We start from the raw sequence: 72,089 nt of genomic DNA on the forward strand, positions 1-72,089 counted from the left end.
TAAGAGGTCAGGGTGTTCACCCGAACACCCTGCGCAAAAAAATTACAGTGTATATTTAGGGTAAATTTTCTATGTTCATGTAAATATATTAACTTTTGAACACCCTGAACATATATTACAGTGTTTATTTAGGTCCACTTATTTTTCCGAACACCCTGAGTGAGAATTCTTGATCCGCCACTAGCATCAACGTGGGCTAAACTCCCCATTGAACACCGACTAACAGCATCGGCTACAACATTTGCTTTCCCCTGATGATAGAGAATATCCACATCGTAATCCTTAAGAAATTCGAGCCATCTCCTTTGCCTAAGATTCAGCTCCCTTTGCTTGAAGATATACTGCGGGCTTTTATGATCTGTGAAAATATCAACATGCACTCCATACAAATAATGACGCTATATCTTAAGTGCAAAAATCACAGCTGCCAACTCTAAGTCATGGGTTGGATAGTTCTTTTCATGAGTCTTAAGTTGTCTAGATACATAAGCGACAGCCTTACCATGCTCCATTAAGACACATCCGAGACCAACTCCCGAAGCATCACAATAAACCACGAATCCTTCGATTCCTTCTGGTAGGGTCAAAACTGGAGTAGAAGTTAGTCTCTTCTTCAACTCTTCAAAGCTTCGCTCACAAGCATCTGACCATTGAAACTTAACCTTTTTCTGAGTGAAATTAGTCAACGGAGTGGAAATAGAGGAAAATCCTTCTACGAAGCATCCATAATAGCCTGTCAGACCCAAGAAACGTCTTATATCAGAAACTGATGTGGGTCTGGGCCAACTCCTTACGACATCAATCTTCTGAGAATCAATTTTAACACCTTCACCTGAGATCACATGGCCTAAGAACGCCACTGACTTAAGTCAAAACTCACACTTTGAGAATTTTGCAAAAAGTTTGCGATCTTTAAGAGTCTGCAACACTATTCTGAGATGTTCTGCATGATCAGTCTTACTACGGGAATACACCAAAATATCATCAATGAAGACAATGACGAATAAATCGAGATAAGGCTTGAAGACTCTGTTCATACGATCCATGAAAGCAGCATTTGTCAACCCAAATAACATAACAAGAAAGTCAAAATGGCCATAACGGGTTCTAAAAGCTGTCTTTGGAATATCAACATCTTTAACCTTTAACTGATGGTAGCCTAATCTGAGGTCAATCTTGGAATAACATTGGGCACCCTAAAGTTAGTCCAATAAGTCATTTATTTTGGGAAGAGGGTACATGTTCCTAATGGTGACTTTGTTAAACTGGCGGTAGTCAATACACATGCGTAGGAAACCATCTTTCTTTCGAACAAACAAAACTGGTGCACCCCAAGGTGAAACACTGGGCCTAATAAACCCCTTATCAAAAAGATCTTTCAACTGGACTTTTAACTCTTTTAACTCTGTTGGAGCCGTTATGTACGGCGGAATAGACATCGTCTTAGTGCCGGGAAGTAGATCAATTCTAAAGTCAATCTTCCTGTCAGGAGGGACTCCTGGAAGATCTTCAGGAACCGACCTCTGGAAACTCATTTGCAACTGGGACGGACTAGAGAGTTGGAGTCTGGGCATCCGAATCCTTGACTTGAACTAAGTGGTAGATATAACCTTTAGAAATCATTTTTCTGGCTTTTAGGTAAGAAATAAATCTACCCTTGGGTACTACTGAATTACCCCACCCCCCCACCCCACCCAAATTCTATGACTGGATCATTAGGGAACTCGAATCTTACAACTTTGGTTCTATAACATACCGTGGCATAACATGAAGCTAACCAGTCCATACCCATGATCATATCAAATTCTACCATCTCTAACTCTGTTAAGTCAGCTATGGTCCTGCGGTGATAAACTAGAACTAGACAACCCCTATAAATACGCCTAGCTATGACTGACTCCCCCACTAGGGCGGACACCTCAAAGGGTTCATGCAATTTTTCTGGTTTAATACCAAACTTCTTAGCAACAAATAGGGTTACATAAGATAAGGTGAATCTTGGGTTAATAAGGGCATAAACATCGAATGTGAAGACTGTTAATGTACCTGTGACCACATCTGCATGAGCTTCTGTATGTTGATTACCTGTCAATGTATACAAACGATTTTTCCCTCCGCCAGCTTTTCCAGACTTAGCTGCATTGTGCCCCTGCTAGGCTTGATTGTTATGAAGGGTTGTTGAATTTGTGGACTGTGCCACGTTCCCTCCGGTACCTTGCCTAGATGATAGCCAGTCCTTCTGAAAATGGCCCTTCTGACCACATCTAAAGCATGCATCAGTACCCACACGACACTCACCTGAGTGTCTCTTATTACACTTGCCGCATGTCGGATTGGTATAAGTCGAATGACCCACACTAGCTTGAGAGTAAGAACTTGATGGCCTGAAATTCTGCTTCTTATCATTTCGGAACTTTGGAACTGGGGCACTGCTGTGGATGGAGCAGGTCATGCTGACCTGTTCTTAAAGAATTTCCTATTCCCATTACCGCTGAACTGTCTGATAAACTTGACTCTCTTGTTGAACTCCTTGTCTTTCTCTTTCTGCAAGGCTTCCTCCTCCTTTAGCCTTGTCTCATTTCCTTGTAAGAAAGCAACCATCTTGGAGATAGTCATTCCCCCGTTTTGTGTAGCAATATTGGCCCCATCGTACAAATGGGGATCAGACCACCAACAAACCTCCTCACTCTTTCCCTCATGTATGGTATCATAAGTGGAGCATGCTTAACCAGATTAACAATTTCCAAATAATAGTCCTGAACTGGCCTGCCATTCTGCTTAAGCTTCACAAATTTCTCAGCCTTAGCTTCTTTAACTTCTATTGGCATGAAGTGGTCTAAGAATGCGCTTGAAAATTCATCCCATGTAGCATCAGGTGCATCCTCACCTCGGGATAATTCCCAAGATTCATACCAAGTACTAGCAATGCTCTGCAGCTGATGAGCTCCAAAAGTAGCTGCTTCGGTTTCCGTAACTGTCATAATCCTGAAGATTTTCTGAAGAGCATCAATATAGTCCTGAGGGTCCTCGTCTTTCTTTGTCCCCATGAAGACAGGGGGATTCATCCTGAGAAAGTCCTTAGTCCTAAAAGACTCTCCATTATTCCCAGAACTTGACCCAGATTCTTGACGCTGGGCCTGAACTGCTAGCAACTGAGTGAGCATGTTAATAGCGCTTCTAACATTAGTATCATTAATCCGGGTGGAGGAACTGGAGTCTCTGGTGGAGTAGTAGTCATTGATGCGTAGTCTCTGGCAGAGGTGCCTGATCCGAAGTGGCTCGGATAGCCTTTATCCTTGCAGCATTAGCAGCTGCTCTTTGGGTGTTAGAAGTCTTCCTCTTTACAGGCATGACTCTGAACATATGTATACGCACGAATTAGAAAGGCGTCCTGAGAGTACTGCTCTAACTGCACGATCTAGAGTATGAAAGAAGTGGGACAATCCTAAATGTCTTGGTGGTCAACTGTTTATATGTATGGGGCCCTCACACATATAAAAGTGACCCCACTGGACACGGTTTCATAGACTCCCTAAAGACACTTGAACCTAGGCTCTGATACCAAGCTTTCGCAAGCCCCGAACCATGGTTGGGCGAAACACGGCACTCAGTGCCTTACTGCATATGACCGAGCGAACCACATGGCTTGCTGAATCATCTTGAGGCCTACATGAGCAGAATATAACATGAAACATGATGGGCTTTAAGAAAACACATGAAGTCATAATAATTAATAAAATACTCATTTGAAAATATGAATGCGGAAATACCATGAATTGAGCCAAATACGGCTAAATAACTTGTTTGTCTGACGTAACTAAACTGGCTAGTCTATGAAACCTCTAATCATGAGTCTTAACTGGAAAACGTACTTGCTGGGACAAGGCCCCCAGCATACCTTTAAATGTATAACTGATAAAATAAAGATAACTAACTAAAACCCCGAATGAGATGGGGCTCACCAATAGGCTGATACGAGCAAATCCTACTGAGCAGATGCGTCGTCCTGTAAATCCGTACCTGCATCATGAAATGCAGGCCCCCGAGCAGTAAAAAGGGGACGTCAGCACATTGAATGTACTGGTATGTAAAGTAACTGAATGAAATAACATGGGACATGGAAATTCATCATGAAAACTAAAACTGGAACTGAAGTCTGGTCATGAACATGAATACATATAGATATAACATGAGTAAAAACATTATAAGTAGGGAGAGCATTGCATAAACCAACAACATGATATCGCCACATGGGCAGGTGGAGTCTGATACCTTGTCGGACCAGCAGAGCTCCCACACCTTGCCAAGGGTATGAGATGAAAACGTGACATGAAAGGATCCAATCAATATAACATGAAGGAATCGTCTTAACTGGGCGGAGATCCTTATCCTACGGTGGCTAACATAGTTTCAGGCTACTTGAGCCTTCTCGGTAATCTGTACAATTCCCAAAAACATGAACATGAAAATAGGTGGCATCTGAGCCCATGGTTTTCTATAAAACATGACTTGTATACATGGATATAGTTACATAATACACTTGCATGAAAATGTATAAAACATATAGAGTATTTTCTTGAAAATAAACATAATAAATTATAACTTGCATGTAAGAACCCATGGAATGCAAAGTATGGGTTTTCATGGATTACAGACTGATTCTCAATAATCAAAATGATGTATCAATAGCACAATGAAGAATTTATAACAATTTCCTATATAATATAACATGGGGAATGGACCTAGGGTTATCATGGACATGGTTAAAAACCCTAGTTTTCGTAAAGCTTCATACTTTATGGAAGAAGAAGCGTGGCGAAGAACAATGATGTCTCCACACATAGATAGCAACCCTACATACCTGGTAATGCTCCAAACTTGAAATAAAAATCTGAACTTCGAAGAAGAATTCCAAGGTTTAAGTCTTGAGTTCTTTAACTGAGTTTTCTTGAAAACCCTATATTAAGAACAATGATTTCATTGTTAGATTATGAGAACACATGTTAGAATTGATTTAGAAGGTCTTGGATTGACTTACCTTAATGTTCTTGGTATTGGAGGAGAGGAACAAGTCGTTCTAGGGTTTAGGGACTTGTAAAAATAAAAATTAGGACTGAAACCAAGTATTTACAGTTTCTGGTGCGACGTGGGAAATACAGACCAAAGTACGGTCCGTATTCTGAATTACAGTCCATAAACCTGGACCATTAAGCATATTTCAAAACAAAAACATTGTAGCACCTCCTTCCCAAATACGACCATCAACTACGGGTCATATTTCAAAATACGTCCGTATTTAACAATATATATTCCCCGAGCCAAATTCTAGAATGCACAGTGATTGAGATGCCAAATTATGATTTGAAATACGGGCCGTATACTGAAATACGGTTCGTATTCTGGTGCGTAAATCTCCATCTGACAATTGAAGAGAAATTTCCAATTCCCACATTTTTAACTGGTTTTCTAAGTCTAAAATCATGAATATAGCCTAGTTTAAAGGTACGGGGTGTTACACATATTGCTCTGTTGTCTGGTCTTTTGGGTAATGAAATTGGATTGTGAATGTGGCTGAATTGGTGAAGCAAGGTATTTATAGACCCTTATGGCCAAAAGGCACCTTGAAAGGTGAAAAGGCATCTTGAAAATGTGCCTTAAAATGTGTATTTGAATACGTATCCTATATTTGACATTGTAATTACTTGAAGCAGCACCTTATCAGTAAAGGTTTCATAGGTGTGTCTTCTAATACACTATATTTTGATTCTACTACACCACACCTTATTAGGGGAGGTTTCATGAGTGTGTCTTCCAATACACTGTATTTTGATTCTACTACACCACAAGGACCATTGCTATTCTAATTCCCCCCCCCCCCCCCCCCCCCAAAAAAAAAAAACCAACTATGTATTAATTATGGTATATCAAAATAAGCTTAGTCTACGGATAATTATGGTATTTATCTTTTAAATCAATATTTGGGTATTGGTAATAGTTGAAACTACTTAATGAGGTGATTTGGGACCTGAGAAAGACGTTGACAAATTAATAGATGCTATGATTAGGCGTGTAGCTGGATTTATTGTATCCAGACGAACAGTTTAGTAGAACAGGGAGATCACAAACACAAAACCCCAAAATTAGTCTCTTGTTAATTAAAACATATGATTATCAAAATATTAATCTCATGGAATTTTGTTTATACACGACCAAAAACATCAATATTGTTGAAATATTACAAAAACATCAATTTTAAGTGTGTCTTCTAGTACACTGTATTTTGATTCTATTACACCACACCTTATCAGGAGAGGTTTCATAAGTGTGTCTTCTAATACACTGTATTTTGATTCTACTACACCACAAGGACCATTTCTATTCTAATTTCCCCCCCAAAAAAATCAACTATGTATTAATTATGGTATTTCAAAATAAGCTTAGTCTACGGATAATTATGGTATTTGTCTTTTAAATCAATAATTGTGTTTGGTAATAGTTGAAACTACTTAATGAGGTGCTTTGGGACCTGAGAAATCCGTCTACTCATTAATATATGTAATAATTAGGCGTGCAGCTGGATTTATTGTATCCAGACGAACAGTTTAGTAGAATAGTCCAGATCACAAACACAAAACCCCAAATTAATACATAAATCGTCTCTCATTAATTAAAAATATGATTATTAAAATATTAATCTCATGGGATTTTGTTTATACATGACCAAAAACATCAATATTGTTGAAATATTACAAAAAAAAAAATCATTATTGGTGAAATATTACAAAAACATCAATATTAATATCAACATTTCAAGTTTGTAAAGAGTAATCCTTAGATAATGTAAAGTTTGAAGTGTAGTTTATGTCGTAGTTAATGTGTAATTACGCATTACTTTTAATAATTCATACATAAAGTCACCAATTTCATGTCGTTAACATAATTTTAAGTCACCATTTTAAGTTTTTACAAATTTAAGTGTTATTGTATACGTGTAATTTATTATATTATAAGGACATGCTACGCTAATATCCAACACTAATTATTAATAAACCCCAGCTGTTCATCTTCCCCACATCAAATCAACACGTAAACCGAAGTGATTTAATTAATCACTGCATCAATCGACGCAATGGATCACTGCAGCACGAAACCACACCTCTACACCTTTTCACTCCTATAAATTCAACAACCATACTTCTTCCTCTTCTCACTTGCAATCTTTATAAAAATATTTTCATCTTTTCTTAATCTTCATCCAAAATGCCACCAAGAAGAAACCACCTCTGTCTTGACTGTATAAAATTCAGAGCTGATCTGAATCAGCTTACTCAACGCATCAACGAGGATGATCAGCGCCAAGAGATGAACATCAGGCGCATTGCTCGCATGCTGAGGGTCATATGTGTTTTGTCGGGGATAGACATGGATGATTTCATAACACCCCCCCCCCCCCCCCCCCCCCAAAAAAAACACCAAACTCCCCTCCTCATGTTTTAGTATTTTTATGTATTTTTTTTTTGTTATATTAAATATATGAATATAATAGATACAAATACTTTGGTGATTTTATGTTTTGTTCCTGTTGAATTATCTCGTTTGCATATGTTATCGTTAGGAAAATTTACAGGAAACTTTTGATTGTTATCGTTTGAAGTATAAACAAACCAAATAGGAAAATTTGTTTAACCATAGACCACAAATTTGTTTAACCATAGACCATTACACAGAGCATACGTTATTATAACTGGTACGTTAATAATATATAAATGAATTTTGTTTTAACCATAGACCACTACACAGAGCATTCGTTATTATAACTGGTGCGTTAATATTATTTACAGGAAAATTTTGATATTTAAATTACAAACAAGCAAACTGATAAAGCCAATCACTAGACTTACTACCCAAAGCATACGTTATTATAACTGGCGCGTTAATTATATTTACAGGAAAATTTGTTTAACCATAGATCACTACTCAAAGCATACGTTATTATAACTGGTGCATTAATAATATTTAAATGAAAATTTGTTTAACCATAGACCACTAGACAGAGCATATATTATTATAACTAGTGCGTTAATTATATTTACAGAATATTTTTGATATTTAAAGTATAAACAAACCAAACTAATAAAGCCAATCACTAGACTTACTACCCAAAGCATACCCTATTATAACAGGTGCGTTAATTATATTTACAGGAAATTTTTTATATTCAAATTATAAACAAACCAAACTAATAAAGTCAATCACTAGACTCACGACCCTAAGCATACGTTATTATAACTGGTGCGTTAATTATATTTACAGGAAATTTTTTATATTTAAAGTATAAACAAACCAAACTGATAAAGCCAATCACTAGACTTACTACCCAAAGCATACGTTGTTATAACGGGTGCGCTAATAATATTTACAGGAATTTTTTTTTAACCATAGACCACTACCCAAAGCGTACGTTATTATAACTGGTGCATTAATAATATTTAAATGAAAATTTGTTTAACCATAGACCACTACACAGAGCATATGTTATTATAACTGGTGCGTTAATAATATTTAAATAAAAATTTGTTTAACCATGATAATAACCAGTTAATGGTGACCATATAAAATTGTGATATTTAATGTAAAAAAATTGAAAACCAATAGTTGCACTTATACAAAAAAGTAACTTAAATAATTGTTCAAAAAATAAACCTAAATAATTGTTCCAAAGTAATTGTTCAAACTTGATCTTCACTAGCTATCTCATACTCATTTTGTCCAACGTCAATCTTGCCATTTAGTGTTTCTAAGACATCAGCTATTCTTCTATCAGGTGATCTATCTTCACTAGCAACAGCAACAGGAACAGCAGAATCAGCAAGAAGACCCAATGAATCAGCATGATCAGGCAAACGATTAGAAGTGCCATTAGCATTGGGGACATGAGCAAGATCACTCAAAGGACTAGAAGTGCCATCAACATTAGGGACATGAGCAGGATCACTCAAAGGACTAGAAGTGCCATCAACATGATCAGGCAAAGGACTAGAAGTGCCATTAGCATTGGCGACATAAGCAGGAACACTCAAAGGACTAGAAGTGCCATCAGCATTGGGGACATCAGCAGGATCACTCAAATGAGAACAAGGAAGAGTCTTGAAATTGGGATCATCAGCATGATCAAGTAGAGGACTAGAAGAGCCATCAACATTACTGACATAGGCAGGAGCACTCAAAGGAAAACCAACAAGAGCATTCACTGGGTCAAAATTAACAAAGGTTAGTAAGAATAGACTATAAAAATTACTACTAACTAACTTGAATGTCACAGAAGTTGGCAAATTACCTTTGGGCTTCTTCTTAGCATTAGCAAATTACAATGCCTTCCTGATCCTCTTCGTACTGGACCTAACTGAAGGAGAAACACATTTAGAACGCCTTCTTGGTTTTCCCTTAAGCAATTTGCGAATGCTAACTAGTTCTTCCTCAATTGATGTCAATCTATTTGCAATGACACCTGGCCCACGACCACAATGGCTACACCTCTCTTTACCCAGACCTGCATGATCTCGATCTTGAACTCGGTCTTCATCATGATCATGTTGGTGCCCAGATGTAGATGCAAGTTCTGCTTTCACGCGAAATTGACGAGTATCCCTAATCTCCCTCATTAGGGCTTCAATATTCGGGTCTGGTACTTCACCGTCATAATCAACAAGATTTTTAATGTAGTCTTTCCTCTTCTCTGCATCATCAGGGTGTAGAAAAGGTCTCACTACCTCAAGTAAACAAAAACAACAACAGATTAAATAAAAATATACGTTATTCACCAACCTAAGTTCTAATGCATTAATTAATAGTTTTGTATCATTACCGCACGACTGTCAATTGCGTATTTGAAAGGATCGACAGCTTCGGGCTTCTCCTACGTTCGCCATCTCAAAATCCTTGACATCAGCAAAGGACGTTGTTTAAATGGGGCAGTAGTTTTTCCAGCAAATGACAGAGCTTCGTATGCCCATGCCTGTAGTAAAACGGAATAAACAAATAAGTAGAATAAGCAGCAATAATGTCACCACTAATCTATAATAATATAATCTCCATATTGGTTCGTAATAAAATACTTACAACGAAGGCCCAAGAGTAGCCGTAGAGAGCATACTGTGGTGGTTGACTTTGTTCACAAGATAGTTTATACATCTTCGGAATGTTCTAGTTTATACATCTTTGGAATGTTCATTCCTTGCCCCCTGGACATTTCTGAAAGAAATTAATACTATCCGCCATGGTGATCCACTTCTGATCAACTTTTTTCGAAACATCAAGCCAACAAGACGGTATGGACAAATACAGCCATTACAGTCTTAAACTTCTCTAATTTGCTTAATTTACCATTTGACTGAACCGATTTTAGCAGCGCAGCAGTGGTCAACCCTGTGGATCCGTTAAGCTTTTTTATTTTTTATATAAAAACCCAAACCTCTTGAGAAAATAACCTTCCTCATTTCCTCTCTGGGAAAAGCTCCGCAATTCAAACCCGTGACTAGTGCAAACTCCCTCAACCCAAAATAACAGGGCACTCCCTCCACTATGAACCACATCTCATGCTTCTTCTCATTTTTTGTAACTTGACGAAGAAGAAGAGAATGAATAAATTTTCCATTGAATCCATTCCATGACTTTGACAATGTCACAAAGTAGCCAAAACAAGAGTGTTCAAAATCTTCATTGAGTCCTTGATCTTAATATCTAGCAATTCGAAAAAAAACATTCATCCTAGACCTTACTGAGATCTTTCAGGGAAAGTACCACCAATCTTAGCCCTCCAAGTCATCAATCCATAACTTTCGAGGTCTATGGTCATCTCATCAGCTTCTTGTACTTCTTCTTCCACTTCTTCCTTTTCTTCTTCTTGTTCTTCTGCATAATCATCTTCTTCTTCCTCCTCATCTTCTTGTTCTTCTTCGTCATCCTCCTTATTTTCTTTTTCTTCCTCTTCTTCTTCATCAACCTCATCATCGTCATTTTCTTCTACTTCTTCTTCTTGAACATCATCATCATCATTTTTTTTCTTTTCTTCTTCAACATCATCATCATCATCATTTTCCCCTTCATTTTGAACACTATTTTCCACTATTTCTTCTTCTTCATGAATATCAGCATTCTTTTCTTTTTGTAATCATTTATTAGAACTCTTTTTTTTTAACCATGTAATTATGCAACACAAGTCTTCATCTCCTTCTTCCTCCACTCTCAACCTTTTTTTCCGACCTCGCTTGTTATTCCAGCGGACTCCACCGCCGATTTAACTTTCCCAACATATGTTTTACTTGTCGATTCACCTTTCTCAAATTCTTCATGGTTTTTGGTCCTAGGCATGACTAAAAATTTTCAAATATACAAACTGTGAACAAAAATGGGAAATATGAAAAATAGATATCCCAAAAATAAATAAATAAATAAATAAAAGGATAAAGTTAGGGTTCCATACCTATATCTTGAAGGTACAGTAAATCCTGAAGTCGCGGCAATGAAGGAAGTTGAAGAAGGAGATATTCAAGAACTTAGAACTTAGGATGTTTTTATGATTTTTTCAGTTGGTTGTTTTCGAGAAGCGAGAAGATCAAACAATGGGAATGGGGAGAAGATGACGGTGAAGGAAAGATGTAGTTGGAGCCTAAATTGTAAGTTTTTTGTTAGTTTAAAACTAAACCCCAAAGTTTTTAAAAATACCAAAAGACCCCACGTGTTTGCTAATCAGGTGATTAGTAATTTTTGGACAAAAAATATATGGAAAAGAAAATGGAGCCCCTGTCACTTAGAAAAAAACTTAAGGGGTTCTGCCACCCAATTTTTCTTGGTAACTTAATCATTTTATTACTCCACCAAAGAGAGCTCAAGTCAACTTTGAACTGCCCATATTTAATTCCAACAACTTACTTAGGACCCGTTTGGCCACGAGGATCATTCACTTTTATTTCGGAAAATGTTTTCACTTCGTTTGAAAATCAGCATTTGTCAATAAAAATTTCAAAAACACATAAAACTGTGTTTTCACCTCTTTTTTCTTTCACTTTTTTTCACTTTCAGTACATTTAAATAATCAAATATTCCTTGCAACAACTAAAACTAAACACAACTCCATCTTCAACTCCAACTTCAAAAAAAAATTGTGGCCAAATGCCTACTTAATTTGTTTCAAAAATATAAATTCATAGTTTACTCACATAATTTTGTGTTACAATTCCAGTAACCTAGACTCCTTCCACATATCTAATAGTATAGTACGTTATGGTGAATATATTCAACATATGGCTGAAGCTTTCCTTCAAGTTCTGCTAGATAATCTAAGTTCTTTCATCCAAGGTGAACTTGGATTGTTTTTCGGTTTTGAGAATGAATTCGAACTGCTTTCGAGCATGTTTTCTACAATCCAAGCAGTCCTAGAAGATGCTCAGGAGAAGCAATTGAAGGACAAGGCAATAAAGAACTGGTTACAGAAACTGAATGTTGCTGCATATAAAGTCGATGACATCTTGGACGAATGTAAAACTGAGGCATCAAGATTCAAGCATGCTATATTGGGGCGTCACCATCCAAGGATTATCGCTTTTCGTCACAAAGTGGGGAAAAGAATGAAAGAAATGATGGAGAAACTAGAGACAATTGCTGAGGAACGAAGGATGTTTTATTTGCGTGAAATAATAGCTGAGAGACAAGTTGCTACATGTGAAACAGGTACTCTTAAACAATCTTTAGATAGAATAGTACTCTCTCATCCCAGTTTATGTGAGGGTATTTGATTGAGCAAGGAATTAAGTTTTTTTTTTTTTTTTGGAATTTGTAGTCTAAAACATATCGTAGACAATTCTATGACTATAAATCTATCCCATTAACGGTAAAATATGTAGTTTAAAGTTAGTTTATTTCAAAATATTGAAATGTATCCTTCTTTCTTTTGGACATACTGAACAAAGAAAAAATGTCACATAAATTGAAAAAAAGATTATTATAATAGCTTGGATTGTTTTTCGGTTTGCGTGTGAGTCACAAAAAAGGATATACATTAGGGGTGCAAATCATTCCATGTGCCTTTTGGGGTGAGGAAAAGCTGAGTTATGAACCAAAATGAGGTGTTTTTTTTTCAAAAGTACGGGACTAATGTGTAGAAAAAAACATGAACATAGCGCATGAAATATGCGCAATAGCAAATTAAGTCGCCTTTTTTCTTTTTTGCACATTATGCCTGTACTTTTGAGGAAAAAAAAAACTCATTTCGGTTCAGAACTCGGAAAAGCTTGGTGGCATTTGTGGGTTTTTAAACTCTACAAATAATGTTCTGAAATTTTTTTATTTTGAGTTTTTTATGCACAACTTTATAAAATTTTCAAATTCTAGTTTTAAAAGTTATGATTTGAAAGTCTATTTCAAGTAAAGTTTAATTTCTCATAGGAGCGACTATTAAGGAATACATTACCTTTTTACCATAATATAAGTACAAAGTAATTTCATTGAAAAGAAGTCGTAGGAAATCCTTTAACATTCTCTTTGTTTTGCTAAATTGTTCTCTATTTTCTATTGACTCAAATGTGACAACATTCTTGTGTGGACATTGCGGTGAAACAAGTTTTGTTTTAACTGAACCAGAAGTCATGGAGGGGATAAAGAGGAGGATGAGTGTGTGAAAATTCTCATAAATAATTTTAGTGATGCACAAGAACTTTCAGTGCTCCCGATAATAGGTATGGGGGGACTAGGAAAGACAACACCTGCCCAAATGGTCTTCAACGATCAGAGAGTGACTAACCATTTCAATCCAAGGATATGGGTTTGTGTCTAAGATGATTTTGATGAGAAAAGGTTGATAAAGGCAATTGTAGAATTTATTTTAGGAAAGTCACTTGGTGACATGGACTTAGCACCCTTTCAAAAGAAGCTTCAGGAGTTACTGAATGGAAAAAAATATTTGCTTGTTTTAGATGATGTTTGGAAAGAAGATCAAGAAAAGTGGGCTAAGTTAAGAGCAGTCTTGAAGGTTGGAGCAAGTGGTGCTTCTGTTCTAACCACTACTCGTCTTGAAAAGGTTGGAAAAATCATGGGAACTTTGCAACCATATGAATTGTCAAATCTGTCTCAAGAAGATTGTTGGTTGTTGTTCATGCAACGTGCTTTTGGGTACAAAGAAGAAATAAATTCTAACCTTGTGGCTATTGGAAAGGAGATTGTGAAAAAATGTGGTTAGCGCACTGGAATAGGAAAGAGAGCGTCGAGCACAGCTTTCGTGTCACCAGAAATGTGCCTTTATTAGCGAAGACTCTTGGAGGTCTTTTACGCTCCAAGAGAGAAGAAAGTGAATGGAGACATGTGAAAGATAGTGAGATTTGGAATTTACCTGTAGAAGAAAATTCTATTTTGCCTACCCTGAGACTGAGTTACCATCACCTTCCACTTGATTTGAGACAGTGCTTTGCGTATTGTGCGGTATTCCCAAAAGATACTAAAATGGAAAAGGAAAATCTCATCACTCTCTGGATGGCACACAGTTTTCTTTTATCGAAAGGAAAATTGGAGCCAAAGGATGTGGGTAATGAAGTATGGAAGGAAATATACTTGAGGTCTTTCTTCCAAGAGGTTGAACAAGATAAATCTAGTGGTACTACTTATTTCAAGATGCATGATCTTATCCATGATTTGGCTACATCTTTGTTTTCAGCAAACACGTTGAAAAGCAATATCCGCGAAGTAGTAAGGAAAAGTATCATATCTATTGGTTTTGCTGAAGCGGTATCTTCTAACTCTCCTTCTCTCTTGACAAAGTTTGTCTCGTTAAGGGTGCTTAATCTAAGTAACTCAAGATTTAAGCAGTTACCTTCTTCCATTGGAGATCTAGTACATTTAAGATACTTGGACCTATCTCACAATAATAGCATTTGTAGTCTTCCAAAAAGGTTATGCAAGCTTCAAAATTTGCAAACTCTTGCTCTAAATAATTGCCAGTCGCTTTCTTGTTTACCAAAACGAACAAGTAAACTTTGTAGTCTCCGAAATCTTTTACATGATCAGTGCTATAGATTGACTTCTATGCCACTGCGAATAGGATCTTTGACATGCCTTAAGACTCCAGGTTGCTTTGTTGTGGGAAGGAAGAAAGGTAATCAAGTTGGTGAACTAAAAACTGAAACCTACGTGGTTCAATTTCAATCAAACACCTTGAGAGAGTGAAGGATGAATGGATGCAAAAGAAGCCAATTTATGTGCAAAAGAAAATCTGCACTCGTTAAACATGAAATGGGATATAGATGGACCATATAGATATGAATCAGAAGAAGTTACAGAGCTTGAAGCCCTCAAACCACACCCCAATCTGAAATCTTTAAAAATCATTGGCTTCAGAGGATTCCATTTCCCAGACTGGATGAATCAATCAGTTTGGGAAAAGGTCGTCTCTATTAATATCAGATACTGCAATAACTGCTCGTGCTTATCACCCTTCGGCGAGCTGCTTTGTCTTGAAAGTCTAGAGTGTTAGGTGTGGAATTGGCCAAACAAGTCAATTCTTTTGTTCACATAGTCGTGATGTAAGCGCTTACCTCATAATAGTCGTGATGTAAGCGCTTACCTCATCATAGGAAATTCATTCCTATAAATAGGTAGCTTATGGTTCATTTGTAAGATATCATTAAGATCATTTGCTATACACATCCCAAGAGAGAAAAAATCTAAGAGAAATACTCTTAGTGAAAGGCCTAAGTAAGAGAAGGTTTTTGAGAGAATTTTCTGTGGTAAAATTCTTGAGTGTAATTGGGATTGGGGTTGTGAGGTTGAGTGTTGTAAACACTTGTAATATTTCTTCTTTAATAAGATCTGCAGCAACAACGTGGACGTAGCTCTCACATTGAGGGTGAACCACTATAAATCTGTGTGTGCTATTTATTCTTCGCTTACATCACGGCATAAGTAGGTTCTGTCTAAGGAGGTTGGTATTTAAGTGGTCCAGCTGTGACCCTCCAATCTTTCCTGGGAACCTGCTTACAAAGGTCGGATTTGGGATTTAAATCCTAACAACTGGTATCAGAGCAACAGGTTGTGTTGTGATTTAGAAACGATGGGAGGCGAAGATGGTACGACGCACGGCATCGGTAAATTCGATGGTACAGATTTTGCGTTCTGGAGAATGCAAATTGAAGATTATTTATATGGCAGAAAGCTTCATGAACCTCTGAGTCCGAAACCAGAGGAGATGAAGCAAGCAGATTGGAATCTCCTCGACAGACAAGTTCTGGGAGTCATTCGGCTGACGCTGTCGAAGAACGTTGCTCACAACGTGGCAAAGGAGAAGACCACCGCAGATATGATGAAGGTATTGTCTGACATGTATGAGAAACCTTCGGCAAATAATAAGGTATTTCTCATGAAGAAACTATTTCATCTAACGATGATGGAAAATGCTCATGTTGCTGCACACGTAAATGAATTCAATACCATTGTAAATCAATTGTCATCGGTAAAAATTGACTTCGATGATGAAGTGCAAGCTCTAATTTTGTTGGCATCCCTACCAAATAGCTGGGAGCCAATGAGAGCAGCGGTTAGTAATTCTGTCGGTAGTGACAAACTAAAGTTCAACGATGTTAGGGATCGTATCCTTGCTGAGGAAGTGCGCAGGACAGATTCTGGAGAGGCATCGACGAGTACTGCTTTTAATGTTGAAAACAGAAGCAGAAATTATGACAGAAACTACAACCGAAATAGGGGTAGATCGAAGTCAAGGAATGGCAGGGGTCAATCCAGACCAGGACGAACATTTGAGTGTTGGAACTGTGGAAAACCAGGTCACTTCAAGAAGAACTGCAGGGGGCCAAAGAAGGAGGACAACAAGGGGGCTGGAATCAACGCTGCTACGGAAGACATTGGCGATGCGTTGTTGCTATCGGTTGACAACCCGATAGACTCTTGGGTGCTTGACTCAGGAGCGTCCTTTCATACCACCCCACATCATGATATAATGACAAACTACGTGGCTGGGAATCTCGGTAAAGTTTATTTAGCCGATGGAGAGCCGCTAGATGTTGTTGGCACGGGAGACATTAATTTGAAGATGTCAAATGGATCCTCGTGGAAGATTACAAAAGTTAGACATGTTCCAAAGCTGATGCGAAACCTGATCTCAGTAGGTCAGCTTGATGATGAGGGATATGATCTCAACTTTGGTAATGGGTCTTGGAAGGTGGCGAAAGGTGCTATGGTAGTTGGCCGAGGAAAGAAGATTGGCACTCTCTACATGACGGATAGCTGTCGTGATATTGTTGCTGTGGTTGACAACACAAAGAAGACAGATTTGTGGCATTGTCGGCTTGGGCATATCAGCCAGAAGGGGATGAAGCTGTTGGTGACAAGTGGCTTAATTCCGGAGCTGAAGACGGTGGACCTTCATACGTGTGAGAGCTGCATTCTCGGAAAACAAAAGCGAGTAAATTTCTCAAGTGCAGGCAGAGAGTTGAAGGTCGAAAAGCTGGAATTAGTGCACACAGACGTGTGGGGACCTACCACTGTACCCTCCCTTGGAGGATCACACTACTACGTGACCTTCATTGATGATTCAACCAGGAAGGTATGGGTTTATTTTATGAAAAATAAATCCGATGTGTTTAGTGTATTCAAAAGATGGAAAGCCATGGTCGAGAATGAAACAAACCTCAAGTTGAAGTGTTTGAGGTCCGACAACGGCGGAGAATACACTGATGGTGATTTCAAACGGTACTGTGCCGATAATGGGATCAAGATGATGAAGACTATTCCTGGAACGCCGCAACAGAATGGAGTAGCCGAAAGAATGAACCGAACGTTGAACGAGCGTGCTCGGAGTATGAGAATACACTCTGGACTGCCCAAGACATTCTGGGCAGATGCAGTCAATACCGCGGCCTTCTTAATTAACCGAGGACCGTCAGTTCCCTTGGATTTCAGAATTCCAGAAGAAGTCTGGAGTGGCAAGAAGGTAAATCTTTCAATTCTGAAAGTGTTCAGTTGCTTATCATATGTTCATAATGATGATACGGCTAGAAGCAAGCTTGATCCAAAATCAAAGAAGTGTTACTTTATTGGCTATGGTGACACCGAGCTTGGGTACCGATTTTGGGATGAACAAAATCGGAAGATCATCCGAAGCAGGAATGTTGTCTTTAACGAAGAGGTACTGTACAAAGACAAGCTGCAAAAGAATTCAGAATGTCAGGACAAGGAATCGGAAATAGTCGATTTGAGGGACTTTCCGGCACCTGAGCCGCAGCCAGGTACAACCGAGGCAGAGGAACAAACAATCCGAGAAGGTGCTGATGAAAGTGCTGATTCTGAAACAAATGAACAGACGCCAATCACAGAGCTGCGTAGATCATCCAGGATCAGGAAGCCGCTTCACAGGTACTCTCCATCCCTCAACTACATTCTACTCACTGATAGAGGGGAGCCAGAATGTTATGAAGAAGCAATGCAAGTCGATGAATCGACTAAGTGGGAGCTGGCAATGAAGGATGAAATGGATTCACTATCGGCAAATCATACATGGGAATTATCCGAGTTGCCAAAGGATAAAAAGGCATTGCAAAACAAATGGGTTTATCGGATAAAGGAAGAACCCAATGGAAGCAAGCGTTATAAAGCAAGGCTGGTTGCAAAGGGATTTCAACAGAAAGAAGGCATTGACTATACGGAGATCTTCTCTCCCGTAGTCAAGATGGTGACTATCAGAACTGTTCTTGGGCTGGTAGCAAAGGAAAATCTACATCTACAACAGATGGACGTGAAAACTGCATTTCTTCACGGTGATCTAGACGAGAAAATCTACATGCGACAGCCGGAGGGATTCAAAATCAAAGGAAAGGAGAATCTGGTGTGCAAACTTCAAAAGAGTCTGTACGGACTAAAACAGGCTCCAAGACAGTGGTATTTAAAGTTTGACAGCTTTATGAAGAAAGCTGATTTTTCAAGGTGCGAGGCAGATCACTGCTGTTACTTCAAAAAAATTTGAAGACTCGTACATGATACTGCTACTCTATGTCGACGACATGCTAATCGTAGGAGCAAACCTACAGGAGATTGATCGGTTGAAAAAAGGGTTATCGGAAAAGTTTGCAATGAAGGATTTGGGAGCTGCAAAGCAAATCCTTGGGATGAGAATCGACCGAAGAAAGGAGGGCATCAAACTCTCACAAGAAGAATATGTGAGGAAAGTTATCAAAAGGTTTAACATGCATGATGCCAAGCCAGTCAGCACTCCCTTGGCTAGACACTTTCGGTTGTCAAAGGATCAGTCGCCGACTACCGAGGATGAGAAGAAGCAGATGGGCAAGATACCTTATGCATCTGCAATCGGTAGTCTTATGTATGCAATGATATGTACAAGGCCAGACATTGCACATGCAGTGGGAGTTGTCAGCCGATTTATGAGCAATCCGGGAAAGCAACACTGGGAGGCTGTGAAGTGGATATTCAGATATCTGAAAGGCAGCTCGAGTTCAGCTCTGTATTTCCGAAAATCAAAAACAAGATTGCAAGGGTATGTTGATGCTGACAACGGTGGTGATATTGATAGCAGAAAGAGCACATCCGGGTATGTTTACACCTTCGGAGGTACTGCAATCTCTTGGGTTTCCAAGTTGCAAAAGATAGTAGCTCTCTCTAGTTGTGAGGCTGAGTACGTTGCTGTGACGGAGGCCACAAAGGAAATGATGTGGCTACAATCTTTTCTGCGGGAATTGGATCAGGACCACGAGGGAAGTGTGCTATATTGTGATAGCCAAAGCGCCATTCATTTGGCAAAGAACCCGGTTTACCATGCTCGAACGAAGCACATACAACTCCGGTACCATTTCATTAGATCAGCTTTGGAAGATGGAGCGCTGGTGCTTGAGAAGATCGCAGGGAGTCAGAATCCAATAGACATGCTGACAAAGGCAGTGACAATAGACAAACTGAAGCTATGCTCAACTTCAGTTGGCCTGCACGAAGTATGAAAGTAGGAAAGAGCTGCTGCATCGATCAAAGTGTGAAGACAAATTAAAATTAGTCTTCAAGTGGGAGATTTGTTAGGTGTGGAATTGGCCAAACAAGTCAATTCTTTTGTTCACATAGTCGTGATGTAAGCGCTTACCTCATCATAGGAAATTCATTCCTATAAATAGGTAGCTTATGGTTCATTTGTAAGATATCATTAAGATCATTTGCTATACACATCCCAAGAGAGAAAAAATCTAAGAGAAATACTCTTAGTGAAAGGCCTAAGTAAGAGAAGGTCTTTGAGAGAATTTTCTGTGGTAAAATTCTTGAGTGTAATTGGGATTGGGGTTGTGAGGTTGAGTGTTGTAAACACTTGTAATATTTCTTCTTTAATAAGATCTGCAGCAACAACGTGGACGTAGCTCTCACATTGAGGGTGAACCACTATAAATCTGTGTGTGCTATTTATTCTTCGCTTACATCACGGCATAAGTAGGTTCTGTCTAAGGAGGTTGGTATTTAAGTGGTCCAGCTGTGACCCTCCAATCTTTCCTGGGAACCTGCTTACAAAGGTCGGATTTGGGATTTAAATCCTAACATAGAGTTATGGAATGGTTCTGCGGAGGTGGAGTATGTTGAAGAGGATGATGTTCATTCTGGATTCCGGTTTCCATCCCTGAAAAAACTTCATATAAGGGGCTTCGATAATCTGAAAGAATTGTTGAGGAAGGAAGGAGAAGAGCAATTCTCCATGCTTGAAGAGATGATGATTTGGAATTGCCCGATGTTTGTTTTTCTAGCCCTTTCTACTGTCAAGAAATTGGAAGTTCTCGGGACCATATATGGAACAGGTTTGAGCTCCGTATCTAATCTTAGCACTCTTACTTCCCTCCACATTAGTGGTAACCACGTAGCAACTTCACTCCCTGAAGAGATGTTCAAAAGCCTTGCAAATCTCGAACACTTTAGTATCTATACTTCAAGAATCTCAAAGACCTGCCTACCAGCTTGACTAGTCTCAATACCTTGAAGCGTCTGGAAATTCGTTGTTGTTACATACTAGAGAGTCTCCTTGAGGAAGGACTGGAAGGTTTAACTTCACTCGCAGAGTTATCTGTTCAGTACTGTGAGATGCTCAAATCTTTACCAGAGGGATTGAAGCACCTAACAGCCCTAACAAGAAAAGTTACTGGCTGTCCAGAACTGGAAGAACAGTGTGAGGAGGGAATAGGAGAAGACTGGCACAAATCGCTCACTTTCCAAATCTGGTTATTGGTTATTCTTGATCTGTTATTCTTTCTGAGGTTCTTCATTTGTGAGTCTCCCACACAGGTTATTTCCCTGCCATTCGATGCAATTTTCTGATTTTCTTTCGGAAACAAATCAATGATTGATAAAATCTATTTGTATTATTTTTCGTAAGGGGGCTCAATTTCATTGATTTTATCTAAATCAAGGAACAACCGTCAAACAGCATTGTGCTAATATAATGGACGGAAAATCTTTATCTCACGCGTTGTGCTAATCGATCAACTACTACTTTCTCTACTCTCTCTTTTTCCCTTCACTTTACTTTGTGTCTTTGTTTCTCCACTCTCCTCACACATTCATCTTCACATTTCACACGTAGAAACTATGTTTCTATAGCTCTATACATACATTGAATAATTCCATCAAGTGTAAACTTACCGAAAGCAAGCACGATATTAGGTTTAAAATTTTTGTATACAAGAAAAGAAATTTAAACCAAAAACAACAGTAGTCAGATTAAAAACGGAGTTTGATTCTCAATAATCAAAACAAAATATTTTTCAAAAATAAAAACCAAATATCAATTTGAAAAAAAAAAAGAGAGAGAGAGAGAGAGACTAACTTGAGTAGTAAACAAATTTCACAAAACTTATTTCAAACCCATAATAATAATATTTTCAGAATTTGAGAGCAACATTTGACAATCCTGATTATGCCAAGGTTTGACTATAAATATTCAGTTTTCTTTTCAAGTACTTACATTTGTGTTTCAGACTGTATATTTTTCTTGGTGAGGTTTTGTTTTTTTGAAATCTTGTATGACAACTCCTAAAATTCTGGAGGGCACAAAAAGAGAGCATAAAAAAACAATTTGTGACTGTATCATTTAATTTATATTGAAGTATCATAATTTGGTTAATGCGCCTTCATCCCCTGACTAATAAACTTAATTTTGTTTTTCACCAATACAAAAGTGAGACTTTGGATAGAGGATCCCAAGCATGGATTTGGCTAGTTTATCCTAAAGAAGAGCGAAGTTTCTATATAATCCAGCAGCGTTAGCATTTCTTAATGAAATGTCATAGCAAGAGGACTCAACTAATCTAAAGTCATTTCACACAGAAGCACTAGATTGTGGTATTGGAAAAAATTACAAGGTTAATTTCCTTGTCATTCTTTGGTTACTAATTCCTTTCCCTGTAGGTATTCGATATCTTCCTGTAAAACATTGGAAGTACCGTACTTCATTTGTCAGGTAATTTAAGTGCTGAAAGTACCTAGGGAACTTGGCCTTGAAATTATCTAATTTTAATTTCCAACTCCTTGTAAAAACACAGTCCAAACACCAATGATCCCATTGTTTCTAAGAATACTGTAACAAGAAAACCTTGGAACCTATTACATCATCATTAAGAAGCAACTCTTGGCAGCTTATTTGAAGCTTTCCCCCAAAAAGGGATTCCATAATCTGCTGATTTCCAGAAAGGAATGAGCTACTGTTTGAAGAAACGCATGGATATGGTATAACATTATGCACATCATTTGGTTTCCTTAGCCCGACATGATTAGTGTAAGATATAGATATTTGCAGATGACATGAGGTCTGCTTTTAAATCTAATCAAATAAATTGCCTGGTCCCTCAATTCAAAACATTTAACAGTGTGCATTTCTTTTCAATAACGATCAGGTTCTGTCCATCTCTTTTTTTTTTTTTTCTTCAAATAGCAGTCTCTTATGTCATTAATTCCTCTTTTGAGTTTGTTTTTATTCTATTTATTGTTGTTACAGAATAGTTAATGCTATTGTGCTGTTTTATTTTTCTTGCAAACATGTTTCAATTTCTTTTCCTTTGAGCCGAGGGTTTATCGGACACAACTTCTCTTCCCCACAAAGGTAGGGGTAAGGTCTGCGTACATCCTATCCTCCCCAGACCCCACTTGTAGGATTACACTGGGTATATTGTTGTTGTACAGAATAGTTAAAGTTCATATGGGAACTGTTCAAATTTTTCTACAGAAGAATGAGGCAGGAGACGAGAAATGGCGTGGATCAGTTGGAAGCTTAGTGGAGGCTCCAATCGACCAAGTGTGGAACTTAGTATCACAAAGCAGTAGACTATCTGAATGGATGCCAGTGGTGGAAAGATGCACTGATTTAGGTGGAGAAGAAGGATTTCCAGGCTACGTTCGCCTAGTTTCTGGTTTCATGTTCCCCCAAAACGACGGAGACAGGTCGTGGATCAAGGAAAGGCTAGTTTCTATGGACACTTCATCACATAGTTATGTTTACAAAATGGAAGCAAGCAATGTAGGTCTCGATGGATCAACGAATTCACTAACCCTCTTTGATTATGAAGATGATACAACTCTTGTCAACTGGACTTTTGAAATAAATCCACTGGAAGGCACCTCCGAGGACACAATCATAGATTACTTGGGATTTCTTTATAAATCTTGTATAAATAAAATTAAATGTGCTATAGATACCTCCTCTCAAAGTGAATGTACTGGAGAGTAAATTGACCATATATTTCAGCTGCTTTGAAAATGCCAAAATCAATAAGATGTGATTAGAGGTTGATCAGTTTTTTTGTCCTGAGCCTAAAAGAATCTGCCTCTTCACTAATGTACAAGACTAGTTGTCCGGATACGAGTACATAGAATCAAATTGGTATCTGCTGAGTGAAATTAGAGTAATATGCAGGTTACAGGCTATATGTGGTGAGTCGCAAGACGTACTTGCTGCGTATCATTAATGGAGCGTTGACGAAGAGCTCTTTTTGAAGACTGCAGGGCACAATGTGAGTGCTGTTGAGGTTGACGCATGTTATGTTAATCCCTTCAAGACGGACACCATTTTCATCGCTTCAGGACAGACAAAAAATGCCATTCTCACTGCTGATCAGCGTGCTGGCAAGTATCTGGTACCCGTTTCTCCTTTTCATGGACACCACAGTAGCCGCTGATAACTTAACTGCAACTGCCACTGTGCGCTATCTAGAAACTACTGAGGCATTATCCCCTACTACTATTCCCCCTCGAGATTCTACCCCACTAACCAGCATTTTTGTAGACTCCCAAAGGAGCCTAAACTCGAAAAACTACCCTGCTAATGTCCCACTGACAATCGATCATTCCCTACTTCTAGCTATGTGCATTGGTGTTAATCCTTGTGCTACATGCCAAAATGGGAGCAGAGTCATGGCAGATATCAATAATGTTACTTTCCTGATGCCTGTGACGGCTATCCTCCAAGCACATTATTATAACAAAAGTGGATTCTACACTGCGGATTTTCCTTGAAATCCAGAAATCCCTTTCATCTGTACTCGCATTCCACCAACAAATTCGGAGACTCAAAATGGTACAAAAGTTTACAAAGTTGCGTTTAATTCAAGTATCCAGGTAGTGCTCCAAGGAACTTCTATGATAGCACCAGAGAGCCATCCAACCTATCTACATGGATCTAATTTCTTTGTAGTTGGGAAAGGAGTCGGCAATTATGATCCTAAAAATGGTGAAGTTGGAAGATACTAATCAATGTAGTCTGTTTTAAGAAAAATAAAGAAACAAATAATGAACATCATCCAGTTAACTAACTGTAACAAAATAAATTGCAAACTGCTGAAGAATGAAAAAACTCTCACATCGATAGTTAATGAGATGGGTATCCTCCTTATATGGGTTTGGGCAATCCTCCCTCATGAGCTAGCTTTTCGGGTGTTAGACTTAATGCCTAATTTGACACACCTTAACATAACAGTATCTGCCAACAATATTCCACGTCTTTGCATCAATCCCAGTAAGGCCTAGCAGAAAAAAGAAGAAGCAAAGTTGAAAAAAAAAAAAAAACAGTTAAGAGGTTTAATTGAATTTTCTCTATAACTATATTTTCATGATCACTCCCAACAGTAAAAAAAATAAGTTATGAGTATTAATTCTCTTATTATAAACATTTTAGACTTTTAGTATGCTAAAAAAAAAAAAAAAAAAAAAAAAAAAAAAAAAAAATCCAAAGAATTTTACAAAAGTTAATTCCATCTCATCTCCGGTAGTGAATTATTGCTTCTTTTCCTTAGTTGGTTCGTTTAGTTTTATTAGTCATTTGAAGGGAAAAAAATTAACTGAAAACCATATTTGGAATAATAAAGATGATTCTTGATTTATAGAATATCTAATGTGATATTTTGTCCACATATATGATAGTTTACTTGTAAGCATTTAATTTTTTTTTTCCAAAAAAGATAAATAAGATTACCACAATCTCGATGTAACAAAACCAAATAATCTTCTCCATCAATGCAAAAGAAACACAATGTGCATATTGTACTATATAAGAATTCATCATGACTCACAAAAGATAGGAAAGATGAACTCCATGAGAACATCAATAGTGATTTTTTTTATGTTTCTCTCTATTGTGAACCATTCATTTGGCGATTTGATAGATGATGTTTGCAAAAAGTCCACCGACTACAAATCATGTGTCAACTTTCTTAGAGCTGATCCTAAAAGCTCTTTTGCTGATCAGAAAGGGTTGACACGTATTATGCTTCAATTGTCTTTAGCTAAGGCTAAGAAAATTCATTGTCAAATCCTATTTCTATTGAACCAAGCTACAGAGCCTATGCTCAAACAAATGCTTCAAATTTGTCGGGATCAGTATGTAAATGCTATGTTTATGCTTACAAATTCGATTAAATATTTTGATGCAAATGACTTTTCCTCAGCGAACAGTGGTGTTGCTGCTGGCGGGAATTGTTGTGTCACTTGTGAAGAGACATTCACCGAAAGGGGTCCTTTATTCAAGTTCCCAATAAAACTAATGAGTGATGATTTTTCTCACTGTATTGATGTAACATTGAATTTGTTAGACCTTCTTTACGATTTGTAGACCCATTATCTTTAGTGTAGTCATGAAATAAAGAATTAGAAAGTAATACAAACTTTATTTTACTATGTGTGAAATGTTGTGATTACTATTTATGCTTTATGCTAAAGGTGAATGGGGTGCTATTTAAGTGGAATTTACTCATTTTTATAAAGCAAATTTTTTCTGCAGTTAACTATTTGATTGATCATCATATGGGTTATTTGGACGAATAGGACGATTTTAGCGTTCATCATAATTTTTGACGGATCGCTAAAGTTCAATTGTTCACAACTTTTACCAAATCACCAGAACTTGCTTGTATGTTCTAAATGTTACCCTAAGTTTTGATAATTCAACAAAATTTATGAACAACTCAACTTTTGGTGATCCGTCAAAACTTGTGATAAAACTAGTTGTGTTATCGTGGGTCCCAGCCATTGATTCTATCTTAAACTTCTGAAAGGGTGAGGAATATTGCAATTTTGTATTATGGGTCCCATGGTTCTTAAAAGCTTTGTCTCTCAAATTTATAATAAAGGTGATGTGGCAAAAATACTTTTAGTTGATTAAAATGTGTGTCTGTGAATACAAGATGCTGATGGAGGAAGTGTGCAACTGGTCATAGCTATAGATTTAAGCTCTAACAACTTTTCAGGACCTTTACCACTAGTTCCTACCAATGTCCAAATATTTTACCTGCTAAAAAACAGTTTTTGGGATCCATTTCTTCCATTTGTTAAAGTATAACTGCCGCCACTTCTCTTGACTTGTCACACAACCAATTCTCGGAAGAACTTCCTGATTGTTGGATGAATATGCGTAATCTAGCTTATAACAATTTCTCTGGAAAAGCTCCACATTCAATTTTCAGATACTGGACCTTTCAGCAAATGGATTATCCGGAAAAATTCCACAATGCTTCAACAATTTGACCTTATTGTATCAAGATGATAGTTCTGGTGATCCAATGGAATTTTTAGTCCAAGGTTTCTATGGCAAAATTCATCGCCATTACTCGTACATAGGCAATCTATTGGTTCAAATGAAAAACCAGGAGTCTGAGTACAAGAATCCCTTATTATATCTGAATACTATTTATTTTTCGAGTAATGAATTGGTTGGAGGTGTTCCTGAAGAACTAGCTGAGATGAGAGGATTGAAATCTTTGAATCTTTGAATCTTTCAAGAAATGATCTGAATGGAACTGTCATTGAAGGAATTGGTCAAATGACGATGTTGGAGTCTCTTGACTTGTCAATAAACTAGCTTTCTGGTTTGATCCCTCAGGGCCTTGCTAATTTGACTTTCTCTAGTGTGTTGGACTTGTCAAACCACTACTTATCGGGAAGCATTCCGTCAAGCACTCAACTGCAAAGTTTTGACAGATCATCCTACAGTGGTAATGCTCAACTCTGTGGTCCTCCTCTTCAAGAATGTCCCGGATTTGTTCCTCCTAGCCCATGTATCGATCATGGCAGTAACACCAGTCCTCAAGAACATGATTATGATGAGGAGTTTCCGTCTCTGGAGTTTTATATATCGATGGTGCTAGGTTTCTTTATCTCAATTTGGGGATTCTTGGGATGTTTAATTGTCAACCGTTCTTGGAGGAATGCCTGCTTCACAGTATCAGACATGAAGAGTTGGCTCCATATTGCATCAAGATTCTGCTGTGGAGGACTCAGGGAAAGCTTATAAGGGCCTGATAACTGTAAAGTTTCTATGAACTTTGTTTACTTTCAAGAGTTAAGTTGTTTTCTTGATCTTTTTCCTCCCTTTGAGAGCTGCTTGCCTCTTGTTATTGTGTAATAAGGGAACATGTAAGTTCTTTTCTTCTCCCTTTGGATTTTTAATGTTTCATTTCCATCTTGGTGAATACAAGATGTAGAAAATTATGATTGAGGACATACATCAGTTTCAGAATCCTGAGCCATAAAATTCAAATCCTGGATCCGCTTCTAGAGGTTTAGTAATTACGAATACTGCAGCAACTCAAGCTTATTCAGAAGAGTCATTTGTGTTTCCTTCTGCACTTTGAATCCTACTTTCTCCAAAAAGCATTTAATAGTTTCCTTGTCATTTAGAAGTAATCCTAGAAGGAAATCATGGGGACAAAAATAGAAGCTGGAAATGCTTGAAGCTTCATGAATTGCCAAACTAACACCACAACTAGAAGCAAATGCGAATGAACAAAAAACAAGAAGCCATCTGGATTTAGTTAGTAATAGTTTCATTTTGATGAATTACTACAGATAATTTACCTTTAAAAACTGTAACAACTGAAAATGTGATTTGTTTTCCAAAACAAAAAAAGAGGGCAATAGGTATCAGAATATCAAAAAGACTGCAATTGTCTTATTCTTTTCTGCAGCTTTTTCAAAGGCAAATTTGGATCACAATGGTTCATGAATCCAAATTTTCTGTTTCATCTTTTCTCTTTTCAATAACAGATAGCAACAATGAATACCTCCTATAAGCCAATTGCAGATTTAAGAAAACCAGTAGACACAAACAGAGATTATATGCTCATATTCCAGTAATTCCAGCATACCATTCATATTACATAACTAGAAAAGTGAGATTAACCTCTAATCCAATCCACAGAAGCAGAACAGTATAGATGTTAACACGAGTTGAAGTTGCAAACTGAGGAAAATCTGACAGAGAAAATTCATGAGTTACAAAAGACAGAATTCACAGGAGATCCAAATAATGTGGAACTGTGGGGAGTATCCATTTGTCGCCGCCTATGAAATTCCTGACAGTAAACCTTGATGCGACCATTGAATCATCGGTGGCATTTTCCCACTTCACACGTCCCTTTGTATCTGCACCTTGTCCTCTATTTCTATATTCCATATAAAATGGGCGAACTAGGGGCCTTCCCTCAAATTCAATCCATCCTCTTGGATTTATCAGTAGTTCTATATAACTTTGCATAATCACAGTTGTTGAGAAGTTACCCCATGGGCGACCTAAATACATAGTGATGTTACCCGCTTTCACCAAGTCGGGGATAGCTTTTAAGGTGCAGTTTTGCAACACTAGTCCTGTTCGAGCAGCCTCATGATCTTTTTGTTCCGCTGTGATGGTAATATATTGGCCACGCAGAGGCTCGCGTACTTCGATTAAACAGTTCTGGAACACTGCAGATGCGTCACCACACATAAAGTCTATAGTTCCCAAGATATCGCAGTCCCTATAAAACTGTTTATCGTATTTTGTGTATAGAGTATCTTGATAACCCTCAAAACGGCACTGATAGAAGGTAAGAAATTCTGCTTCCGCTCTTAATGCTACTGCCTGTAGCATTTTAGCTCCAGCTATGTTCCTAAAAGTGATTCCTTGGGCTATGAAGCCTTGGCCATTCACCCCTGAAAAGTGAAAAGACAATGAACCGAATCAGTGATGCGTAATAACAAGGAATGATCTACTGTTAAAGTGAATAATTCGAGAAATTAGTTATTTTGAAAATGAACACAGATTACGCACCCACTGTTGCAGTATAAGCTTTCCCGATGCCCCCAACATAGCTTTTATTTCCAGATATTATGGTTTTGCCCATCCCTTCTCCAATGAAAACTATGTTCGTTTTCCAGCTTTCGATTTGGACATACTCATTGTAGGTTCCTTGTTTTATTTTGATGTAGTAATATGCAACACTGTTGTTTGGAGCTGCTAAAACGGCAGCCATTATTGCCGTATAATTGCCCGTGCCATCTAGTGCTACTGTTGCATTAGGAGGTTGTGTTATTTGTTGACAATCTCCGTAGCATAAAATGGATAACCAAGTCATGACAATAGTAGTAGTGAACCTCATTGATGCAGTTAGTAGATATACTGATCGGAGAATATCAAAAATAGTCAAATGGAGTAAAACCGTGCAAGAGAATTGTAACGATAGGAAGGAGAAGATACTGAAAATTAGAATAAAGGATCAAAGGAAGTTGAACATCAATATATATATCAAAACTGGTCTAGTGATCAAGAAGAACTGTCAGGGAAATGGTTAAGAATAATATCTCATCCTATGTTCATGATTAGAGAGGCTTTATATAGATGAGAATTTAACCCAGCCAATTCAAAAGTTTGTTACTAAATGAATAAGTTGGTTACTACTCTAATTAGAATGAACATAACTTTTAAGAAATAACAATTCAATTCAGGAATTAATTATTGTTAACACATTATAAATAATACTTATTTCATGTGATCTTTGCTTGTGTCTACTGTTTTTCTTAAATCTGCAATTGGGGTTATAGGAGGTATTCATTGTTGTTATCTGGCTTTTAAAGTAAAAGATGAACAAACAAATAAAGCATGCTAGCTGATGTTCTCCTGAACTAATAAGAGAGTGTGAACCAGTAGATTTCATCACCACACATATTTGCTCTTTCTACTTCTTGTGTCTTGAGTTGGTTATGTACCACTCTAATTAGAATTAGCATAACTTCTAAGAAAAGAGAATTCAATTCAGGATTAATTGTTGTTAACACATTATTAACTCATTTCATGTGATCTTTGCTTGTGTCTACTGTTTTTCTTAAATCTGCAATTGGTGTTATAGGAGGTATTCATTGTTGTTATCTGGCTTTTAAAGTAAAAGATGAACAAACAAATAAAGCCATGCCTAGCTGATATTCTCCTGAACTAATAAGAGTGTAAACCAGTAGATTTTCACACCACACCTATGTGCTCTTTCTACTTCCTGTGTCTTAAGTTGGTTATGAACATAACTTTTAAGAAAAGACAATTCAATTCAGGAATTAATTATTGTTAACACATTATTAATAATACTTATTTTATAGGATCTTTGCTTGTGTCTGCTGTTTTTCTTAAATCTGCAATTGGTGTTATAGGAGGTATTCATTGTTGTTATCTGGCTTTTAAAGTAAAAGATGAACAAACACATAAAGCCATGCCTAGCTGATATTCTCCTGAACTAATAAGGAGTGTCAACCACAAGATTTGTAAACCAAGCCTATGTACTCTTTCTACTTCCTGTGTCTTGAGTGTTGGATTCATATCCTGCCATTGTGATCCAAATTTGCCTTAAAAAAGTTGCAGAAAAGAACAAGACAAAGTTGCAATCTTTTTGAGATTTTGACACCTTCTGCCATCCTCCTCCATCTTTTTTTTTATTTTTATTTTTTGAAATAGAAAATCACATTTTCAGTTACAGTTTCTAAAAGTAATTATCTGTAGAAATTTAGCAAAATGAAACTAAGACTGATTAATTTTAAATGACTCCTTGCTTTTGCTCTTTCGGATTTGTTGTGGTTCTAGTATGGTTTTAATTTGGCAATTCATGAAGCTTCAAGCATTTCTAGCTTCTGTTTTTGTCCTTTGGTTTCCTTCTAGGACTCTTTAAGTGCAGAAGGGAACTGCTTATAATTCCGATATCCTTCTCATTTTTATCCTTAGCAATTTGCATTTTCCCTATGAGAATTCTAAAACTTCTGTATGTCTTCAATTGCATTCACCAAGGTGGAATTGAAACATTAGAAATCCAAGGGATGACAGAGAATTTATATGTTTGCTTATTGCTCTTAGAGAAGAGTTACTGTTACGTCCCGTATTTTTATACATTGGGACAACCCGGATTAACTGTGATAATTTAAGATCAAGACTAATCCGGGATTTGAAGTCGGGACTTTTGACCAATTGATTTTATTTTGAAACATAAGTTATATATGAAATTGTTGGTATTGAACACTTAGGAAAAATTGGGACCACAATTCATAAATTTGGAATTTAAAATCTTGCACAAAATGAGGCTCTTGGCCGTGTAGGTCCTTAAATGGCCCACACAATTTTTGTGGTCAATTTTAATTAGTCCACCACTTGTGTGGGCCATGATCACTTGTACAATACATGTGGACTTAAAAGATGACCAAGAGTTCATCTTTCTCTCATTCACCACACTTATAGCCTGTTTGGCCAAGCTTCTAAAAACAGTTTATTTTAAAAAGTATTTTTTTCAAAAGTACTTTTAAAAAAAGTATTTTTGGCTAAAAGCAGTTTGTGTTTGGCCAATTAATTTAAAAAGTACTTTTGAACAGCAATTAGTGTTTGGCCAAGCTTTTAAAAAGTGGTTATATGTATATTTTTCTCAAAAGTACTTTTCAAAAAAGTGCTTTTGGGCAAAAGCTATTTTTTTTAGCTTCTGAAAAACTGTTTTTGCTACTCCTCAAAAGTACTTATTTTCTCCCAAAAGCTTGGTCAAACAACTCACTTTTTTTAAAATAAGCACTTATTGAAAAAATAAGTACTTTTGGACGAAAAATAAGCTTGGCCAAACAGACTATTAGACTAAAATATCAAGAAGTTGAAGGAGAAAAAAACCCCTCCAACCTCTCGGCTAGCACCATGGAAAATCAAGATCATTTTTTTAGCCTCTCCAAAAATATTTCTTGGGTACGAATCAACTAGTTAGAGGTCCTTAAGTAACGTGAAAGCATCGTTGGAGCGATCAAGTCATTCATTTAAGAAGATTGCAAACCCTAACTCATTGTGGAGTAAAGAAGGAAGGTAAGAATTTCTCTTGTTTTATGAGTTGTGAATGTTTTGTGCACCATGTAGTATGTTAATATGGGTGAAAATCATGAAATATAGTATGTTGGAAGTGGGGTGTGTGATGGGTGTGTTGACCGTGTGAAGTATATGTGTGTTGTGTGGTATTGAGTTGATGAATTAGTTCCTTGTAGCATGTCGATTGTGGTAGGATGAAGAAATAAATTAGAACCATCTATATGTACATATGTGGGTGTGGCCGTATATATGGTCCCAATGTGTGGCCAAGAATGAATTAATATCGCTTAGCGTCGTAATGGTTATTGCGATGACTTTTATGTTGGAAATGAGAGTTTAATGTCCCAAGTTTGATATGATAAATGTGCGGACTGATTTGGAGAACTTTGTGCATTTAATGCAATCTTTATATATGAGGACCATTAACATATGTATATGTGTAGTGTGGACGAATGTGAGTCCTATAATATGTCGAAGATCGCATTACTATCGCTTAGCGTTTTAATTGTCGTCGTTATGAATTTTAGTTGGAATTGAGCATTTAATGACTCAAAAATGATGTTGGAATGGTAGGGGCTGATTTAAGGCTTATTGTACGTTTGATGTAATTTGTATATCCATGAAAATGACATCGTTATATTGTGAATTGTCAATACAAATCATGATTTGAAAATGAGGAATGTGTTAAAAAGGGTTGTTCTCGGTTGGGGACTGTTATCGGCCAACTTGGGAAAATTATTGGATTGTTGGGAAAACAATTATGTGGATTGTTTTGGATGTTCTTGAATATTGTTGGTAAGGATTCGGGTTGGAAATTGAATGTATGAGCGATAATGAGGCTTGAATGTAAGCCGTCGAGTTAGTTATTATGACTGTTGTTGAATGATGAAAAAGAGAGTATTAATGTGATATTGTCTTTCAGATTGGTTATTGGAGTTGCTAGGTTGGTTATTGTTGTTGTGTTGTTGATTTTGGACGAGTTAAATGCTCGGGTTGGCCTATTTACAGGGAAAGTGCTGCCGAATTTTCTGTAGAATTTAGAGTTAGTTTGGAATAAATTGCTTAACTGCCCATGGCTAATGTATGATATTCGTTGGCGTACTTGTAGACCTTGGGGAGCCCGAGGCGTAGATTGGGATTAACTTTAGGTTGGCTATCTTGGAGGGCGTTCGAGGTATGTAAAGCAACCTTCTTTTCTTGGCATGCCTTAGTTTCACATAGGCTAGATTAGAGCCTTAAGGAAATTCCAAATCCGGAATCCGAGCATGATATGATCTATATATTCCTTAGCACTCTTATGTATGATTTGATGAAAAATGAACCATTATGTTTTTGAAAGAAGGGATTTCCAAACTTTGTACAAAAAAAAGCTTCACTTTAATGAATTTCGTAATTTTTGAATGTCATATCTTTTGCATAAAGGCTCGGATTGTTCCAACAATTCTATAAGAGTCTGCATGATGTATAATGTGTATGTTTTCCATAAGCGGGCCTGATTCAGGTCGATACCCGTCCGTGGGTCCCGCGACCTTTCTTTATGTAATTCGGAGAATCTTTGAAAGAATTTGGTATGACCATTATTCTGATTTCAAATATGATCATTTTACTTATGTTTGAAGCTATGATAATGATTTTATGCATATGACTACTCACGACTCTATTCGTGCATTCTGTTATTCCTTTCGCCGAGTCCCGGGCCGGTTCTGTTATCGTGCGCATTTTGATATACTCCGGAGTTATGCTGTGTTTATGGTTCACCGAGCTACTCGCAAAAGAGGGTCGGTGTTACACCCCGTAAGAGTCCGTGCTATTTTAATTAAGACAAGAAAGAATGAGTTAAGAAAGTTCAAGGAAAGTTAATCGAGTTAGTAAGAATATCGTTATATATATATGGTTGCCTTAAGTATCCCGAGGTGACATCGTAACCTAAAGGATTTGAAATCGCGTTATGAGCGTATATGAGGTAATGTGAGTGCCCTTTTAAAGTATTTGAGATTATTAGTAATGATATAGAGGATGGATAAAAGATATGAATATATTTTTGCGATTGGAGTTTCGTCGAAGCTTCGTAAGTTCTCTAGTTACGTTTAAGGTTATTGTGATTCTCCGGACCCTTCGAGATGTGTATGGATTGTTATGTATGTATATGAGTATGTATATGTATGTATAAGAGGTTACATGAGGGTCGGAAGAGGATTAGAAGTTAAACGAATCTGAACGAAATGAATCCGAACAACTTCAGAAAAATCTCGGACCAGATTTTTAGCCCATATTGTTGGAGGCATATCTCCTAGTATATGAGGAGTTTTAAGGTGTTTCAAAAGCCTAAAATTAAGTTCATCGAGTATAGTTTCCAACGCAACAAACCGCTCGTCAAAATGATATTTGGATAAGGACATATGGACGATGCAATTTGGGCTGGCAGGGCAGCAAGTTTGGACCCGATCCAAACACTAATGTTTCGGCCCATGAGGCCCATTAACGTTAATATATATAGCAAATTCATTTGAGGGCTGATCATTTTCAGCTAAGATCCTCCAAAAACATTAGAGAGAGAGAGAGAGAGAGAGAGAGAGCTCCTAGGCTAAGGAAGCCATTTTGATCGAAATCCGAGCCCCGAATCCCGAAGCTCATAAAGAGAAAAGTGTTGTACGTTGCGTTGCCTTCAATTTGAGCTAAATATTGGTCTTGGGGAATGGAATTTTCGTGGTTGAGCTGCTGCTAAGGTATTTATAAGATTCCTTTTATGTTATTAAAGTGTTTATTTAGAGTTTTAACGAATTAGAACGGAGAAAACAACATTATAAACTCGTTTGTTGTTTTGTTGAGATTTATGGATTAGGGGCTGTTTTAATTGAAATTGTTGGACTGATTTGAATTAATATTTTGTTTGTTGTAATCATAGATTATGTGATGAGAATGAAGGAATTTAAAGGTTAGAGTTGGAGTTAAAATTGTTGTGGGTTGTTGTAAGGATTATAGAGATAATAATGTGGTTTAGTTGCATATGAATAGATGATGTGGTGTCGTGAGGCTGCTGTTGTATTTCCCTGAAATTTGCTGAAAAGATTGCATGAAATAAGGTATAAGAAGTGCATATGGGCTGCTTGGTGTATTGTAAGTGTTCGTTAGAATTTCGGGCATCGTTATGTTATAGTTGGGGGCTGTTTTGATATGTTGTTGTTCTTGTTGAAATAAAAGAATTGAAGATATGGTTGTGTCCATATGTTATTGTTGGTATTTTTGTGTCAACAGGAGAGCAATTGGAAATTCGGATAGGCGAATATATAGGGGAAATGCTGCCGAAATTTCTGTAGACAAGTACCAGTTAGAATTGGATTTCTAAGTACTTGTAGCTAATATTTGGTAATTGATAATATTATTGTAGATATTGGAGAGCCCGAGACTTGAGTCGGGATTTGGTTAGCGAGCGATTGAGGTATGTAAAGCCCTACCTTTTCTTCTTTTGGCATGTCCTAGGTGTACTAGGTTTGGATTTGAGCCTCGGGGAATATTCTGTTCATGGAAATCCGAATTTACTTTTAGTACTATTTCATTCAGTGAAATTGAATTAGAACCTTTACATTTTGTTGGAAGAAATGTTCAAATATTCGTAACTTTCACAAACGTAACTGAATCGCCTTGAAACTTTCCTGGATGACTCCATAGAGTCTAATGATTGTAAATCACGTACGCCACCTCGACTTGACCCGAGGTGGGCCCACTAACCCCGAGACCTCCTTCGTTTGTCCTATTTGACTTACTTTTGTATGATATCAAAAAGGAACTTCTGCTTATGATTTTAGCTACCAAAGAATAATGTTTTAGTTGCTACATTACATTCTAATATATACTTTGAACTACAAATACGATTTCAGAAGTACTTTTGTGAGACAGACCTCATATTGTTCAGTTGTTCAAACTAGTTTACCTAACTTGTTGTCATATGATTACATCAAGTCTTCACAAATGTTTTATATGTAAATTGCATTTAGTTTCTCACTACTCCGCTCGTGCATATTACTATGATATCGTTCGCCGGATCCCGGGCCGGTTTTGTGATCGTGCGTACTATGACATATTCGGCAGTATGATGTGTTACGGTTCCCGAGACCTCGCCATAGGGCCGGGTTCCGTTTGCATACGGTGTTATGATGTGATATGGCATATGTTATGTTTGATGATATGATATGTATGATGATATGATGTGTTCGGGGTTCGTACGGAGATTTGAAACCTTCTGGAGTATGTTGTGTTGTGGCACCAGCGTCGGAGTGGTGACCACGTTCCTGAGCCTTATGCATGATTTCTGTTTGCATTATGTACATGTGTCTTCAGCATAGGTTTTTGGTATACTGACCCGGTATTCCCTCTCTGTACTTTTCACTTCAATTGTGGTTTGGATTTCTGTACTTTATGCTTTACATACTCAGTACATCTTTCGTACTGACCCCCTTTCTTCGGGGGCTGCGTTTCATGCCCGCAGGTACAGAGGTTCGTGATCCGCCAGTGTAGGCCACACATTCTGCTATTACAGAGTGCTCCTTTTGATCTGGAGCCCATATGTTGGTATATATCTTTTGCGATGTATATGCTTCTGTATATTTGACTATTGGGGTACGGCGGGGCCCTGTCCCGTCCTATGCTTTCGTTATGATGTGTAGAGGCCTGTAGTCATATATGTGGGTCATGGGTCATGTGTGTGTGTTCGTTTGCTTATGATCTGCGTCTTAATGCGGTCCCGTTTGTTATTATGGCCAAAACGGCCCATTTGTCTGTATACGTGTATGTGTCTGGCGATGTATATTCCGCCAACCTACCAGATTTGGATGCGGCCAAATGGCCTGTATTTGTATGTTCGTATATGTGCATATATTCGGCGATGTGTATTCCGCCGCCTCTTTTGGTTCTTATATGATATTCCTGTACGCGCGACCGCTTAAGATAATAATTGTTTTCAGTCTGTTTAAAATGATGAATATTAAATTTTAGTTAAGCTATAATATGGCGACTTGGTATGTAAGTCTGTTTGGGGTGTCCAAATAGGGCACCAGTTGCGGCCCACGGGGCTGGGTCGTGACAGTCGGGTTCCACCTATATTGTGGTGTTATGCTGTGTATGGCGTTATGTTGTGATGTGATATGTGACGGGGATACGGAGATTTGAGACTTTCTTGTGTTATGCTGTGTTATGGCGCCATCGACGGGTGGGCGACCATATTCTTCTGTACCCGATGCATGACTTACATGTTTTTGAAAGTAAACAAATTTTGATATGTTGGATTTGCATTTATGTTTGATACTTCCATTTCGTTTATATCTCAGATTTGCTTTCTGTACATTCTGCTTTGCATACTCAGTACATATTTCGTACTGACCCCCTTTCTTCGGGGGCTGCGTTTCAGGCCCGTAGGTACAGACGCACAGTTTGGTGATCCTCCAGTATAGGACACCCCCTTCTGCCATTGGAGTGCTCTTCTCATTTCAGAGCACATATTTTGGTATACATTTTGTTCGTTGTGTATGTACATATTTGTTCAGGGGTACGGCGGAGCCCTTTCCCGCCATATGTTCTGTTGGTCTGTTTAGAGGTCTGTAGACGTATTTGTGGGTGTGTGTGCCTACTTCTGTACAGATGTGTTTGTACGACCCTATTCGTTATGGCGGCCTTGTCGGCGTGCACTTTGTATATGTTTTGGGCCGTTGTGCCATCCGTTAGCCTTGTCAGCTTTTGATACATCTGTTAGCCTTGTCGGCTCTTGATATGTTTGATAGCCTTGCCGGCTTTTTGATATATATATATATATATATCCGCATATGGTTGCGTTGAAATGTGTTCGATACAGTTTGATATAGTTTGAGACGGCATATAGTAATTGTGGCCGTATATGCTAATTGTATGTGATTCGATATGGATATGCATGTCAGGGTGCCCAATTAGGGCACCAGTCACGGCCTACGGGGTTGGGTCGTGACAGTTACACATAGAAACCACAACAACAGGAAAGGAACCTCCAAAGAGGAAAAATATAACGAGAATTGGTTAACTCTTAAAGTAAATAAAGTACATAGAAACTCTACATTATTCAATTCCTTAGCTGTCCCTTGAGTCTTGCTGAGCAGACTGTTGACATCATATGGAGCCAACTTTTCATGTCTGTTAAGAATGTGAAGTAGGCATTCCTCCAAGAATGGTTGACAATTAAACAGTCCAAGATTCCCCAAAATGCGATAAAGAAACCCAACAACATCGACATATAAAGCCCCAGAGATGGAAACTCATCATTGTTATCATGTTTTTGAAGATTGGTGTTGCTGCCACGATCGATAGGGGGGCTAGGAGGAGCATATCCGGGACATCCTTGAAGAGGAGGACTGCGGAGTTGAGCATCGCCACTGTAGGATGATGTATCAAAACTTGGCAATTGAGTGCTGGACGGAGTTCTCCCCGATAAATGGTTGTTTGACAAGTCCAACACAGTAAGAAAGTCAAATTAGCAAGGCCCTTAAGGTTCATAATAGAAAGCTGGTTTCTTGACAAGTCAAGAGATTACAACATCTTCATTTGACCTATTCCTTCAATGATAGTTCCATTCAGATCATTTCTTGAAAGATTCAAAGATTTCAATCCTCTCATCTCAGCTATTTCTTCAGGAATACCTCTTCATATACAATAAAGGATTATTGTACCAGACTCTTGGGTTTTCCATTGAATCAATAGATCGCTGATGTACGAATAATGACGGAGAATTTTGCCATAGAAAACTTGGACTATAAATTCCATTGGCTCACCAGAACTATCATCTTGATACAATAAGGTAAAATTGTTGAAGCATTGTGGAATATTCCCAGATAATCCATTTGCTGAAAGATCCAGTATCTGAAGAAATTGAAGCTGACAGATAATCGATGGTATGCTGCCATAGAATTTGTTGAACCGTAGGCTCAGAATGTGCAAATTGAACATTTCCACTATAGGATGATGTATCAACACTTTGCACTCAGATAAGTCCAACACACTTTGAAAAGTCAGATTAGCAAGGCCCTGAGGGATCACACCAGAAAGCTGGTTTCTTGACAAGTCAAGAGACTGCAACATCTTCATTTGACCTATTCCTTCAATGACACAAATGGCCATCTCATTATGGCTTTCTAAATAGTTCTTGGTGAAGGGACTAGTAACTGTGCTGAGGCAGCTTCTTTATTGTTTGGGATGAAGGGATGTCTAGTCTAGAGAATGGCTATAATCACATTATGGCTGAGAGTGGCTCAAAGTTGATTGTTTACTACATTACTATCCGTATCAAGATTTCCCCGATATCCAAGGAGGTTTAGATCACTGCTCCAGCTTAATGATATCAACATCAAGCACTGTTACATAGAAGTTAATCAAGTGGCTGACAAATTGTCATCACTGAGTTACAGCTCTCCGGATTCAAGATTCTACAACTATGCAGAATTACCAGCTTTGAGAGTAACCACCGTCTATGATCCTCCTTAGGATGTTTACCATAAGTTACTTTTTGTATACGCTAGTATTTCATTGTGCAGGATTCGGACAATGTTAAATATCCTTAAACCTTTAGCATTTACTTCATCTTAAACCATATGTAGGGGTGATTATGCTAGCTTTCAATCTAGTCTAGGAAGAATTTGTAGCATTAAACCCCCTCAATCACTTGTAACAACTTTTTGAGATGAATATAATGTTCGGTTAACCTTAAAAACAAAAAAAGGGTAAACAAGTAAAGTAGTAGAGTATATAAAAAAGGAACGTGGAAGAACTATATATGTGGGAGATGACCCGATAACTTCAAGGAAAGGGTGCTATCCAATCTTTTTTAGGGAAAATCTATAAATACTGGGAAAGAATATGTACAAGGATTAGTCCAGTTTTTCCTTAGTTACCCAGTTTACTCCAGTTTTTCTTTAAACACCTCTTAATACACTTTTATACAATAAGGACACATTGTTTACCGTAAGTGTATATCGTTGTATAATGTCGTACAACGTTGTATATCGTGTGTATAAGCACTGTTACAGAAAAAAATAAAAAAGTTGGTTATGCGAATGTAAACAAAAAATATGTGTATGTACGTGTAATATATTATGTTGGGTTGTATATTTTTGTAAATATCCCTTTTCTTTATAAGTCGCTTTAGTCATTTGATACGCATGATAAGGTATGATATCTCATAAGTTTAAGAATAATTTTACACACCGTTTGTTAAAAGGTATAAAATAAAATGAAGCTCAAAGTTAATGTCCCACTTATCCCGTCAAACTTTGAATTATTTTATCCCACCTCTGGGACGGGATAAATTAGTCCTACCACGAATAATTTAGTTTGGTACTAAACGAAACGACCCGTGACTCCATTGAAATATTTTTGTAACATCATCCCACATTTTAGCAATATACATGGTTACTCTGAGAATAAAATAAGCACTTACGCCTTGTTTGTTTCTACCATCTCCGGTCAACTTCACCACCAGGTAATTCACTCTTCTCTCTTCTCGACACTCCATAAATAGGGCCTACCATGTGTTCGATTAATTGCTACAGTGATTTAGGCCTGTTTGTTGAGTAACCAAAATTGAGGCAAAATTTTCACGTGTAAATCTGAATTGTTCCATGGAATTGCTTGGTCGCTTGTTATTGTAGTGGGATGAACTATAATTCCCACTTATTTGGGAGGGTGAAACATTGTCTTAGTTGTTAGCACTCAAAGAATAGTGCCCACCATGTGTTTGAGAAAATGCCACAATGACATTTAGGCTTATTTGGTGAAGTCTAAGTAATCAAAGGTTGTCGGTTGTCGTGTGGGGTGATTTTGCCATAAATGTGTCTAGCAGTAGGTCACACAACGTATTGGGGCAGGGTGGATGAAATGGAGGCTCGCTTCCGGAGTGCTATGTGATAGGAAGGTGCCACCACAACTTAAGGGCAAGTTCTACAAAGTGGTGGTTAGACCGACTATGTTGTATGGGGCGGAGTGTTGGCCAATTAAGATCTCTCACGTTCAAAAGATGAAAGTTGCCGAGATGAGAATGTTGAGATGGATGTGTGGGCACACCAGGAGTGATAGGATTAGGAATGAGGCTATCTAGGACAAGGTGGGAGTGGCCTCAGTGGAAGACAAGATGCGGGAAGCGAGACTGAGATGGTTTGGACATGTGAAGAGGAGAGGCACAGATGCCCCAGTGCGGAGGTGTGAGAGGTTGGCCATGGATGGTTTCAGAAGAGGTAGGGGTAGGCCGAAGAAGTATTGGGGAGAGGTGATTAGACAAGACATGGCGCAGTTACAGCTTACCGAGAACATGACCTTAGATAGGAGGGTATGGAGGACTCAAATTAGGGTAGAAGACTAGTAGATAGTATCGTTTACCCTTTCATATTAGTAGTCACATTATCGCGATATAAGTTCTTATGCTTTGATTTCTGCTAATATCTGTTATTCTGTACTTTGATTATCTTATTTTATTTGTGATAGCCACTGCCCCTTTGCAAACTGCTTCTTCATGGCTTAGTCGCTTTCGTTATTTTCATTTCCATATCGCTCTGAATTTTCTTGGCCTTATCTGACCTCTTTTATGCTTTCTATTGAGCCGAGGGTCTTTCGGAAACAGCCGTCCTACTACCCTCCCCAGACCCCACGGTGTGGGATTTCACTGGGTTGTTGTTGGTGTTGTTGTTGTGTCTAGCAGTGGTCGAGGTATGTGTTAGCTTCACGCTGTGTCATGAACTTCGCTGCCCTGCGTTGATGTGGAAATTCTTGTTGGCAAATCATACAATGGATCATCTTTTTGGTGCATTATGCTATATGGTTGCAACTGATTGTGTTCAATAATAGACCTCTATTTTAATGACATAACTGGAAATTAGACTAACTTCTGGCTTAAAATTTTCTCTGCTTGGAAGTGCTAAGCACTCCCATCATGTAGGCGTAAAATGGGCTATTAATACAATTTAAAATGGATTCATGGGTGTCATAGGACCCCCGCTAAGTTTAAGTGTCTCATTGAAAATCGGAGACTTGTTGAGGGAGTCTTTATGTATTCTCCTTAAAATGAAATTTGCATAAGATAATATGAGGCTTGGTTAGATAGATTAGAAAATAGTCCTTGCATAACTTATGCAATTGATTGGTTGTCGCATGAGAAAAAGTAGTTCTTGCACAATTTTTTGCAGCGTGTAATTGACAGTATCAAATAATGGTCACATTATATATTATGAAGGATATAATATGGAATAAGAATACGTGTGTCAATAAGAATTCCTTCATTATAAATGATTTACTGCATTATAATCTCTGCATAACTATCGCCGACGCCTAAATGCACCAACCGCATGCAAGTGCAACAAAAGTCTACTTGAGTGATAGTAGTTGCTGCATACCAAACAGCAGGCTTTCGTACTTGCAACAGATTCCATTTTCCGGAGTAGGCTTGTTGTTTCCTTCTTTGCATAAAGCTTTCGTCTCCGAAGCATGCCTCTTTCTCTGGTTGGTTCTTTTTGCCCTGTGATTGCTTGCTGCAAGGCCATAATTATTGAATCATTTGCTTTGCAGAATGACTGAATTTTGATACTAATTGGCATCGTGATCTATTTTATTTTTCTGGTGATCTAGTTTCACGATTTCAAGTTTTTAACCCACCATCATCGTCTGTTTTCAGGTATTTGAGCATTTATTGTGAGTTGAAACTATTTTTTGTTTATGTGGTTCAAGGACACGCAGATTAAAATGACTAAACAGTGTCTCAATCTTAAATTGCTAGATTGAAATAATAGAATATGATGAATTGAAATAATAAACAGAATAATTGAGCAAGGCAGAATAAGAGATTCTTATTGCTATGTCTCTGGGTCAGTTGTCTGGTAACAACACCAAACTTTGTGAACTCAAGAGCAAGAAACATATAAACAACAACCAATTACTTGAATCGCCCGACAATTTTAAGGATAATTTTACACTAAAAACAACAAATTGGAGAAAGAAAAGTGATATAATCCAAATTCATAATCAAGAAAATGATAGAGAGAGAAGACTGGATCCTTTCAGCTTTGCTCGGAGATCAGGTCTTCTGACGAGAGAGGTCGCATGAGATGAGCTTTTCCGCAAAGTCCATCGATGATTCCTTGGTGGGTTCTCTTTTTGGCTATTCTCTGTTGTTACATATTTGTAGGAGTTTTATGGAAAGGTGTTAGGTTTAAGTTTCGAATATGGATGGGGTAGGTTTTGAGTATACAGTGTGTCGGAGAAGAAGGTGGGAAGGAGAAGGAATACCAATCACCATTTAAATCATTCTTTTTCTTTTTCTTTTTTTTTTTTTTTTTTTTTTTTTGGTAATTTACATGTAAAATTTCATAGTAGGACACCATCTGTTTGTGAAAATGCCTATAATGGCTGGAGATGTTGTTTCCCTAATGTATTTTGTAAACCCTTTGTCTGTTTTATTTGACTGCAGATGGCAAGAGACTATAAGGAAGAGACATTTGAATTTATGAAGCTTGCTTTAGAACAGGTATATGGACCTCTTATATTGTTGATAAGTAAATTGAGTCATGTTTGTTAAAGATGTAAGTATATTCCTATCACTAGTAAACAAAAAAGAAAGGAAATTTATTTTGGGCAAAATAAAAGAAAGTTTAACCAATGATTTGAAGGAGCAAAGTAATAGATGAAACACAGAGAATGGAAAAGCCCAAGTAAAAGCTCCTTTTTTACCACTAAACTTCAGTAAAAGAAGTTGATAAACTTTTCTTGAGCGAAATTTCATCAAGCAGGTAACCGTCAATGTGAGATATGAAAACATATATAAAACCCAAATGGGAAAACAATGAGGGGCTTAACTGACTCGGGCTTGCCAATGATTTTGGCAACAGCTTTAGTAGCATCTTTCAGAATATCAGAAGCTACTACTTGTACTAGTGATAGGAATTTTATATGTCTTCCTGATCTTTTAGGATCTTGTTATTAGGCTACTCTTTGGTTATTTTAGCTTCAAATCTTAGTTCAGTAGAGTTTAGAGCTAATATTTGTATTATCTCCTCATAACTGTCCCAGATATGTTTCCAATGTTAGGATCTACGCCTTTCATTCTGTATCACGTTGTTGCGCTGTAATGACTTTTGACGTGTCTTGAGTAGGAATAACTTTTGCTACTATAAATTAAAGGTTCTCCTCTTCTCGGCATGAGATAAATATATTTTGAGGTTAAAGCAAGCAATTTGATTATGCTTTTTCCCATTTGGATCGATAATGAGGTATAAAATTGAAGGATTCACATTCTTTATATACCTGGATTTTGTACAATGTTGCATTATTCATATATCTCTTTGGTGGTTTAAGTTGGGATAAAGAAAGTTTGGTTGCATAAATATTACTCAAATTATGAGGTCAGATTTATATAATTATTTAGGGAGCTGATAAAGTTCATTTATAGTTGTTTTCTACTACTTTATTCCAGTTTGTTTCACTAATACAATCTTAAGCAAGTCTCCTTCACAAACAATGGTATAAGCTGAGATAAAAGGCTTTCACTTGGGGTCATGATGAAACAATAGCTGTATAATAATCAGGTAGGACTTTGTAGCCCAAAACTCTTGACTCGATACCACATATCTGTGCAATCTGTATAGTGTGCTCTTTCTTCTCTTGTTTTGTCACCATATATAGAACCTAGTTACAAGTTTCCTTTTGCTTTCTTTGCCATTCTACCCACGTTCCTAATACTTCTTTCCTCAACCAGGCAAAAGATGCATTGGACAATCTTGAAGTTCCAATTGGGTGAGATTCTTGTTAAAGATATTTGTGTACTTTGGAAATGAATTCTGTCTAATCCAGTTTAACTCCATCTACAGAACCTTCTCTTTATGTACAGGTGCCTTGGTGGTTTCATCCTCAATTAGGCCCATGTTGACATAACCATTTGTGCCTCCTTGAGTGTTACTTTGTTGATCATTGTGGATGCATATTAAAATTTCCCATTCTTATAGTAGAGGAATATTTTTGCTAATGTCAAGCCCCCTCCCATTAAAATCTCCCTCGAACCTTAATAAAGGTTGAACAGTATGTAAGCTGTGTAGCAGCAATGTCACAAACATTATGCCCGCACGAGGAGGGTTGGGTTAAGATGGTGAAAGTTTTCTAGATGACTAATCATATCCGAAAGCATAACATGATTTGGCTGGAATAAAAAATTTCCCTTAAATCATGTATCTCGTTTGATGCAGTTTCCGATGTCCTTGTCTGCTGAAGTTTCTTCAGTTGTGCTTTGGTCAGTTCGCATATTTGATTATGTTTTTCCTCATTCCAGTTGCGTAATTGTTGAGGATGGGGAAGTCATTGCCTCGGGAAGAAATCGAACTAATGAAACCAGAAATGTAAGTTTAAACTCTATTTTTCTTAATAAGGTTATCAGGTTTCTACCATTTGGTTGGATTATCAGTGCTAACCTGATGTCAATATGTATGCTATATATAATCTATCTTGGACACTTGTATTCATTTGTATAAATCATATATGCCTATGCTGTCCACTTGCATGTTGTAATGAATGTATCAAAGAAAAAGATGTGCTGTAATGAAGAGGTTGTATTTGCAGTAGTGATATCTCACCCTCCCTGGTACTTTGCAACTGTACAAATATTATAATATAGCCTCTAAAGCATTTCAATGTTTTTCCTAAAGCTCAGTCATGTTACTTGCACCAGAAGGCTGGACGAAAGCATGACTTTTGCAAAAAGTGTTTTCTAAAAAATGGAAAATAGAGGGATATCCTAGTAGAAAGAACCGTTTACCTCCAACCTTGAGGTTGATTCGAGTCACCAAGGGGAAAAAAAAAAAAAAAAACGCAATGTTGGCCCGGGGGTGGGGGTGCGTGGGGCAGTGCTATCAAGGGCGCGCTTAAAGCACACTTAAGCCCTAAAGCGAGGCGCATAACATGTTGAGCACTCGCCTCCCTTAGCGGGCGCTTCGGTGACGTCATCAAGGCTCTAAGGCATACTTTCCTTGCCAATGAGCATAATCCTGAACAAGCGACACTAAAGAATTGATATTTCACTTTATCGTAATTTTTTCTCAATTTATTTGTCCATATATTTTTTATTAATGCTTCTTATTATTAGTATTGGACTACACATATATATATTTGTATTTTTTTTCTCCATTTGTGCCTTTCTTCATCAAAGGCCACACTTTATTTGCGCTTAAAGCCCCAACATCATTAGAGCTTTTTTGCGCTTTTCACCTTTGATAACACCGGCGGGGGGTATATCCAAAAGAAAACAAAGCTGTCTTCTAAAAATGCACTTGGCTATATTATTTTTTGTGTGTGTATCAAAAGCTAACCCTTGAAAAAGATTGTTCTTCATAACTATCTTCGTATTGTTTGCCTCATAACATGCCGTAGGTGATTATTCAACTTTAGATTTTCGTAACATTGATCAATGCAAGGATTTTTTACTATCTCCCTCCAAGAAGAATATATATAACCATTATATGTTTTTGAAATTGATTTCTTATTAGGTTATTGCAGTTGATACTTGCCTGATTGTTTGCTTCTTATTGCTAAATCTGGGCTCTTACTAATTAATTAAGGCTTTGTGTTAAGGTGCACTTATTCTCTAATCATGTAAACCTGACTGAGCATTCCTGTGAATCCAGGCTACAAGACATGCAGAGATGGAAGCAATTGATTTTCTAGTTGAACAGTGGCAGAAAAATGGACTTTCACCTCTTGAAGTTTCTGAAAGATTCTCAAAGTGCACTCTGTACGTTACCTGTGAGCCATGTATAATGTGTGCAGCAGCCCTGTCATATCTTGGTATGTTGAAGCATTTCATTAGCTGTTGGCCTTGCTTCATATAACGTTAGCACCTTTCTCTAGCATAACATGTTTCTTCTGCTAGGAATAAAGGAGGCATATTATGGATGTGGAAATGATAAATTTGGAGGTTGTGGATCTATACTATCACTGCATACCAGCTGCTCTGAGCTTCCTGCTAGGTTTGATCTCACGCTGATACTAATATACTGAATTTTATTCTCGATAATTCAGCTTTTCAAGAAAAAGCATCCAGCGACAAATGGAAAATTAATGGAAAGTTACAAAACATAACTGGTAGCTTTTTGTTAGATCAATTGTTTATGCCCCTGTTAGATACACTAAAAAATCTGTGATCTATAAATCCTGATCCTCTGGAGATCTAGTGGAACTAAAGGTCAGAAGCAGAAATCACGAGTTAATTCTACCTATGAGCTGTGTGCTCATGCAAAACCTATGGAGATGGTTGGCCTAAGTTTAGAGAGATAAAGTTATGAGATTTCTTGGAAGTGGAAAATTTTGGCCAGTTCTTGAACTTTGTGTTAAACAAATGGTTATTGTCTAATGAAACAATAATTATATCCAAAGTTGTCTATGGAGACCTTTAACAGTGAAAAACAAGAAATTGAGAAAGAGTCTTGAGTTTTCTTGGTAAGAAAAGAAAGGGTCTGGGTTCCTTTAAACGAAAATTCTGAATGCATGACTTATGGATTAGTACACTGCTCCAGCCTGATATCGTCCTAATCATTTGCATTTCTCTTCTTCATCCATCACCAATTCTTACCTGCCGAATTATGTGAAATGCATCCATCTAAAGATGTATGTTTGCTCATCATTATATAATGTAAATGACATAGCCAGCCATTTTGGAAAACAAGGGAGCAGCTCCTTCTGGGAGACCTGCTGCATGATCATGTATTTAGGTGTAAATAAAGGGTTTAGTGCTTTCTTCAGGGAGATCCACCCCTCTCCCTTTCCCAGCAGGGATAAAGAGGTGGTTGGTGTGCTGCATTTTTCAGTGTTTTTAAATTTTCCTGTTCATTTACCATTGCCACCCTCCTGGTCTTTGGTATTTATTTTACTTGCAATTTTTAACAGTGAATTTGCCTCATCAAGAAGGGGTTTCAAATGCACTGGTGGAATAATGGCTTCTGAAGCAGTCTCTCTTCTTCGGAGCTTCTACGAGCAAGGAAATCCAAATGGTATACCTCTGTTCCCATAACATTGTAATGCTAGTAGTCCTTTGACATACTCTATACAGAAAGTGGACGATGACGGACAGACTAGGATTTTCAGCTTGGAACTTAATATCTGCTTTCTTCAGTCATTGTCATCAAATTTGATGGTTTGGCAACTGAATCAATAGATTTAGAAATCCTGATAGAAATTACCCTTGAATGAAATCAGAGCTGATTCATGTGGTAGTTTTTTATATTAGATACTTGCTTCGTATCTAATTAATTCAGAAAAACTCTCACATATTACAGTTCTAAGACTGAGGTTTTTGTCCCAATCTTGCAATATAGAAGAGTGGTTTAATTGCTGTCACCTGGCATATAAACATAGTATTGTGTCTGTAGAAACGATGCCCCTTCAGTACCACAATTGACATGACTTTCAGGGGTCCTAACAATTTATAAATGATGTTTTGCACCATTTTCTGAAAGATGAGCGTAACTGGTGGACTGCAATTAATCTTTTTCAGCTTATAAAGGTTTCATTTCATTCAAGCTTTGAAAGGGTTAATGTTTTCTTTTCCCTTTTAATTTTTTTTTTTTTTTTTGGGGGGGTGAGGGGTGTTTGGAAGAGCAGAGAAGGTGCTCAATTCACACATCACCACATAAGTATGTCTAAGTTTGATGACAGAACATACTTTGATTCCGTGTTCTTTTTCATTTGTTATCAATTACAGAGTAGTAATTAGGCTCTTCATTGGTTCGGAATATATGTCTTATACGGGGAATATGCATTCAAAACACATGCTAAGACTCTCAGGCCGTTCTCATCAAGTTCAGAAATGAATATTCATTCATCTTTTTATGTGTTGCATGTTTCTTTCTAATGTTGTTGCTGTTGTGGCACTTATTAATTTTATGAGCATTAGTGCTAGCATAACTCAAATAATTTTCCTTCTTTAGTTAAAAAAAAACAAAAAAACAACATTTTGCTATCAGTAGGGACTAGGGTTATTGGTAAGGACGGAAGAGAGGTAAATAGGTGAGATGAGTTTTAATCTGTTCTTGATGTGTTGCACATATTTGTACCAATCTCTTTTTGCATGCTTGCAGTTGATCTGTCTGTTCAATGCATTTTCACAGTTCAAGCACCTAAATTGCTTTTGTCTCTTCGAAAAGTTAAAAGTACTTCTTGTTTTTGTGATTTCAGCACCAAAGCCTCACAGACCTCTAAAGCAGCAAGTATAGAAGTACAAGTGTCAGTATTCCTTCAACTTCTGGCATGTGAGGTACAATTTGTAGGTTATTATCCAATTTTGGTAGGGTTTTAGAAAGCTAAATTTTTTATTCCTTGGAAGTGTATTTCTTTGAATTGCTGTTATCTTAATTAAGAAGAATGGAGCCGTTTAGGATTCTTCCATTGCTGTAGACACTTCAAGGTAAGTTAACTGAATTAGGGTCTGTTCCAGGAAATATCATGTAGTGACATCATTGCCCTTTCCTCCTTCCAGTTCCAGGTTTATTGATTATATATAAGTTGCATTGAATTAATTGTAGTAAGTGATATAGAATCTGATGTGTTCTAAAAGAAAAAAAAATTACTACTAACAATTAAGCACAAGAACAGATAAACAAACGAAAAACATAAATAAATATATAAAATGGCAGAATGTTATCTGACAAGTATCTTTGTTTTTTCCTTGCAACTAAATAGCACTTTCTGGGTGCTAATCTGTTAATAAACGTTCACATTAGTCATCAAAAGAAGATCTTTAAAACCTTTGGAATTTTATGCAAAATGTTGATGGAGTACCATTGTGGAAAACGTCAACTGGTATGTAAAAAGTGTTTTACTTACTCACAGCAAAAAGTGAGACATATTTTAAGAATGATCTTCCCTCAATGTAATTTCTTGTACTACGAATCCTGTTTTCTTTTGAGCTGATAGCAAGGTTTTCTTTTTGGTCTGAGAAAATCCAAGCTTTAGCTACTTTGGAGTTGAGGCTTAGTTGATTGGTTGTTTGTTGACCTTTACTATGCTCGTCGATAGGTGCTCGTGTTCCACAAGAATTTTACTATTTTATTCGTAATTAATTCTTTTATAATTTCTGAATTACCTTCCCCAAAACAAAAACAAAATTTCTAACTGCTTCGCTATATTTCTGTCATTCGTCCTTCTCATAGTTAAGATACTTCTTGATTTATATTTTTATAAGTAAACATTAAGGCCATTATAACTTGGAACGTGCTTATAAGCACTTTTTAACGGAACACATTAATTGTTTATTATTAGTTTAGGCAATTTTATCTAAACACGTGCTTGTTTATTAGTTAAATCAATTTCAACATTTGATGTTTATGGCTGCTTTAATCAGCTAAGTGTGATGACCCGCCACATCATCATGCCACCTAGGCGCCATGTGGAAGTATTTTTTCCATGTAGGAAGCCTATGTGGATGCTTACATGGAAAGGAGGCTAGCTTATGTGAGAAGGTTCTAGAGAAATATGGAGATTTCTCATGGAAGACCTTAGAATCTTATGGAATTGCATGGAAGAACCTTATAATAAAAAGCTTCCTTCTAGCAAATTTCTCTTGTCTTTCTCAATTACTATTCCCTTAGCGATCTTGAGTGTAGTAATCTAAGCTGACTTGGCATAGCAAGATCGTGAGCAAGTTGTGCAAGAACGTGAGCGAGTTGTCAAGTGTCGTACGTGCGCTTAGTTGAAGACTAAGGACGTGACAACGTGGTATCAGAGCGAAGGTTACGACTAAGGGAATGACAAACGACGGAGAAATCAACGCTGCTAAAACCCAAGCCAACGTCATCCAGGATGTTGCTGGCAAGAAAGGCCATAACAAAAAGAGGATTGCCGCCAACCAAAGCCAAGAGGTGCCACCAGAGGTTGTATCAAATAAAGGGCTTACATTCCAAGAACCATCTACCACTAAGGCGAGCGAGGATGACGTGGAGGTCCTGTCCGAGGACGCCTCGCTCGGTAAAGAGTGGGTTATGAAGGTTAATGTGGGGATGGACGCCATCGACATATTTGGTCAATGTTTGGGCAAAGTGGAGGGCACTCTTAGCATTCTTGAGGGGCATACTCTTGAAGAAATTGAAAGCATCCGAAATGACTTGGAGGGGCGTATGCAGGCTGAGATTGTGGTAAAGCAAACTATCACTGCCTTAGAATGCAGACTCATGGAAGCGTTGAGTACTATCAATGCCATGAAGGCAAAGATAGTGGCACTCGAAGAGCAGATTAATGTTGGCGTGACCGAGGCAGCCAACAACATTGTTGTGATGAGGGAGGCTATCGAGGCTCCCAAGCCACCAGTGTTCAAAGGGGTTCGTGATGCACAAGAGGTGGAGAACTTTCTTTGGCACTTGGAGAACTATTTTAGGCATGGCAAAGTGAGGGACGATGAGGCTAAGATCAACACCGCTGTGTTGTACCTAACAGAGACTTCCATGCTATGGTGGAGAAGAAAGGTCGTCGATGCTGACAGAGGTCTATGCACAATCAACACGTGGGATCAGTTCAAGAATGAGTTCAAGCGACAGTTCTTACAAAGTAATATCTTGTACGAAGCAAGGCGCAAACTTAGGGAGTTGAAGCAAACGGGGAGCATACGAGGCTATGTCAAGGAGTTCACCACCCTTACGCTTCAAACTCCCCACCTCACCAATGATGACTTATTGTTTCACTTTATAAACGGGTTACAGAACTGGGCTAAGCAAGAGTTGCAACGCCGACAAGTCAGTGATATAGACCAAGCCATAGTGGAGGCCGAGTCTTTGATGGATTTCAAGCATGACAAACGCGACAAAGGCAAAGGTCATGAGTCAAAGGGTGGCAATGCCAAAGGTGGGGGAGACCGTGGTAAGAACAAGGAGTCTCAACAATACTACTCCAGGACTCAAAATGCCAACAAGTTCGATGGCAAAAAGTCAAATGGTCATTAGGGCTATGCTGAGAAGAAGGCGCAGATCGAGAAAAAGGGATGCTACATATGTGGAGGACCACACGGCTTCAGAAATTGCCCCGACTTGAAGAGCCTCAATTCAATGGTTCTTGAACGAAAGGAGCAGTCGCAAGGAGAGAGTTCAGGCACCGCACAGTTTGATAAGCATATGTGGCGCTGTCAAGGAGCAACCCATCCAACCCGACGAGAATAAAAATCAATACGTGGATCTCACTATAAACAACAAGCTCGCTTGGGCATTGGTAGACACTGGAGCGACTCACAATTCTGTGACCGAGGCTGCAGCGAAGAGACTAGAGTTGAAACTCGCTCCAATTAATGCCCTCGTTAAGACCGTGAATACTAAGCCAGAAAATGCTCGCGGTGTAGCCAATGGAGTTGGTGTCAAATTGGGCGATTGGAAAGGTACGACAAACTTTACCGCCACTACTATGGATATCTTTGACGTTGTTTTAGGGAAAGAATTTTTTAGACATTGCCACGCGATGATCGATCCCTACCTCGAACGTCTATTGGTCATGGAGCGAGAAGGCACTTGCATGGACAGGGCCATGCACAACTTTCAGCTATGCAGCTTGTCAAAGGGCTCAAGAAAGAGGAGCTAACATTCATAGCAACCATTGCAAGTTTGGAGGAAGATAATGGTAGCCAAGAGACACTGCCACATTGGATAGATAATTTGCTCGAAGAGAACAAAGATATTATGCGTGACGAGCTACCTAAGCACTTTTCTCCTAAGCATGAGACAGATCACAAGATTAAGTTGGAGTACAAATCGGGGAATGGTAATGTCGTGGCCGATGTTTTGAGTCGGAAGGCCGACCTTGTTGCCATCACTTCAGCAAGTTGTGACATCCAAGAGGGTATGAAAGATGACATGCAACATGATCCAGCAGCCAAACAACTCATGGAGTTAGCAACCTATGGAATGACGAGACACTTCTGCGTGGAAGATGGTATGTTGCTCACCACATGTCGGAGGGTCTTGTGTGCCAACAAGACAAGGTTGAGCAGAGGCAATCATCGGAAGAGGCCACATGGGAAGGGTACGAAGATTTGTGGCAATTTAAAGACAAGATTCGAGAGTTTATATAGCAGCATTGCGCCGCGGTCGTCGCAACATCGGGTGGGGGAGACTGTGATGACCCGCCACATCATCATGCCACCTAGGCACCACGTGGAAGTATTTTTGCCATGTAGGAAGCCTATGTGGATGCTTACATGGAAAAGAGGCTAGCTTATGTGAGAAGGTTCTAGAGAAATATGGAAATTTCTCATGGAAGACCTTAGAACCTTATGGAATTGCATGGAAAGTCCTTAAAATAATCTAGTTGGGTAGAGATTTCTAGAATAGGGGCTTATTAGTAAATTTGTAGGGACTTGTATAATAATTATTATTTACATAGTAGTCCCTAGATGAGTAGTATAAATAGGAGGGTCATTCATTTGTAAACCATCAAGCAAAAATCAATCAAGTCTTCTATAATAAAAAGCTTCCTTCTAGCAAATTTCTCGTCTTTCTCAATTACTATTCCCTTAGCGATCTTGAGTGTAGCAATCTAGGCTGACTTGGCATAGCAAGATCGTGAGCAAGTTGTGCAAGAACGCGAGCGAGTTGTCAAGTGCCGCACGTGCGCTTAATTGAAGACTAAGGACGTGACATAAGTCACGGGCTTTATAATCGTAGTAAAGTGAAATATAGAATTTAAGTCAGGCGAAACGCGTAGTACCAATGTATCCACTTCTTTGTGACAAAATGAGTGCATGCTTGTTAAAGGTAATATTCTTTTATGATTTCTTTTAACTATATACGCAAATCAAACTTGAGGCAAGAGGATGGTAATTCTAACTTTTTTAACAAATTTTTGTTATGACTTACCCCTTTTAAGTTTTAAGATGCCATATGCTATGTACATAACTTTTTGGTAATTTTCTCAGCTTGTGTTACTCAGAATGAACCACAACAAATTGGTCTAAGACTCTAAATGGGTTGTGTATGGCTCCATAAAGAACAGTAAGTTTTAAGGCTAACATCTTATTGCAAACTATTGGAGATTTCTGTTAATTTTATCCGCTACACTAAAGCTGAGGACCATGATTTTTATTCAGTTACTATTTTTTGTGTTCTTTTAGTATTTCCCCCTCTTAAATTGGGTATATAAGCAGCGGCAAGATTTTATAATGTCACGCTTGGGATTTGAACCTATGACCTAAATCAATCTTTGAACCCCTTCGACACTTAACTAAAATTTTACCTGTCAAGAGGATGCAACGCGTACAAAGTACAAATTAAAAAAAAAAAAAAAATTACCTTATTGGCACATTATCATTCTTAAGCGATGAAGATGCAATTGAACCCCCTTTGTCCAAGCTAGCTCTTTCCTGTGTGGATGGATATGTCGTATCCCGACAACCGTCTTCCGGTCCTTACCCGCAACTTGAACTATATAAACAATAATTATCAAATAAGTTAAGGTCGGCTATATGAATTTTCACTGCTTCATTTCAGCGCAACTCATATCATCATCATACCAAGAAAAATAAGTTTTATATATATATATATATATGTTGTCGGTGTAAATAACTTTTACACCATTAGGTCATCTCTACATGTTGTAATAGGTAGCATATCTTTTTTTAAAGTTTCAAATCTCACATTTTAATGAGACTTACCTGTAGATATTCAAGTAGTAGATATCACCTATATTGATTTTTTTTCTTCCTTTGTGTCCTGTATCAACTAGTAGATATCACCTGTCTAAATTCTTTTATTCCTTTCTGTCCTATCTTCTACAAAGTCTGGATTGATCTAAGGATTCATACGTCTTTCAAGACGACTTCCGTCCATGTGATTTTAGGTCTACTCCGTCACCGTTTAACACCTTCTCACTATAGTTTTGCACCTATGGACTGGGGCGTCTGTAGGTCGACGTAGGACAATGACCAAAACCATCTCAAGGGATCTTCTCTCATCTTATCCTCGTGTTTTACTTGCATCTGCTGGGGGAGTGTTGTCATTTTAAATCTTGTCTAATTTTGTATGACTGCACATCCATCTTAGCATCCACACTTGTCTTGTAGACATGTTGAACTTTAGCGACCCAACATTCATTATCATATAACATAGCAGGTCTTATAACTATTGTTATATGGAACTTACCTTTCATTTTAGTAACCATCTTTCTACCACATAACACCCCCACCCCGGTATCACTTTTCCATTTCACAAAGCCAGCAACTTCTTAGGAGTCCGTTTTGGCCTGACCCTCTCCTTAGAGTCAACTCATCCGGTTTTAAATTTATGAGTAACATCTTCATTTATCATTTTTCTTGAAACAACGAGCCTAAATATCTAAATTGTGTGCATTTTGGCACCGTAATCCCATCTAGTCTCACCTCAACTTTGCTCTTCTCATGCCGTTTAAACTTGCAGTACATATGTCCAATCCTACTCGTCCTAAACCCCTCACTCTTTAAGATGCTTAACAGACAGAATCTCAATTTACCTCCCGGAATAGGGTGGGAGAAACTGTCATTTTCAATCATTTTCTCTTTATTTCCTTTATGCTGGTGGATAGCAAACAAAGTCTTCACAGTTATACCCCAAGCACTGGCAAAAAAGTGTCTGGTCCTTTAATGAATTTTCCCTTTGCTTTAGTCAAAAATTGAGGTCCAAAAATTAAAGGACAATTTTTCAGAGTGGATGGCAAATGATAATGTCCATACAAATATAAGGATTTGATAGAATCATTTCAATGATTATTGCTTGTAACCTTCGTGGAACACTTAAGGTGAAAAGATGGTACAGAACATAAAATTAAAGTTGGCATGTGCCATAGCAGAGTACTTCTTCATCTCCATTCATTAGTACTGCAGAAGATAGGTATATTTTGTGCCCTTTAGGGATGACATTGGACCCTCAAGTTTTTGGTTTAGTTTCTATTTGGACTTTCTTTCCATATATTAGAGGTTTGCATATTACAATGTAGGGTAGCAAGGTACATCTTTTGAGTGCTAGATTGACATATTGACAATTATGGTAGCTTGCGCGTGCTTTTTGAGCCAGTGTACTTGTTCTTGTTTAATCGAAAATCAGGAGTGCACGCAAAATAATAGGGGGATGTATTAAGATTGTGCACCTACCGATTTAAAAGCTTGAATTCGTCTATGTATAAAGGATCAATCTACCATATGGAAAATGACTCCCCAAATAACTTTCCACCCTATAATTCATATCGAGGAAATCTATATTCGATGAAAAATAACCCTTATGGGAAATGGAGTGATCATCAGATTCATGCTGTGAAAATATTGTAAATATATATTGCTATAACATTAAAAAAAAAAATGTACGGAAAAGAACCATTAAGACAGTGTTTGAGATGAGGTCAATGAATTCAAACTCGTGACCTTACGATTCTAATGGTGATCTCATGTGATACTCTTTTTCTTTTAGGAATAGTAAATTTGGGAAGCGGCACGCTTGAAGTTCATGACTATATGCACTCGAATTAGAAATACGTTTTGGATTTTTAGACATTCGGCCACTCGCCAAAAATAATTATAATAGCTAGTCATATATACAAAAAATATACACTAGTTATACATGTATAAAACGTGTGTGTTTACCGGCTATTATTTTGATGCGCGGACATACAATGTAAAAATACCATATGTTTCTTTGGGAAGAGCGTCAAAAGTATCCCTGTACTTTCTTTTATTAGCTAAATTTTCCCTCCGTTATAAGTTTGGAGTGTACAAAGTAAACCGCATCAAACCGATAAACCGAGTCAAACCGAGAAAAAACCCGACTAGTGGTTTGGTTTGACTTGGTTTAGTGTTGGAAAAAAAAAACCGACCATAATTGGTTTGGTTTGGTTTTAACTAAAAAAAGTCAAACCGAACCAAACCAACCCGACATTACAAGTATTCAATTTTTAAAATATTTTTATACATAAAAATATTTATTTGTAATGTAATTTATAAATATTTCGTAAATTTTTTTGTGATTTTTTATCTATTATCATATTATTCAAGCTTGAACTTAGAATTTTGAACGTCAATAAATTCTATATCCTATGGATGTTAGTAACTCAAATAAAGTCCAAATCAAAATCAACTCAACACTAATGCTAACAAGAGAAATTCAATTTACAACTAGGAATGATAATAATATTGGATATCTATTCTTTAGTTTTGCATAATTGATTTAGAGAGTAAAAATACATAACTTAAGTTTTTTTTCTTTGTCATGTAATTAATACTTATTTTAACAAGTATTTTTAAATAATGGTCGTTTTCTTTTATGGCTTGTTAATTAGCAATATTTATTTTAACCGATTATATTAGCTTTTTTTGAATATTTTAATACAATGTCATCACTCTTCTCACATTTTGTGTTATTTTCTTAAGAAACACCTTAATTATATAGTTGTATCTTACTAGGACTAAAGAAATATTTGAAGTAAAAGTTATGTGTTTTGTATCAAGACTATTCCGGAAAAAAACCCGAAAAACCCGAGAAAACCGAATAATCCTAGAAAACCCGAGGTGTAAAAACTCGAATTTTATTGGTTTGGTTTGGTGTATAAATATAAAAATCCGACACAATTTGTTTGGTTTGGTGTTTAAAAAATCCGAACCAATCCGGTCCATGTACACTCCTAGTTAGGGCTATTTATATCCCTATCGTTACTAAAGTTAACAAAATTACACCTCAATTGGATGGAATCACCCAAATCAACCTCAATTCTCCAATTTCACATAAAATTACCCGATTTCCCTTTCCCATTCCTTATTGTATTCCTGCTCTATCTTCAGCAATTTGCACGAATGTCCCTATTTTGGGGTGGTCTCTAATTTTTGTCCCTCAAATCACTGGTCTTTAATTTGCCCTTCGCCACTTTAAGTAACAAAAAAGTGGTTGATAACACCCTTGACAGGGAAAAAAAAATCGGATTTATGACCTAATTTCGTCGGCAAAGTTATATAGAAACTATGTCTTGTCCGGTATAGTTCTGTAGAAATTAAGTTATCTACCGAACTTATGTCGGACAAGGCATAGTTTTCATGTAACTTTGTCTGAAAAGGCATAGTTTATATGAAACTTTGCCTTGCGAATTTTTTTTCCGACTCTACTAGGGATCGAACCCAAAATCTATGATTTCATACCAGCGAATAAGAGTACTTTGGCCCACAAATTTTTATTAAATGAGAAACAAGGGGAAAAAATTAAATACCAGCGATTTGAGGGACAAAAATTACAGACCAGTCCATATGAAGAACAATCTGTGCAAAAAAAGGTCATTTTTTTGTGTGGATGCCCTTCAAATGCACTGGTCTTTAATTTTTTTCCCTCAAATTGTTGGTCTTTAATTTTTGTCCTTCGCCAAAAACTCCTAGGTTCCGGGTTCGAACCCTCGCTCAGTCAAAAATTTTAAAAAAAATCGCTAGGTAGAACTTGGATTCACAAGGAAGAGTTTTAGCCAAAACTCTACCTTAAGGTAGAGTTTGAAACTCTGTCTGCACGCCTAACTTTGGCCCGAATAAGCCTAAGTTGCTAGCCTTGAGATTTTTTATTTTTTTCTTGACTGAGCCGGGATTCGAAACCCAAACCTCATGTTATTAGGCGAAGGCCAAAAATTAAAGACCACCAATTTGAGGGCCAAAAATTAAAGACCACCCTAAAATAAGGGCATTCATGTGAATTGCCCAAAAAAGGTCCTATCTTTTCATGGGCCCAGGAAAAGGAGCATCTGATTCTTTTTTTTTTGCGCGGATCGCCGTTCATTTGGGGTGGTCTTTGATTTTTGCCCTTCAAATTGGTAGTCTTTAATTTTGCCCTTCGCTTAATACCCGAAGTTCTGGGTTCGAACCCTAGCTTAAAAAAAAAAAAATTGCAAGGCAGATATTTGAATTCGCAAGGCAGAGTTTTGCTCTCAAAACTCTGCCTTAAGGCAGAATTTTGCAAAATTCTGTCCATGCAAAACTTTGCCTTCAAAACTCAGCCTTGCGAATCCAAAGTCTACCTTGCGGATTTTTTTAAAATTTTTGATTGAGCGGGGGTTCGAACCCGAAATCAAGGAATTTTTAGCGAAGGACAAAAATTAAAGACCACCAATTTGAGGGGAAAAAATTAAAGATCACCCCACCGAAAGACGGAGAGGGTCGGCTGGGCCTGCCTTTTCAATCAATCTCCGGCCGCTCAGTGCCGCTATTGGTGTTAGTTGTAAGGAGTCTTGGTCTCGAGTCAAGCTGCGGCGTCATTTCATTCTCGTAACGGGAATGAGTGCACCGCAAGAACAGACAAGTTGCTCCCTTGCCTCGCAGCGGCAGCATCTCTCTTTGTTGTTAAGTCATTTCATATGTGGGCCAATTTAATTAGTTTGTGGGCCATGTAGCCCAGAACAGTGAGCAGGACTTAAGTCTCATGGAAAAGGACAGTAATGGGCGCTAAAAAGAAGCCCACTTTGTTTTTATGGCAGGAATTATTACTGGAAATGACACTGTATAATTCTTGTTCTAGCCACTCTTTATATTTTGTTCTCAACAACAACAACAAGATACTCGGTGAAATTTCACAAAGTGGGTTTGGGGAGGGTAGAATGTATGCAGACTTTACCCCTACCTTGGTAGGTAGACAGGTTGTTTTCGGTAGACCCTCGGCACAAGAACAGACAATTCAAAGCAGTATAAAAAGTCATGGAAAAAAATACTATAAAAGCAACTCTTTATATTTTGTTCTCCTTTTAAGAACATTTTTGCAAATATAGATTCAACCTCAGGCTACTACTTCCATCTTCACACTTGTTTTTATTCTTCTTGTAGCTTCTAAATCTAAATAGCTTTCAAAAAGAATAGCTTGAAAATTATTGTAAAAGAAAAATGGGATAGAAATACTAGATGTAGGAAGTGTTCTTGGAAGACCATGGAACATTATCTATCATCTCCTTTTCCTATCATCTTGGAAGACGGATAATATAATGGGATAATTATATTTTTAGACCGCTCTAAAATACAATAATCATTAAATATATATATTTTATATATTAAGTATAAATAAACATATAATATATATGCAGTATAGATTTTTGTATATTTTGGCTGGCACCCATAATTAATTTTGTCCGACGTTAGCTACACTGATTAAACATTAACTTAGTTTTGGGTGAAAGTACAAATCATATTATTGGGACAATGATTGTATGCATGTTCCTATTTAAAGATTCTCATTCTCAATTGTTTTAATTCCCTGGATACTTGCTGCAACTTGCTAAATTTAAATAATTGAACAACACATATAAGATTTGTCTATCCGGCAAAATTTGTTAACAATTTAAATAGAATGGAAACAGTTCTTTGTTTTGGCTATTCTATAAAAAATTTGAACAAATTGAACAACACATCCAAGATTCGTTCATCCCGTAAAAAACTTCTAAATAATTTAACAAGATAGGTAGAATGAAAATATACCAAGTTGTGGCCGCCTGCCAAACTTGCTAACAATTATATTGAACAACAGATACAAGATTTATCCAACAAGACTCATGAACAATTGAACAAGATAGATAGAAGTTTTACCAAGTTGTGGCCGCCTAGAAAAAATTTGTGAACAATTGAACAGCGATGCCCACCTGACAATAGTTATGAAAAAATGACCAAGCGTAAAAAAAAATTCCAATTGTGTAGTTCCAAGGCTATTTCCGCAAAACTTCTTTAAACATGGACAAAATATAACAGTTTCCTCTAATCATCATATTTGGCTAATCTCCGAATGATGTAAGTTTTGTAACATACTATAACTAGTTAAACTACTGCGAAGATGTGTGGCGGAATGATTGGGAATAGTTTCGGGTTCAGAGAAATCGAATTTGAGTGTTAAAAATAAAGAACATACAAATGCTGGCTAAGTAAGATAGATACAAATATAAAGAATCTATAAATGAGGGGCTAAACGGGACAGGGCAAGGCAATAGTAAACGGGGCAGGGTTGGATCGAAATGGGCCAGACAGTTAAACAGGGAAAGACTTAACCCGTCCCGGGGCGAAGCCAAGTGGCAGTCGGGGTGTTTATCCGAACCCCCTTCGGCTAAAAATTACCATGTTTATATAAGATTAAAATTATTTGTTATGTATAAATAGTAGATGTTGAACCTCCTTGGCTTCCTAGTTTCTTACTCTTTTATATTTTTGAACCCCCTTAGTGAAAATCCTGGCTCCACCACTAGCCCCGCCCTATTGTTATCCTTACCCCTCCCCTAATGGCATACCCAGACAAGAATTTGAATTAGTTAGGTCGATATATTTCGAGTACCAAGTCCCTAAAAAGTCGATTAACTATATATATTAATAGTATAAAAAAAATTCTTTACTTATTGGTTAAAGTTACTTAAAACCTTTAAGATTCTATCAATTTGCTAGTTGTAGGAAATGTAAGTGAATTTAAAATTTATTTTCTCCAGTGTATGCATGATATATCTCTTTGCTTTATATTTCCTATTTTTCGCTTCTTATTTTTTGGTTTTTCTTTTGTTGGCAACAGTAGATTAACTATGATATTTTAAGCACCTTACGAAATAAATTTCTTATCAAGTTGTGAGTGTTATGTTAGCAATGAATTTCCTGACAAACAATTTGTTCATTTTTTGGTTTATAATAAAGAAAACGTCTCCTGTTAAATAATGAATTTCCTGACAAACAGTTCAAGTTATTCAGCTTTATATAATTTTCACCCATGAAATGGACAAAGAATTCCCTGTGTACCGTTACTGAAAAGTAGAAAGAGCTTTAATAAATCACTTTTTTCACTTTGATCCTTTCTTGGATCCCAACACGTGAAGATAAGAAAGTAATACAGCTTTTGTTGGTGTTGGTTAGAATTTAAAAAGCTTGGGAAATTAGAACACAATGTTGCAACAACTATTTGGGGTTCGGGTATTTAAAAAATAATATTATCGAAACAAATAATCGTGCAGCTAAGTTCAATAGAGGGTTTCATTGAATCTCTCTGTCAAAAAATTATCTTGTGAAAAAAAAAAAAGGTAAAAAAATAGTACTTTTTTATATGTACTTATAAGTTCTTGAACTTCTTTACATATGGAAAATTTTAAGAAAAAATTACGCGACGTGACAAACATTTAGACTGTATTTATGATACATAGCTATATAGCCTGTTTGGCTAAACTTATTTTTTTTCAGAAGTACAAGTGCTTATTTCAAAAAAAGTGAGGTGTTCGGCCAAGTTTTTGGGAGAAAATAAGTGGTTCTGGGGAGTAGCAAAAGCAGTTTTTCAAAAGCTAAAAAAAATAGTTTTAGTCCAAAAACACTTATTTGTAAAGTACTTTTAATAAAAATATTCTTAAAAACACTTTTTAAAAGCTTGGTCAAACACTAACAGCTTTTTTGGATTGTTGTTACCTATTGTATTGTGTTGTGTTGTTAGTTTAAAGACAATTGTATTTATTGTTACTTAAATTTTAATGTATCGTATCATTAAATCCGTCGTTACGTAACGACGAAAAGTCTCATTTTATGTAACGACTGATTTGGCGTTATAGCGTCGTTACCTTATCTATTTTTCTCATTCTTATTATCTAATAATTCTATTTTATCATTTAGCCTACCTTTTTATGGTAGCTCTATCCCTACCTTTTTTGTAGGTTTTATCCTTCAAATAGCTAATGTGTGAGATTATGTAACAATGGAACGATATAATATATCCTATCATTGTGTTAATCAAAACAATACAATACAATACAATACAATACAATACAATACATTACCATACAGTACGATACATTATGAAACAATATATGACAACCATCCAAACAAAAGTACTTTTCTGAAAAATACTTTTGGAAAAAAACACTTTTCAAAATAAGTTGATTTTAAAAGTTTGGCCAAACAGGCTAATAGTTTTAAAAAATTATGAAACATAACTATAGTTTGGAATTTGTAGCAAATACACAACATTCACACTTGTAACTGTATGCGCTGATACAATATGCACAGCTGATACCACTACTAGAAAATCATTATTTTCCCACTGACATTTTCCATAGAAAAATGTTTAGTGGTTCCCACAGATATTATTGAATTAGTGAGGAAAAAATAGTAGTGTTTTTACATGAAAAAATTAGGAAGTTTATCAACATTTCAATGGGAACCTGTTCTCACGATGCGTTTTTTCAGTGAGCTGGTTCGGTGGAATGAGGTGGGAAATCATGTTTTCACCACTAATTTCCCACTAATTTGTCGATAGGAAAAGCGTCTGTTTCTAGTAGTGTAACCGCCGCCTGATATTGGTGATACAACTAACACCTACCTAATACATCAATTGTAGCCAGAGGCGGACCTACGATTTGAGCGCAATTGGGGGCACCATTATCTTTAGTATGCCAATTACTAGCGACAAAATTAGGCGTGCGACTCTTAAAAAACTTATCAATTACAATAGCAAAGTACAAGCTTCAATATCTTCAAATATAATTAATTTGGTACTAATATAATAAAAGTACATCATCAACTCATACTTGAACTCGACGCGTTTTCATTTGAAAAATAAAAACAAACCTGACTTTTCAAGACCTTAATTTGATTGTACAAAATCCCAAATTTAAGAATATGATATGATTTAGGGCTTATTAGTATAATACAATTTTTAATTAAATTAAATCTATAAAGTTATGTATTTCGCAATCCCTAATAATTAAATACTATTATATACTTATTTAATAAGTAATCTATATTAATCACTAAAAAGAAGGGAAAGCTTTACCGTAAGAGAAGTCCAATCGTTAGCTTGAATTCGATTGTCGGAGAAATTAATGAATATCGACAATAGATTCGACTATGGGTGACGTTCCTAACTTAGTGATTTGTGAGAAAACTTGATAATTGAAGAAGGGTTTGAGAATGGAGAGAGCCAAAGGAGTTTCTTTTTACTTATTACGTTGGGAACAGATGAGTGGGAAGTGGGAAAAGATCTTTTAGAATTTGGGGCTTTTGGGGGAGGGATTTAATGAAAAAGTAAAATGGGAGGGGACTAAATAATAAAAGGATAAAAAAAAAAAAAACTGCATTAAACGCAGGTTTGTTCAGCAGTTTACTGCACATATTTAAAAAATAAAATAATTGTAGGAGCCGAGATTCGAACTCAGGTCAAGACCAGTGAGCATTAACGTAGGGGCACTCCTACCAACTGAATTACTTTAGCAATTATGTTTGAGGGTCTTTAGTTTTTCAAGGTATATAAATATATGTATATAGGGTTTTTTCCGAAGTTAGTGGGGGCATGTGTCCCCCCACTCTTCAAGGTGGCTCCGCCCCTGATTGTAGCTATATTTCATAAATACGCAAACTGTAGCTACATTTAGTAATTGCGCTTTAAAAGGTTCAAAAAATATTTTAAGTCCTTATTAGAATTCTGACGCCGTCACTATTGTACCCAAATGCCAAATAAATGTTTGAAAGAGTTAACAACAACTAAAGTACATCAATTTATTACACAATAAAACAAGAAAAACAGAACTGGAATAATTTATTTATTTATTGTTAATTTCCAAAATACAACTTCATTTCAGTGCCACATCAAACTCACCCAGAAAATAAGGCCTGTGAGTTACCATATAAGGTTCAAAATCTAGAGTTATATGCCACTTGAATCCAAAATAGTACTACCCAAACCTCATTCCAACTATTTCCCTCATACCTTAAAGACAGGAGAAGTATGTTCTTTCACCTTAAATATGTTTTGACATTTAAAACATTATTGAGGTGTGTAAGCTAAAATAAATTTTACCAATACAAATAAACTTATCAAAAAGAACTATCCAAACATATTAGCTCTTAGAAGAAAAAAATTCAAATGGAATTAATTTCTCCAAAAATTATTTCCAAAAAAAATTGTTCAAGCACCGCATAGTAATAAGAAAAAATTACTCACGATATTTACATCAAAACAATGAATAAATGTCATGTTCCTTCTACTTATACTTTTATCACTTAATGATAGTCAGTTAATATGCATATATATCTAATTTTTATATAACTATAATAAATTAATATAATTTAATGTAAATACTAAGTGAAATAATTTTTTCTTTATTCTTCGTCCCTCTTTTTCTTCCGATTTTAGAGGAGTTGGGGAGTGATGAAGACAAAAAAGGAACATGGAGTTTCTACTTGGCTGAAAAAGTGAATTGAAATTTCCTTAAAAGTTAAAAAGCTGACTTCGATTTATTTTTATTCTGAGCCGAGGTCTATCGGAAATAACCACTCTGCCCACAAAGGTAGCGGTAACATTCATCTTACCTTCCCCAAATCCTACTTGTGAAATATAGTGAGTATGTTGTTGTCGTCATTGTTGAAATAGCAGATTCCAAAATGTAATAAATTAATAGTATAATTTAATGTAAATACCTAATGAAATAACTTTTTTTTTATTCTATGTCTCTCTTGTTTTTCTGATTTTAGAGGAGTTGGGGAGTGATGAAGGACAAAGAAGGAACATGGGCTTTCTACTTTGGCTGAAAAAAGTGAAGTGAAATTTCCTTAAAAATTGAAAAAGCAGATTCCAAAATGTACTTAAATTGGTAGATTCCACAAAATTGAAGAAACACTGTTGTGGTCAAAACTGTAGATTTGGGTTCTGACATAACTATCATGGGAAGAAATTGGAGGATCAGAATTATAAATTATTCAAAAATAGTACTTAGCTAGTAGCTACAATTATTACTACTTACCACGCTATTTGACCTCATAAGTTTCAGAGCCTCTACGCAAGCACCTGCAAACTTTTTTCTAGACGAAATTTAGGAACTAGATTTTTCTTTTCTTTTCTCCCTCTTGGATTACACGGACTTTTAGTGCTGGCAGCCATAAATTTATTTCTTTTTTCAAGTGAATGATTTGCTTGAAAGATAAAAGTCTCTCCTATGCCAAATATTACTCCCCCGTCTTTGATGAAGGATCTGAAATTTTCATTAAGGGGATTCAAAAAATAAAAATATAGTGTATGAAATTTGAAGTTGGAACCTCAAAGTGAATTTTGAACCGTCTAAACCAACCTCTTTTCTTGTGTTCAGAGTATTCAAAATCTATATATATATATATACATAAAATTTTAAAAAAAAAAAAAAACTTATATATAAAGTGTAATTTTTTGTCGAGGGTGCTCGGGTGAACACCCTTGGCGGGCCCTAGATCCGTCCCTGCCCATCTCAATTAATGTGATATAGATTGACTAGGTACGGATTTTAAAAAATAAAGAAAGACTTTTGAAGCTTGTGATAAAAACAATCCATAAATATTTGTGTGGCTGAAAATCATTTCATTAAGGGTAAAAGGGAAAGTTTTAAGATAAATTATTTCTAAATATAGAAATGTATTATTCTTTTTAGTACAGACTAAAAAAAAAATGTATCACATAAATTGGGACAAAGAAAGTAGTTGATTTGACAAATTGAATTTGCTTCAAAGTATTTGATGTTTAAAAAATAAAACAAGAAGTTACTTATTACTTTAATTTCTTCAAATGTACTTTTACTGATAGTCGAGTGTTCTTTAAGTGAGAAGTTTAAAACAAATAAACAATTGTTTATGTTAGCGGCTATGGGAGAAGGCTTTGAGCTAAGAAGAGGAGAGCACTAAGGAAGAAGCTAACATAGAGAAACTTAATCGGTTGATTATTAAAATTGAGCAATTCGACGTATCACACGTGTACAATAACTATTTATACAATCTTAAAAGCTTAACTATTTCTTAGCAAGCTGACTAACTAACTAACTACAACTTTAATGTCACACATCAACCTTATAGAAAGGTTTATATGAACTCCAACCTCTCTGAATAATCCTGCTAGCCAAGTTATTAGAACTTGAATTCAGCTTCAGTTAAACTTTTTGATAAAGTTTGTTGTTTCTTTGATTTTCAAGATACTAAAGTATTCCTAAACTTTTACCAAATAACTAGTGAATGACCTCGTAGTTTGTAAGAAAGCTCCCTAGTCCGAGTCATAGTAGGCAAACAACTGACTTGTATCTTCAACATGCATCAACAGACCTAAGTCAGGTACTCATTTGATGTACTCCCTCCTCTCAAATTAGTTGTGTTTTGTTTTTTCTTTCACACACTCCTTAAGAAATATTAATTAAGAGAGGTATTTGATTAGCCTTACCCTTATTTATATCTAAATTATAATCTCTCATCATTAAATGTTTACTCTATTTTATGTGTCATTTTCATTAATGACACAATTCTACTAAGGGTAAAATAGGAAAAACAATTGAATTTCTAAAACGAGAAATAATTTTAGACAACTATTTTTAATAATCACAACAAATAATTTGAGACGGAGGGAGTATCATTCTACTCTAAAAGTTGCTTCCATATGTGTGGCCTTTGAGCAATGCATGTATTGACTTAAGACCTAGACTACAAATGTTATATCAAGTCTGGTCATAGTGAGGTATATCAACTTTCCCACTAGCCTTTGATTAGCACTATAGCCCTTAAGAATTTCATCAGTAGTTGAAGCTAGCCTCATTGTCGTTTATGCACTTGTGATACTCCATAAAAGTTAACTTCTGTTTTTATTTCAAGCGGTGTTCTAATTGGTTTTGCTCCACCTAACCCTGATTTTGAGACTAAGGTCCCGTTTGGACATGTAATTTGGATATTTTAAGGAGTATTTTTTCTTATAGACATAAAAATCCCACAAGTTGTGAAATCTATCAAAACATTCTCAATTCTTATACAATCTTACCAAATTAGCAAGCTATAGTTCATAACAAAATTAATACGCTAATTCATAACAACCGGCTCAAAATTAATACTAGAAGACCTTTCTAAAAATACAACATCAATTGATCAAATTTTAGTTCAATAAATAAAATTAAACTATGGGTCTTTTTTTACAAAATTAAAAGGTTGGTAGACATAAATAAAATTTGATGGAAGTTAATGAGATTGGTAAATGATTGATGGGGATAATTGTTAAAAATATCTACCAACTTATAGGTCTTTTTTTACAAAATATAAACTTATGGGTGAAATTTTATATTTTAAAAAGTTAAAACCATGGATTCAAACTCATGTCCAAACGTTGGTTTGAAACCATGGTTTGAAAATTCATGGCCAAACGCCTACTAACTCCTGAGCACATTTTCTTTGACACATCGCAATTCATTCCTGATACAATTAATAGCAGTATTACTTATTCATCTTATCCAGTTCTATTCTTAATATAAAAAAGATTGTCTTACTTTTCTTATTAGTTTGTCCCAAAAAGATTGGCACATTTCTATAATTAGAAACTATTTAACTTTATGAGATGATATACAACCACACAAATATTTAAAGCTTATTTTGGACCACACATTTCAAAAGTCTTTCTTTATTTCTTAAACTTCGTGTCAAATCAAACTAGATAATCTGTTTGGAACGGAGGGAGTACATAGTAAATCATGGGATTAACAATACCGGTACTATTCCTGTTCTAATGCACCCTATTCGGTATTATTAGGAAATTATGCAATGCATATTATTTGTCAGCATAACTAATACGGCTTATTCAGTATGCTTATACACCCAACCAAACAACCCTTTAGTGTTAAGCCATAGACACTGACATTGTGGCACAATTTAACAAAGGGGTTTTCTTTCCCAAAGCAGAGGTTTTGGTTTAACTGTCCTCAAGGTATACACTAAACATCTCTTTTTGGCTTTCAGTGTATTCTACTGTTGTGTGTAATTTTTGTTTTGGCCAACCAACCAAAAGGGATATCAGAAAATGATGTCAATTTAAGACAATCACTTTATCAACCCTTAAACATTAATAAAATCACCAAACATGCATCACTTTTCCCAAAGAGTCAAATTTCATTTACTCAAGTCACATGATAACTAATTATTTCTGCCAACTAACTCAAACTTTTTGCATTTCACAGAAAGAAAGAAAGAAAGATCTCCAAACTTTCAGTCCAGTCTAACAACACTTTCCCCTTTTTTACATCTTGGAAAGTGACTATTACAACAGCTTAGTACTTCCTAGGTAGTCAAGAATCAATAGGAACCATAACCTAAAACGTGGTAAAACAAATTTAAAAGGAAAAAAGCACGAAAACAAGGAGGCTTCTAAATGAAATTATTCTTCCAACTATTGTTTATCAGCTTAGAAAACTAACTTCCTACACGGAGCTGTCAAGTGTGTAGTTTTGCAGCCAATCACAGCAAGGTCTTGGATCGTTTCGACTATTAAATCCTTGAATATCTGTCTTTCCATGTCCAAGACAGCCTCGGACATCTCCACTGGACAATCTCCCCAACCATTGACAGTGTCTTGAGTCAAGTCTTTCTTGAGAACTTCACAAATGATCTCGACCAAGTTGTTACCACTTTCCCGTCCTTGGATCCTTTGGAACTCGGTCCAAATGTTTTCTGCTGATGGTTTTGCAAATACTTTCCATGGGGGAAGTTGCTTGTTTCTATCAAGAATTTCAGTGATAGTGTCAAAGATTAGCTTCCTTTCAAGTCTAAAGACCTTAGACGTGTCCTTTCCTTTGAGATATTGCTGCTTCTCCAACAGTAAAAATACATCAGAGTCTTCAGGCAGATAGCAGGAAGCTCTAAGGATGTCTGAAATGTAACCAAGATGAGAGTCATCCGTTGAATCGTTATACTTTGATCGTATAGGTGAAAATGCTGAGAGCCATAATTCTTCCTCCGATTCCCCAGAAACATCTGATTCAGCTATTAAGTAGCATTAGCAATAACCCAATCAGAAATATGGAAAGCTTTGTCTAATGTATTTCACTTGCCATCCTAATGAGGAGCAGACATGCTTTGTCTAATGCATTTAACTTGCCATCCTAACCATTCTTAACTAACATTCACTGGCACATGCTCTGTTGTAATGTAAAAATTGTATTTTGAGGAAAGATTTAAAAGACAATAACTAGAGATAGCATAGAAATGTCAATAAAAAATGATTGAAAGAAAATATAAATGTTTACCTTTGAAATCAATGTTCCTTTTCATAATGGGTGAAGGGGATGGTGAGTCGTCCCTGTAGAATGATGAGTCAAGAACTGACACCGGACTCGGTTGTGATTCAGGGGCTGTCATCTCTGCTATGCTATTAAGCAGCTTATCGCACCTCTCCAAAAGGCTCCTTCCTTCATTGTATTCCTCCAAATTTGATCTCTATAATGCCATTTCAAGAAACAACTATTAAACTCAAGTCATCAGTGATGTACTATATTTTCTCTTAAGATTAATTCAGTTAATTGATTTGCTACTACTATACCTCTGCATCGGTTTGGAAAGATGAGCTAACAGTGCTTTCAGAAATGGAAGACGACTCGTCCTCCACAACAAACGTTGTGATCTTCTCTTTCTGCTTACTTTCCATCGTTTCTCTCTTGTTTCTAGGTGATCCCTTTGCGCCATTTTGTTCCAAACTGGTTCTCCTCGAGCTAAGCTTGGGTGACTGAACTGGAGAAACTCTTCGATTCTCAATTGGCTCTCCTGCTCTTCTACGATTCTCAACATTCAGGTTCTTTGGTTTGGCCACAGAACTAGAAAGCCTCACACTGTTTTCTCTTTGAGTTGGCGAGCTGGAATCTCTAGATCTTATTGGACTTCGAGCATTAGGCCGTTCCCGACATGGGCTCACCGATGGAAGACTTTCGCTAGAGAGATTATTGGGTCTCCGGCCAATGACATTTCGGCTTCTCACATTTGAGGGTGGTGTACCATTTGCCATTCTTCTATGGCTTGGTGAAACTGATCTCGAAGGCCTCATAAGGACTATTGGGGATTCATCAGATGAGAAAGTAGGATCATATACAAAATTCCGCTGGCCAATCTGCTCCAATGGTCTTTTGTTATGTAAGAGTCCTTTGAGTTGCAAAGCCTCAAGGATTTGCTTCAATGTCTCGAGATCTTTAGAAGGCTCATCAATTCCTCTCATCTTCAGTCTCTTGTCAATCTCGCCATAGAGTGAGACTGTCTGCTTTGGCTCCGGGAAAATGTCTGCCGTATCAAAGAAACATTTCCTGAGTTGTGGTGCCTTCCACGGCGATGAACTTAAACTTCTGTTTGAAGCCTTTGGTCTTTCAATCTTCTCGTTCTTCAAAGGATAACCCATCCGGTCCATTGAGCTTCTACGTTCATTTGCCGCATTGTCTTTCATTGCAGTGTTTGATATGTTAGATCGAGGATGGTTTATCTCTTTGGAATCCACATGGTTTCCATCCACAAAACGACCATTAAACAAGTCCCGTGATACTCTGGATTCTGAAGCAGATCTTCGCAACTCCACTTTTGGCAGAGTTTCGGGGCTTGATTGGGGTAACGGTTCAAGTCCCATTAGCCGTGCAATGACACTCGGGCACGGACGCTGATTGTCGTCACCATCCTCTGTGTTCTCACCTTTGTTTGCTGATAGAACCGACGCCTTTG

At 37.0% G+C, this 72,089-nt stretch overlaps 4 protein-coding genes and 1 pseudogene across 12 annotated transcripts in view; 3 read left to right on the forward strand and 2 right to left on the reverse strand.

The window, feature by feature from the left end:
- Window positions 1-11,956: 11,956 nt before the first annotated feature.
- LOC132601333 (putative disease resistance protein RGA3) lies at window positions 11,957-21,351 on the forward strand (annotated as a pseudogene).
- Window positions 21,352-22,537: 1,186 nt separating this feature from the next.
- On the forward strand, window positions 22,538-23,755 carry LOC132601334 (uncharacterized). The gene has a single exon (XM_060314431.1). The coding sequence runs from the start codon at window positions 23,228-23,230 to the stop codon at window positions 23,753-23,755; it is 528 nt and encodes a 175-aa protein (XP_060170414.1). The 5' UTR covers window positions 22,538-23,227.
- Window positions 23,756-28,083: 4,328 nt separating this feature from the next.
- LOC132601335 (pectinesterase/pectinesterase inhibitor PPE8B-like) lies at window positions 28,084-39,778 on the reverse strand. Its single transcript, XM_060314432.1, has 6 exons — window positions 39,331-39,778; window positions 29,603-29,950; window positions 28,874-29,484; window positions 28,674-28,756; window positions 28,578-28,580; window positions 28,084-28,279 (listed from the first exon to the last, which is right to left on the reverse strand). The coding sequence occupies exons 1-6, from the start codon at window positions 39,776-39,778 to the stop codon at window positions 28,084-28,086; spliced, it is 1,689 nt and encodes a 562-aa protein (XP_060170415.1).
- A 1,136-nt stretch (window positions 39,779-40,914) lies between these two features.
- LOC132603221 (tRNA-specific adenosine deaminase TAD2) lies at window positions 40,915-50,193 on the forward strand. 6 transcript variants are annotated; one of them, XM_060316166.1, is made up of 10 exons: window positions 40,915-41,135; window positions 43,211-43,316; window positions 43,703-43,782; window positions 44,109-44,165; window positions 45,393-45,430; window positions 45,960-46,026; window positions 47,308-47,467; window positions 47,553-47,649; window positions 48,566-48,669; window positions 49,853-50,193. In XM_060316166.1, the coding sequence occupies exons 3-10, from the start codon at window positions 43,747-43,749 to the stop codon at window positions 49,888-49,890; spliced, it is 597 nt and encodes a 198-aa protein (XP_060172149.1). In that variant the 5' UTR covers window positions 40,915-41,135; window positions 43,211-43,316; window positions 43,703-43,746; the 3' UTR covers window positions 49,891-50,193. The 6 variants fall into 6 exon arrangements, with proteins under 6 accessions (XP_060172149.1, XP_060172151.1, XP_060172152.1 ...); XM_060316167.1 differs by lacking the exon at window positions 40,915-41,135 and adding an exon at window positions 41,168-42,355; XM_060316168.1 differs by lacking the exon at window positions 43,211-43,316.
- A 19,326-nt stretch (window positions 50,194-69,519) lies between these two features.
- The window catches only part of LOC132603222 (protein LONGIFOLIA 1), a 5,042-nt gene continuing 2,472 nt past the window's right edge, over window positions 69,520-72,089 (reverse strand). For 3 of the 4 annotated variants that reach the window (XM_060316173.1, XM_060316172.1, XM_060316174.1), the window contains exons 3-5: window positions 70,933-72,089; window positions 70,640-70,829; window positions 69,520-70,376 (exon numbers count right to left, since the gene is read on the reverse strand). The exon at window positions 70,933-72,089 is cut by the window's right edge and continues 316 nt beyond it. In XM_060316173.1, coding sequence (XP_060172156.1) covers window positions 69,799-70,376; window positions 70,640-70,829; window positions 70,933-72,089 — 1,925 coding nt within the window. In that variant the 3' untranslated portion in view covers window positions 69,520-69,798. The remainder of the gene's footprint in view (window positions 70,377-70,639; window positions 70,830-70,932) is intronic. The other variant, XM_060316175.1, reaches the window with a different exon arrangement.

The sequence above is a fragment of the Lycium barbarum genome, chromosome 7, assembly GCF_019175385.1.
Source record: "Lycium barbarum isolate Lr01 chromosome 7, ASM1917538v2, whole genome shotgun sequence".
NCBI lineage: Eukaryota > Viridiplantae > Streptophyta > Magnoliopsida > Solanales > Solanaceae > Lycium > Lycium barbarum.

Excerpts from the sequence above, each read along its gene's own strand:
- LOC132601334 (XM_060314431.1), top strand. The coding sequence starts at position 23,228 with ATGGGAACTGTTCAAATTTTTCTACAGAAGAATGAGGCAGGAGACGAG.
- LOC132601335 (XM_060314432.1), bottom strand. The coding sequence starts at position 39,778 with ATGGCCATTTGTGTCATTGAAGGAATAGGTCAAATGAAGATGTTGCAG. Across the intron at positions 29,951-39,330 it reads ATGGAAAACCCAAGAGTCTG|TATATCTACTAACTGCATCA; the intron begins GTACAATAATCC and ends TTCTCCGATCAG. Across the intron at positions 29,485-29,602 it reads AGCTTATACTGCAACAGTGG|GGGTGAATGGCCAAGGCTTC; the intron begins GTGCGTAATCTG and ends TTCACTTTTCAG.
- LOC132603221 (XM_060316166.1), top strand. The coding sequence starts at position 43,747 with ATGAGCTTTTCCGCAAAGTCCATCGATGATTCCTTG. Across the intron at positions 43,783-44,108 it reads AGTCCATCGATGATTCCTTG|ATGGCAAGAGACTATAAGGA; the intron begins GTGGGTTCTCTT and ends ATTTGACTGCAG. Across the intron at positions 47,650-48,565 it reads TGCTCTGAGCTTCCTGCTAG|TGAATTTGCCTCATCAAGAA; the intron begins GTTTGATCTCAC and ends AATTTTTAACAG.